The 72,089-nt window shown below is 41.2% G+C and overlaps 1 protein-coding gene across 1 annotated transcript; it reads right to left on the minus strand.

Annotated features, from left to right (window-relative positions):
- Window positions 1-14,831: 14,831 nt before the first annotated feature.
- Window positions 14,832-30,523, minus strand: CRHBP (corticotropin releasing hormone binding protein). The gene is made up of 7 exons (XM_075854881.1): window positions 30,377-30,523; window positions 30,104-30,194; window positions 29,441-29,598; window positions 21,101-21,311; window positions 18,325-18,473; window positions 17,200-17,320; window positions 14,832-15,247 (listed from the first exon to the last, which is right to left on the minus strand). The coding sequence occupies exons 1-7, from the start codon at window positions 30,455-30,457 to the stop codon at window positions 15,093-15,095; spliced, it is 966 nt and encodes a 321-aa protein (XP_075710996.1). The 5' UTR covers window positions 30,458-30,523; the 3' UTR covers window positions 14,832-15,092.
- Between the last annotated feature and the right edge of the window lie 41,566 nt (window positions 30,524-72,089).

The following is a 72,089-nucleotide window of genomic DNA, read 5'->3' on the forward strand; positions in this document are numbered from 1 at the left end:
ATGCCACACCAGCTTCCCTGTATATGATGCCACACGCCTCCCTGTAGATGATGCCACACACCTCCCTGTATATGATGCCACACACCTCCCTGTAGATGATGCCACACCAGCTTCCCTGTATATGATGCCACACAGCCCTCCCTGTAGATGATGCCACACGCCTCCCTGTAGATGATGCCACACGCCTCCCTGTAGATGATGCCACACGCCTCCCTGTAGATGATGCCACACCAGCCTCCATGTAGATGATGCCACACCTGCCTCCCTGTAGATGATGCCACACCAGCTTCCCTGTATATGATGCCATACGCCTCCCTGTAGATGATGCCACACACCTCCCTGTATATGCCACACACCTCCCTGTATATGCCACACACCTCCCTGTATATGATGCCACACACCTCCCTGTAGATGATGCCACACCAGCTTCCCTGTATATGATGCCACACACCTCCCTGTAGATGATGCCACACCTACCTCCCTGTAGATGATGCCACACGCCTCCCTGTAGATTATGCCACACGCCTCCCTGTATATGATGCCACACGCCTCCCTGTAGATGATGCCACACGCCTCCCTGTAGATGATGCCACACGCCTCCCTGTAGATGATGCCACACGCCTCCCTGTAGATGATGCCACACGCCTCCCTGTAGATGATGCCACACGCCTCCCTGTATATGATTCCACACGCCTCCCTGTATATGATGCCACACGCCTCCCTGTAGATGATGCCACACCAGCCTCCATGTAGATGATGCCACACCTGCCTCCCTTTAGATGATGCCACACGCCTCCCTGTAGATGATGCCACACGCCTCCCTGTAGATGATGCCACACAGCCTCCCTGTATATGCCACACACCTCCCTGTATATGATGCCACACACCTCCCTGTAGATGATGACACACCAGCCTCCCTGTAGATCGTGCCACACCAGCCTCCCTGTAGATCGTGCCACACCAGCCTCCCTGTAGATCGTGCCACACCAGCCTCCCTGTAGATGCCACACCAGCCTCCTTGTAGATGCCACACCAGCCTCCTTGTAGATGCCACACCAGCCTCCTTGTAGATGCCACACCAGCCTCCCTGTAGATGCCACACCAGCCTCCCTGTAGATGCCACACCAGCCTCCCTGTAGATGCCACACCAGCCTCCCTGTAGATGCCACACCAGCCTCCCTGTAGATGCCACACCAGCCTCCCTGTAGATGCCACACCAGCCTCCCTGTAGATGCCACACCAGCCTCCTTGTAGATGCCACACCAGCCTCCTTGTAGATGCCACACCAGCCTGCCTGTAGATGCCACACCAGCCTCCCTGTAGATGCCACACCAGCCTCCCTGTAGATGCCACACCAGCCTCCCTGTAGATGCCACACCAGCCTGCCTATAGATCATGCAACAAACTCACGAGAGCAGCGCCGTCTCTTGTCTTCTTCAGGTATGGTCACTCGTCTGCACGGGATCTGGCAAGGCAGCGCGACGGGGCGATGACGTCATCGAGGCGCCTTCAAACCCGAGTGACCACAGACGAGTGACTACACCTGAAGAAGCGCCGCAAACGTGAGTATGCCAACGATAGCCAGCAAGGGAACTAGTAGTTCCCTTGCCAATCCCCATGTAACAGATCAGTTTTTAACGGTTGTTACATGTATTGACAGCCGTTAAAAACGGATCCATTGACTTCTATGGGGGCCGTCAGGCCATTAAAACGGCCAAAAATAGGACATGTCCTATTTTTTGACGCCCATTATTCACCGGCCGTTAAAAAAACGGCCGTGTGAATGCACCCATAGAATATCATTGTTCTGAAAACGGCCATGTGAAAGCCGTTAAAAGGACGGCCATCACATGGACGTTTTTCACTGTCGTGTGAAAGAGGCCTTAGGGTATGTTTACACGGCCTGTTTTCGGGCCGTAAATGCCCGAAAAACGGCCGAAAAATCTGAAGCAGAATGCCTCCAAACACCTGCCCATTGATTTCAATGGGAAAAACGGCGTTCTGTTCCGACAGGCCGTTTTTTTATGCAGACATCTTGAAAAACGTCTGCATAAAAAAAACGGCCGCAAAAAAGAAGTGCAGGTCACTTACGGTATGTTCACACGCAAACTCAAAAACGTTGCAGCGTTTTTAGAGCTGTTTTCAATAGTCTATGAAAAACGGCTCCAAAAACGTCCCAAGAAGTGACCTACACTTCTTTTTCGCAGCCGTTTTTCAAAATGGCCGCGTAACAAAACGGCCCATCGGAACAACGCCGTTTTTCCCATTGCAATCAATGGGCAGATGTTTGGAGGCTTTCTGCTTCAGATTTTTCAGCCGTTTTTCAGGCGTTTATGGCATGAAAAATTGACAAAAATAGGCCGTGTGAACATACCCTTACTGAACCGTTCCCGGAGCTTACTATCCTAATGGACAGTGCTTGGAAACCGGGAGATCAGCTGTCCCCGACAGTTGACACTCCCCTGTCACCAGCCAGCGGTCCAACGTTTTATTAACCCCGCAATTAACGTGCAATTAACTCCTTAAATGCGGCGCTCAATAGCGACCGCCACATTTAAGGGGTTTATAGCAGATCGGCATGCCCACGATGCGATTGCGGGGGGTGCAGATGGTTAGCATGGCAACATGAGGCCTGACAATGGCCTCCGGTTTTGCCAAGTACGAAAGCCCATGAGAACCTCCGGCAGGTCCAGGTGGGCTTGCTGTCCGTGTCACACCGACAGCTCTAATACATTACATTACTTAGGTAGTGTAGTGTATTAGTATAGAGATCAGTGTTGCAGGCCTTCTAGTCCCCTAGTGGGATAAACCGTAAAAGTCAAAGAAAATGTTGTACAATAGTGTAAAAATAAAACTTCTAAGTAAAAAAAAAAAAAAACTGCCTTTTTTCCTATAATAAGCTTCTTATTATATGAAAAAAATTATAACGTTAAAAAAAGTATACATATTTTGTATCACAGCGTTCGTAAACGACCCAAACTATAAAACTCTAATGTTATTTTTTCCACACGGTGAACACTGCAAAAAAAAATAACTGAAAAACTGCCACAATTGCTATTTTTTTGGTCACCACCCCTCCCAAAACGTAGAATAAAAAGTGATCAAAATGTTGCATTTACCTCAAAATAGTACCACTAAAAACTACAACCCGTCCCGCAAAAAACAAGCCCTTCATCTTTTTTGACTGAACAATAAAAAAGTTATGACTCTCAGAACATGGTGACACAACAACAAAATTATTTTAAAAAAAAGTGATTTTATTGTGCAAATGCTGCAAAACATAAAAAAAGATATACATATGGTATCACTGTAATTGTATAGACCCGCAGAATAAATCAAAAATTTAATTTATAGCCCATGATGAACACTACAAAAAAGAAGAATAAAAAAATTGTCAAATGGTGTCATTTGGGGGTTTCCACTGTTTTGGCACCTCAAGACCTCTTCAAACCTGACATGGTGCCTAAAATATATTCTAATAAAAAGGAGGCCCCAAAATCCTATGCTTCTCTGGCCAGTGTTTCAGTTCATTGCCACACGTGGGATACTTATAGAAACTGGGCAATAAATATTGAGTTGCGTTTCTCTGGTAAAACTTTCTGTTTCGGAAAATGGATTTACTAAAAAAAATAAAAAATGAAATTGGTAAATTTCACCTCTACTTTGCTTTAATTCCTGTGAAAAACCTAAAGAGTTAAGAAACTTTCTAAATTCTGTTTTGAATACTTTAAGGGGTGCAGTTTTTAAAATTTGGTGACTTATGGGGGGTTTCTAATATATAAGGCCTTCAAAGCCACTTCAGACCTGAACTGGTCCTTAAAAAAAAAAAAAAATTGGTTTTGCAAATTTTCTTGAAAATCTGAGAAAATGCTGCTAAATTTATAAGCCTTGTAACGTCCTAGAAAAATAAAAGTATGTTTAAAAAGGATGCCAACATAAAATAGACATATGGGAGATGTTAACTAGTAACTATTATGTATGGCATTACTATATGTCTTACAAGCAGATACATTTAAAGTTAGAAAAAAAGCTAATTTTTGCAAATGGTCTCCAAATTTTTTTGTGTTTCACAAATAAATACTGAATTTATCCACCAAATTTTTCCACTAACATAAAGTACTGTATGTCATGAGAAAACAATCTCAGAATCGCTTGGATATGTAAAACCCTTGCTGACGTATTTTATTTTATGTGGTAATAACTTCAGAATGCTTATACCTATCCAAGGGATTCTGAGATTGTTTTCTCGTGAGAGATTTGGCTTTATGTTAGTGGTAAAATTTGTTCGATGTATTCAGTGTTTATTTGTGAAAAATATCCCAATTTTGAGAAAATTTTGAAAAATTAAATTTTTCTAAATTTGAATGTATCTGCTTGTAAGACAGATGGTTATACCACCAAAAATACTTACTAGTTCACATTTCCCATATCTCTACTATATGTTGGCATCATTTTTTGAACATTCTTTTATTTTTCTAGGATGTTACATGGCTTAGAACATAAGCAGCGATTTCTTATAATTTAAATAAAATTTCAAAAGCCTCTTTTTTTAGGTACCAGTTCAGTTCTGAAGTGGTTTTGAGGGGCCTATATTTTAGAAACCCCCATAAAATACCCCATTTTAGAAACCAGACCCCCTCAAAGTATTCAAAACAGCATTTATAACGTTTATTAACCCTTTAGGTGTTTCACAGGAATTTAAAGCAAAGTAGAGGTGAAATTTACAAATTTAATTTTTTTGTCAGAAAATCCATTTTATTCAATTTTTTTCTTTAAAACAGAAGGTTTTACCAGAAAAACGGAGAAAAAAAGCCACGGCGCCACTATGTGCGGATCAAGGAAATTGGAGGTGAGATAGGGAAGGGGATATATATTCTCACCGTGAGGTTGGAGGAGTTCAGCACTGGAATCCACGGGGTAGCTGCTGCCAGATCCGGGCCGGTCACCAAGGTGACCGCTTGGGTACGAGAGAAATGCAAATAGAACAAGCGGATCTACAACGGCGCTGCTAATTGATGTGGACGAGATAAATCCCGAAGTCAAGTAGTAAGTTTGAATAAACTCTTTTATTCGCAACGCGTTTCAGCGCCGAACTGGCGCTTTCATCAGGCATAGGGATACAGAAAGCAAGACACAAGTTTATATAGGGCCAGTTCAGATTGAGCAATTGGGTAAAAAACCGCGAAAAACAAATCGGAAGGTCAAAGTTCACATTCAGCAATCCGATCTGCTATAAATAAATGAAAGTTTTAATACATAAGTAAAAGGGTATAATTAATAAGGGACTATACGTCCTATCGGGAAATGATAATAGAACATAGTAAAATACAACTAAGTGCAGTATATAAAAGACAGTTTATCATTCAAAAGTTTAAAACAATAGTTAGGAGTGAGTGAAAACTTGATTTTATTAGTGTATTCATGAATGAAAGGTATGTATGTGGAATACTATAGTATGTCAGTGGAAATGTTTATGTTTACATGTTGCCACGGAGACCCAATGTGTTACGGAAGCCGAGGCGTTCCATACCGGATGGAACGCATGGTGAACCGCATATGGTGGAACGCAAGGTGAAACGCATTCCGTCTCGGGTCGTGGATTTACTCGGACAGGAACGGGACCTTGGAGCGATTGTTCCAAAGAAGGAAGGAGAAGGGAAATATAGAAGTATGGGGATCGGAGGACAGGTGAGTGAGGATGGAATATTAGATATAAACTAGGGTCATGATGTGGCCCATATGCTAATTTGTCACCTGTCGGCGTCTACTTGTATAGAACGCTGGGCAGTTTTTAAAGAATGAGCACAGTAGTACGGTAGTCTAAGCCAATATTCAAAGAGCAAAAATATACAAATATAACAATATATGCACATTAAGCTTTTTATTCATTTGAAAGGAACGAATGACTAAGTAAGCGCAAAAAATAGTGATAATACCAGGAAACTGTTTGGAGATGAGGTGTGACGGGGTACCGCAACAAATTTATTTAATTAATTTATTTAATTAATTTTAAGGAAGATATATGATTACATAAGGTGTTACAATGATGATTTATTAGGCAGCTAGTGTATTAATTAGTCCAATGAGGACTCTGCGATGTCGTTTAAACCAAGAGGATGAAGTGTATTCATTTTAAAGATCCAGTAGTTCTCCCTCTGTTTCAGCTTGCTAAATCTGTTTGGGACATCAACGTTAATGTGTTCTATTGGTGTAATTTTGATTTTGTTAAATTGGCAGTCATGTTTTTGGAGAAAATGTCGGGAAATGCTGTGTTTAAGGTAGCCAGTGTTTACATTAAACCGATGATTGTTAACCCTGGTTCTCAGACATTGGGTTGTTCTTCCAATATACTGCAATTGGCACGGGCACTCTAATAGATAAATAATATATGAGCTGCCACAGTTAAGGAAAGTTTGTATAGTGAAGGATTCTTTGGTAACTGTGGATGTATAGTTATATTTTTTATGACTAATGGAATTGCAGCACAAGCAGCGCGAGTGTCCACATTTATATGACCCTTTTATATCAGAAAGAAAGTTAGTGTGTGGTATAAGATGCTTCCTTACTCTGCTAGGAGCCAGAATATTTTTTAACGTCAGGGATCGTCTGAAGGTGATATTCGGTTTGCATGATAATGTATCTTTTAGGAAGGGGTCGCTTTTAAGGATGTGCCAATGTTTGGACAGAATGTTCCTAATTGTTTTATTGCCTCTATTGTAAGTCGTAATGAAGTTAAGATTAGTGCTATTAGTGCTTAATTTGGAGTTCTTAGTAGATGGATTCAGACACGACACTTGAGTGAGTTCTGAAGCTTTGGACCGTGCCCCTTTTATAAGGTTAGTTGGGAAACCTTTATCTCTGAATCTTTTTTCAAGGATTGAGCATTCTTTGTTAAAATCTTTGTCAGTGCTACAATTTTTTCTAATCCTTCTGAATTGGCCAAAAGGTATGTTTTTCAACCAGGGGCGGTGGTGGGCGCTTCTGAAGTTAATATAACTGTTAACGTCAACTTGTTTGAAATGTGTTCTCGTTGTGAATTTGTTGTTGACGTTATCATAATTGATCGTGAGATCCAAAAAGTCTATGGATGTGGGGGAGAATGTGTATGTAAATGTTAGATCGTAATTGTTTTTGTTAAGGGTTTCAATGAAGCGCATAGCTTCCTCCTCAGTGCCTTTCCAAATTAGAAACAGGTCATCGATGTAGCGTTTGTAAAATAGTATGTTATTTTTATAGGGGTGTTCGCCATAGATGTAGGTATTTTCAAACGACCCCATATAGAGGTTTGCATAGGATGGTGCAAAGCGGCTTCCCATTGCACACCCTTTTATTTGATGGTAGAATTTATTGTCAAAGCTGAAGATGTTGTGTTTGAGAATGAAATCAATGCAGTTTGTTAGAAAGTCAACCTGGGGTTTGGAGATGGTGTTAATTAAGGAAAGAAATGAATGGGCTACTCTATATGGGGTCGTTTGAAAATACCTACATCTATGGCGAACACCCCTATAAAAATAACATACTATTTTACAAACGCTACATCGATGACCTGTTTCTAATTTGGAAAGGCACTGAGGAGGAAGCTATGCGCTTCATTGAAACCCTTAACAAAAACAATTACGATCTAACAAAGAATGCTCAATCCTTGAAAAAAGATTCAGAGATAAAGGTTTCCCAACTAACCTTATAAAAGGGGCACGGTCCAAAGCTTCAGAACTCACTCAAGTGTCGTGTCTGAATCCATCTACTAAGAACTCCAAATTAAGCACTAATAGCACTAATCTTAACTTCATTACGACTTACAATAGAGGCAATAAAACAATTAGGAACATTCTGTCCAAACATTGGCACATCCTTAAAAGCGACCCCTTCCTAAAAGATACATTATCATGCAAACCGAATATCACCTTCAGACGATCCCTGACGTTAAAAAATATTCTGGCTCCTAGCAGAGTAAGGAAGCATCTTATACCACACACTAACTTTCTTTCTGATATAAAAGGGTCATATAAATGTGGACACTCGCGCTGCTTGTGCTGCAATTCCATTAGTCATAAAAAATATAACTATACATCCACAGTTACCAAAGAATCCTTCACTATACAAACTTTCCTTAACTGTGGCAGCTCATATATTATTTATCTATTAGAGTGCCCGTGCCAATTGCAGTATATTGGAAGAACAACCCAATGTCTGAGAACCAGGGTTAACAATCATCGGTTTAATGTAAACACTGGCTACCTTAAACACAGCATTTCCCGACATTTTCTCCAAAAACATGACTGCCAATTTAACAAAATCAAAATTACACCAATAGAACACATTAACGTTGATGTCCCAAACAGATTTAGCAAGCTGAAACAGAGGGAGAACTACTGGATCTTTAAAATGAATACACTTCATCCTCTTGGTTTAAACGACATCGCAGAGTCCTCATTGGACTAATTAATACACTAGCTGCCTAATAAATCATCATTGTAACACCTTATGTAATCATATATCTTCCTTAAAATTAATTAAATAAATTAATTAAATAAATTTGTTGCGGTACCCCGTCACACCTCATCTCCAAACAGTTTCCTGGTATTATCACTATTTTTTGCGCTTACTTAGTCATTCGTTCCTTTCAAATGAATAAAAAGCTTAATGTGCATATATTGTTATATTTGTATATTTTTGCTCTTTGAATATTGGCTTAGACTACCGTACTACTGTGCTCATTCTTTAAAAACTGCCCAGCGTTCTATACAAGTAGACGCCGACAGGTGACAAATTAGCATATGGGCCACATCATGACCCTAGTTTATATCTAATATTCCATCCTCACTCACCTGTCCTCCGATCCCCATACTTCTATATTTCCCTTCTCCTTCCTTCTTTGGAACAATCGCTCCAAGGTCCCGTTCCTGTCCGAGTAAATCCACGACCCGAGACGGAATGCGTTTCACCTTGCGTTCCACCATATGCGGTTCACCATGCGTTCCATCCGGTATGGAACGCCTCGGCTTCCGTAACACATTGGGTCTCCGTGGCAACATGTAAACATAAACATTTCCACTGACATACTATAGTATTCCACATACATACCTTTCATTCATGAATACACTAATAAAATCAAGTTTTCACTCACTCCTAACTATTGTTTTAAACTTTTGAATGATAAACTGTCTTTTATATACTGCACTTAGTTGTATTTTACTATGTTCTATTATCATTTCCCGATAGGACGTATAGTCCCTTATTAATTATACCCTTTTACTTATGTATTAAAACTTTCATTTATTTATAGCAGATCGGATTGCTGAATGTGAACTTTGACCTTCCGATTTGTTTTTCGCGGTTTTTTACCCAATTGCTCAATCTGAACTGGCCCTATATAAACTTGTGTCTTGCTTTCTGTATCCCTATGCCTGATGAAAGCGCCAGTTCGGCGCTGAAACGCGTTGCGAATAAAAGAGTTTATTCAAACTTACTACTTGACTTCGGGATTTATCTCGTCCACATCAATTAGCAGCGCCGTTGTAGATCCGCTTGTTCTATTTGCATTTCTCTCTTACCAGAAAAACGCAACTCAATATTTATTGCCCAGATTCTGCAGTTTTTAGAAATATCCCACATGTGGCCCTAGTGTGGTAATGGACTGGAGCATCGGCCTCAAAAGCAAAGGAGCACCTAGGGGATTTTGAGGCCTCCTTTTTATTAGGCACCATGTCCGGTTTGAAGAGGTGTTGCCAAAACAGTGGAAACCCACCAAAAGTGACCCTATTTGGCAAACTACACCCCTCAAGAGAACTTATCGAGGGGTATAGTGGGCATTGAGACCCCACAGGTTTTTTGCTGCATTTTGTGGAATTAGGCTGTGCAATTGAAAATCAAATTTTTCCGATAAAAGGTGCACATTTTTTATTTTGACAAGGGAAAAAGCAGAAAAAGCACCCCAACATTTGTAAAGAAATTTCTCCCGATTATGGCAATACCCCATATGTGGTCATAAACTGCTGGTTGGACAACGGCAGAGCTCATAAAGGCAGGAACACTATTTGACGTGTAGATTTTTCTGGATTGGTTTCCGGGCGCCATGTCGCATTTGCAGAGCTTCTGAGGTACCAGTAGGAGGGGAAACCCCATAACAGTGACCCCATTTCGGAAACTAAACCCCTTGAGGAATTCATTGTAGTTTTCATTTATTTTTTTAAGAGGCATGGTGACTAAAAAACAGCAATTCTCCTTCTTTTTTTTTTTACAGCGTTCACCATCCGCTATAAATGAGATATTCACTTTGTTCTGCGGGGCGATACGATTACGGCGATACCATATGTTTATAGTTTTGTTATGTCTTATGGCGTTTGCACAATAAAATAATTTTTATAAAAAATCATTCACTTTTTGTGTTACATTATTCTAAGAGCCATAATCTGTGTGAGGGCTTATTTTTTGCGTAACCAACTGTAGTTTCGATCAGTACCATTTTTAGGACTTTTTTTATTCCATTTTTTGGGAGGTGAAGTGACCAAAAAATTTTGATTCTAGTATGGTTTATTATTATTTTATTTAATGGCGTTCACCGCGCGGGATAAATAACAAAATAGTTTTGTAGTTCAGACCGTTACGGATGCGGCGATACAAATTATGTCTAGTTTATTTGTTTATTTTTTTTTTTTAATAATAAAGGACTGATAAGGGAAAAAGGGTGATTTTTACTTTTATTGCTTTAAAACTTTTATATTTTTATTTTTACACAACTTATTTTCTAACTTTTTTATTTTGTCCCACTAGGGAACTTGAAGGCAGGAGGCCCTGATCGCAATTTTAATACACTGCATTATATGCATAGTGCAGTGTATTAGAGCTGTCAGCTACTCGCTGACAGCAAGCATAGTGGGTCCTGACTTTGTCAGGACCCAACTAGGCTTCCGTAGATGGCATAGCCAGAGTCATAGTAGCCATCGCCGCCCGCTATCATGTAGCTGGCTGTCGATGGTGGTTTAACCCCTTAGAAGCCGCGATCGCTATTGAACGTGGCTTCTAAGGGTTTAATCAGCGGGGACCACCGGTCCCTGCACACTGAGCTGTAATAGCCTGCTGTCTGAAACAGCAGCTCTCACAGCTCATGAACGCTCCCGGCACGAATGGCACAGTGTTTCATCCATGACATACTATTATGTCATGGAGCACGAACGATGCAGTTACCATGACATAATAATATGTCCTGGAGCGTTAAGGGGTTAAGTAACACATGTCAGATTTGAAAAAATGGGCTGTGCCACAGGACCAAAATTGGCTGTGTCTCCATGGGGTTAAACTTATCACAAAATTACATTGGTAGTGACAGGTATATCTATTGAACAATGTAGTCATGGCACTGGGTAGATGGCTGGACCAAATTGCGTATGGCGCAGGGACATCGTACAGTTGCTGCCAGGTTCCTCCACAGATTACAACTGATCGCTGGGGGTCCCCGCAGCGGGACACCCTATAATCAGCTTATTATTGGTTTAAAGACGTTATCCGGGAAGTGAATTTATTCTTAGGGGCAGCAAATAAAATAAATTTTAAAAAAAGCAATACTTACCTATCATTGCCCCCGGCAATCCAGCACGGTCACTCTGGTGGTAGTCCCAGTCCTTGTTGACATGCACTTAGCATGTGACCGCTGCAGCCAATGAGATAGCTCAGCGGCCATATGTTGTATTTCTGGCATTATGCCAGAATTATAATTCGTCACCAGAGAGCCCCGCTTAGCCCTCTGATTGGCTGCAGTGGTTACATGCTACGTGTATTTAAACAAGCACTGGGAATACATCTGGAGCAACAGTGCTGGATCGCCGGGTACAAGGATAGGTAAGTATTACTTTTTTGTTTTATTTATTTCATTTGCCACCCCAAGAAAACATTTTCACTTCCTAGGTAACCTCTTTAACCCTTCTACCAAAAAAATGATTGTCTGAAGTGGAGAACATCTTTTTGAATTTGTTTCATAACATGCAAGAATGCAGAAAACAGAGAAATCAAGCCACTTGGATGCTACATTTCTGTGTATATTTATTCATGTTTGAATTATTTTTATTACAAACATATAATAGCAATTAAATAACCTATAATTATCCGTATTATTATACATAAACATAACATATTATACATTGATAAAGGCTTTAACCAGCAGAATACATATCATTCCAATTCCTTTCTTGTATAGTTTTGTAACATTTGGAAAGTTAAATTCTTAGAAAGTTGGACATTTTCCTAAAGGATAAAGTACAGTGATAGTGTTAGAGCAATTTTACAAATGTATTTCAGCTGGAAGAAGATAATTTTTTTCCACAATTCAAGTTTAGCTAATGTTGCCGCCATTACGTTACATTGGAGAATTGATTTGATACTGTTGAACTTCCGGTTGTATTCTATGGACCAGGTAATAAGGGAAATTGGCTAATTAATTTGCTCATCTGTATATAGTCTTAATGGGCAAAGATTTTGTCTGTTTTTTGGCACCACCGTCTCATAATGACTTCTAGCTTTGACTCGGACTGGAAAGTAAAAATAATTTAGTTGGAGTTGGAGTTTACCCCATGTAAACTCCAGCAGTTAATATTCGTGCTGGGACAAAATATATTTTCCTCCCCGATTATAGTAAAGTTGAAATAAATTATGCCATTGGGCAATAATAGATTTGGGAGACAGATTTCACTTTGTTTAATCATACCTGGTTTTCTTAAGGAGGACATAGACATGGTGGACATGGACATATAGACACCATGTGCATAGAAATTATGTTTCCATAATCAAACAAAATTGTGGAAAATGGCTTCAGTGGTGTCGCTTCATGAACATCTCTGCTTTTGTAAGTGACCCCACCATACCAATTGGCAAAACAGATGTCTGTTGCTTTGCATCTACTTCTAAGGGTATGTTCACACGGCCAAATTTCAGACGTATACGAGGCGTATTATGCCTCGTTTTACGTCTGAAAATACGGCTCCAATACGTCGGCAAACATCTGCCCATTCATTTGAATGGGTTTGCCGACGTACTGTGCAGACGACCTGTTATTTACGCGTCGTCGTTTGACAGCTGTCAAACGACGACGCGTAAAAATACAGCCTCGTCAAAAGAAGTGCAGGACACTTCTTTGGACGTTTTTGGAGCTGTTTTCTCATAGACTCCAATGAAAACAGCTCCAAAAACGGACGTAAAAAACGCTGCGAAAACGGCGCGAAAAATGCGAGTTGGTAAAAAAACGTCTGAAAAGCAGGGTCTGTTTTCCCTTGAAAACAGCTCTGGATTTTCAGACGTTTTTGTTGACTACGTGTGAACATACCCTCATATGTGTAAATTATGAACTTTACAAGCAAAAATATATCAAAAACATGCCTAGTTTGCCATGGAAACACAGACCAAGGTAACCAAGTTTCTTTCATGCTGTGCAAATATAAGTTTAACCTCTCAAGCCCAGACTACATCTCAACTTCTGTTGTTCATTGTCCAATAAGGTCGCAACTCTTTTGCAAAGTTTAAGTTGTGCAACTTTTTGCTCCCATTAGTAGTCACTGGAAAGTTGAAAAACTCAAAAAGGTGTTGAAGTCGTGAGACAAATTCCTTGGTGACATTGCACATTGGGTTGCACGTAGTTATAACAGTCATGAGTAGAGATGAGTGAATCAATTTTACATAAATCGAATTAAAAATTCCCCCATATTTTAAAACTTGTTGAAATCCAAAACTTTTGGGGATTGCAGCTCATGAATAGCGGCAAAATTAAATTTGCCATTTTACAGATTAGAAAAAGTATTAAATTACCTCAGATGTGCTTCCCCCTAAGGCCTTGCAGGCATCATTCCCAAAATGCACTGCAGTTATCCCTCCTTCTAGCACAGCCAATCATGAGAGGTATAGGTGGATGACATTACTAACGCTGGCTTGGCAAGGGTTGGCTAGAGCATGAAAGGGGTTGGATATAATTCTAGAAGACATGAGAGTCAGACACACGTTTTCAGTACAATCGGGGCACTTGCGATTTTTGGCAAATTTATTCAGACTGAATCGAAATGGTCGACCGGTTTGATCCAATTGGACCCAAAACGAGTTTTGGTAAATTCGCTTATCGCTAGCCATGAGGTTTTCGGATGCCTAGTATCAAATTTACCTGACGTCTCCATGTCACACAGACCTAAGCTTCATTCCTGAAAGTATAATAACTCTTAGTTATCATTTATCGTATCCTAGAACAGGGTGGATCGAAAATAAAAAATAATGTACAGGTACCCAACTAGAAATTGTTGGTATTTTCATAAACAGGAAAAAAGTAATATTTTTATATAACAATTAATTTTGGCTATTTAGTTATTTGTTTGTTTTACCAAAATAACATCTTCGTGAGTGAATTTCTACTAAATTTTGGATGCACACACTGTATCGAAGACTGTTCACATCTGCATTGTTACTTCTGATTATAACTATAAAGGAAACCACAATGCAGAGCCACATTGTGAAATAATTTTGTCACATCCGTTTCATCCAGTGTTTTATATCATCAGATTAAGGCTGGGTTCACACGAGCATGTTACGTCCGTAAAGGACGGAACGTATTTCGGCCGCAAGTCCCGAACCGAACACACTGCAGGGAGCCCGGCTCCTAGCATCATAGTTATGTACAATGCTAGGAGTCCCTGCCTCGCTGCAGGACAACTGACTCGTACTGTAATCATGTTTTCAGTACGGGACAGTAGATCCACGGATAGGCAGGGACTCCTAGCATCGTCCATAACTATGATGCTTGGAGCCCGGCTCCCTGCAGTGTATTCGGTCCGGGACTTGCGGCCGAAATACGTTCCATCCATTACGGACGTAACATGCTCTTGTGAACCCAGCCTAACAGAACAATAATAACCTTGCCAGTCTATTCATTGAATGTTTAATAATACTCTCATGCTTTAAGATATAGAATTGGGGACAAAATTACCTATAAAATTATACACATTATATTATGACCCCTGGTTTTGAAACTGCAGAATGGATATAATATGTTATAAATGAATAGATCATGAGTTATTTATTTGAAAATAACAATCTTACTTAAAAAAAAAAAAACAACCGGATCATTCGAGTGGTGAGCAGACTTCTTCCACGCTGTTGCCTTGCTGTCTTTCCAGTTGCCTGTCAAGTTGACTGTACTCAAATGTTACCCTGTTGATAAATTTACCACTTGACACCATCCGCACAACACTGTTGTCACAGCCAATCTTCATTTGTGCTGCGGAGATAAGTGACAAAACTTAGAAATGCAACCACCGTGAGCCTTCTACAACAGCTAAAGCCTCATGCATACGACCGTAGCCATGTGCACGGCCATGATTTTCAAGTTGGCCGGGGGCGGAGTGTCACCTGCGAGCCGCCCACAAATCGAGGGCTGTGCACATGGCCGCGGCCATTATTTGCTATGAGCCTGGACCGCAGAACACGGCCGTAATAAGACATGCCCGTTCTTTCTGCGGTCCAGGCTCCTGGGCCATGCACAGACCGTGGAAACCACGGTCGTTTGCATGGCCCCATAGGAATGAAGGGGGCCGCAACTCTCCCGTGGACTTTCGGGGGAATTGCGGCCGCAAAAGCACATTCGTGTGCATGGGGCCTTAGAGGTGATGAGGAGTCATGGGCGTTTCCTACCACAATGTGATGGCATATTGCTTGGGGATATAAAGGGCTTTTCTCTGCCCTACTGACCAGGAACTGTGCAGTTCCTGAGAGTGGCGCTGTGTGCACTTATTTGATTATTTTCTCTGTAAAGCTTAGGAGCTAAGGCCTTCTTCCTTGGAAATACTGGTGGTGCAACATACTATGCACTTGCAGTAAATGTGGGTGACACATAAAAATCTTAACAAGAGAGCGAAAATTTGTTTGTGTCACCCAATGGAGGAGTAAAGCATTGCTAAGCAGCAGCTCACACATGTTCGGGCTGCGACTTAGAAAATAGAGCGGCAATAAAACTATTCATTATAGATTTCTGTAGGACTCCCTAAGGAACAATTTTAATGGGAAACCCCAGTTTTTACTTGACTTTGCATTAAAACTATGAATAAGTTGTTGGAAACAGGAGCAGAAATGGGGGTGACTTTGTTAAATACAAACTCCAGTCATCCCTTATATTCCATCTATTTCAAAATTACATGTTGAAATGCAAACCCCAGTTTTGCTTTCATTGATTGTTGCTGTATGACTCAACAAACAGGGAGAGACTGGGAGGCAATACTATCTGTTCCTGCATCATTTATAGGGATGGATAGGAAGACAGTACTATTTGTACATACATCAATTATAGGGATGGATAGCAAGACAGTACTATCTGTACCTAGATCATTTATAGGGATAGATTGGAAGGCAGTACTATCTGTATCTACATAATTTATAGGGATAGATAGGAAGGCAGTACTATCTGTATCTACATCATTTATAGGGATAGATATTAAGGCAGTACTATCTTTATCTATGTCATTTATAGGGATAGATTGGAAGGCAGTACTATCTGAATCTACATCATTTATAGGGAGAGATAGGAAGGCAGTACTATCTGTATCTACATTATTTATAGGAATACATAGGAAGGCAGTACTATCTGTATCTACATCATTTATAGGGATAGATAGGAAGGCAGTACTATCTGTAACTACATCATTTATAGGGATAGATTGGAAGGCAGTGCTATCTGTACCTACATAATTTATAGGGATAGATTAGAAGGCAGTACTATATGTATCTACATCATTTATAGGGATAGATAGGAAGGCCATACTATCTGTACCTACATAATTTCATAGCCAAAAGTATCCACTGTTTGCGTTACCATGGTGACCACCGCATTAGAGATGGTGGTTACTTTCAGCCATGGTGCTTATTCTCACTTACTCAGGTGCTTAGCTCATTACAGGTTCAATAGAGTTATCAGAGCTGTGTCTTGTAATGAGCCGAGCACCTGTGTGTCCATCACATGACCAGAACAGATTTTTACATACTTGAAGTAAACAGTGAAGTTTCCTAATTAATAACAGCAAGCAGAGATCTTGAAAACCATGAGGAATTGATACAGAAAATATATTAGAAAATTTGATAATGTTTAATTATACAAAAAAAATACTTTATTTGCTAAACATAGTAATATACTCTATGAATATAAAACATTTGTGAATTAAAGTGCAAACTATCTCTTACCAGAGCCACGAAATGAGTGACAGAGATCGGCTAATGGAAACATATTAGATGGATCTAATCCGGCACCTCCTAAGAGCTCCACAAAGTCTCCACCTCCGCCACATCCTTTTGGTGGTGGCTTCTGTAGACACAGAGGTCAGACACATATATTTCCTATTTCTAAAATATACTAATATAAATAGAATAATGAGAACAGTAGATGAAAAGAAACATAGAGTATGTACAGTAAATGGAATTCTCTTAAAGAGACTCTGTCACCACATTATAAGTGCCCTGTCTCCTATATAAGGAGATCGGCGCTGTAGGTGACAGTAATGCTTTTTATTTAAAAAAACGATCTTTTTTCACAACGTTAGGAGCGATTTTGGTTTATGCTAATGAGCTTTCTTAATGCCCAAGTGGGCGTACTTTTACTTTCGACCAAGTGGGCGATGTACAGAGGAGTGCATGACGCTGACCAATCAGCATCATGCACTCCTCTCCATTCATTTACACTGCACTAGCGATATAGATATATCACTATGTGCAGCCTCATACACAAGCCCTAACATTACTACAGTGTCCTGATAATGAATACACATGAAATCCCCTCTGCTGTTGTCCACAGTGGCAAAATCCAACCAAAAATCTGCACCAATTTAAACACTATTTTGTGCAGATTTCGGACGGCATTGCCTGCGGATCTGGATCAGATTTGCTACAAAATATTCCGCAGATAATCCGACCTGCGTGAACTTACCCTAAAGTAACTTCTTCTGCTCAATGAACAGCTCTAAAAGGGTTTATGCACAGGTTAGAGGCTTATGAAACTCATAGTTGTGTTGTGGTATTTTAGGGACGGTTGGGATTGATGTTAATGCTACTAACATCAATCAGTGGTACCCAGCCCTGGTGCCTGAGGGGGACCAAAGGCCCATCCTCCACATAAGAAGACACCGATATTATAAATGGCACATACTAGGAGGAGGGCCACGTTATAGCTTTTGTATTGGAGCCCAGGAGCTTCAAGCTTTTACTCGGATTCATAAATATGTATTAATATAAGTATTTTGTGTTTTCTGTGGTCTAGCTCGCTAACATTAGAAACATAAAACTGGTTACACAGACATAGCAATAACATCATACCTTTAACTGTAGCTCATTGAAGTGGCCCAGCGTTAGGTCAGAAATTTTGATCACAACCGGGTATATTATGGAAAAACTGCAGTTTCTATGTTGATGAGGAATGATCATTGTAAATTTTCCACTAGGTGACTGAGAGATCACATTGCAAGCTATAGAATAAAATACAATAAAATAAGAAATATGTTACTTAATTTTTTTTTAATTAACTATAATGTCAGTATTACAATGAGGAATTATTACAAAAGCATTTCATGTTTTATGTCAGCCACTTTCAGACCGTTATATATGCTACTGATCACTTATAACAGTACACGGATGTATTGATGTCCATGCAGGGCAGTGATGCAGGAGAGGGCTGACCATTTCTGCCTTCTTGATCATTTCCCATTTAGAATTCCATGGACACCATGGTAGAAATGACCGTATGCATTAGTGCCTTATACTGTATCTTCATGATAATCACATGACTGCGGGTTGCTACCTGTTTTTTTTTTCTTTTTTCAGGACAATTTATCCTACATTTTTTACAGATAAATTGACAAACTATATTGCATCATTAAGATTATAAGTAATATATGTCTAATGCTTGAAATACTAATATGAACACATTAGCAGCATGTACTGTGACCTCTAAAATTAGAATTACAATCCCAATAATCTGTACAAGGTCCTCCCAAGTTCAAAAAAATCATAGACACATCAATTTTTTTGTTCACGTACTGTCCAGGTATTTGCGGATGGTTGGCAACGCTGCTCAACTGCCAGATTGGGGTACACTTTGAGCCCACTCTCTAGCTATTCAGAGCATTCTTATTTGTACAGTGATGTTAGAAGCTTTCCCAGGCAAATCGCTTCAGGTAGTTCTCTGCCCGGGGGTTTGGGCAACGTATCTTACTATATTCCTATACAGTGGGATACCGTACAGTCTATTGTCGGAGGTGTACGTTGGGAGTCCTCCCAACGTTAACCTCCGACAGAAGGAAAAAAACGTGATGGAAAGAGGCAAAGGTTCAGTTAAAAACCCTCATCTATTGTCCAACTCTTTCTCTCTTTCTTTCTCTCTCTCTCTCTCTTTTTTGGAGTATCAAGCACATTCACACCCACTGATTTCAATGGTTCATTTTCCGTGTGGTGGAGCTGCAGAGTTAAACACTTGCAGAACATCCTGGGATCAGCTTATTATCGGGGGGACCCTTCTAACAAAATGGGGTTGTCCAAAGTGGATAAGCTCTCTAATGGACTGACCGCGTCTATCTGGAGTGAAGCCAAAAAACCAAAGTCAAAGTGCCGACTTAAGGGTCTTCACATATGGTTCAGAACCTACTTTTGCAATTCTGTCAGATTTGACAGCAAGAAAAGTGCAGCATACAGTGCTATTCTTGCTGTCAAAACAACAGACACCGCGATGAAACCCCGATGAGTCTCATTTTTAAGTCAATGGGGTCAGCACCGTTGACATATTAAAAAAAATTATGCCTGTGTATTATTCACAATTTGCTGGCCAAGTATTCATCTCAAGTAAAACCAGATGGTGGATTCACTGGCAAACCAATCACTAGCAAACCTAATTTCCATTTTCTAGACACGATTGTTACAGTAACAGTTATAAAAACGTATAGTAATTTATCATTTTAAAATGTTTTATTTAGAGCTTGTGGGAGTTCTCTTTTGGTTAAAACCCCATGCAGAAATAATACTTGTGACAGCTGAGAGTTTGTTATGATTGTATCTAGTCTATGCAATCCTATGTGAGCTAAATACATCAGCAGCATAAATCTCTCTCCTGTCCTGAGTGCGTTACAATATATAAGTGAAGGTTAAATGAATGAGTTCAGTCCAGACTAGCTCATGGAGGATTACCTAGACTGGATACAATTACAGCAAACTTTCAGTAAAGGATCAGGAGGGGTTTTCAGGCTCTGGATGTTTCCATTCAATAAAACCTAGCAGAGATCTGTTTTTTGTTTTTACTATATTAGAAAGTTTCAGATTTGTACAAAGATTAAAGACTATGCAAACCTTTGCAATCAGTTTTTTTTTATCTTTCCAATGCATCTAGTCTTAATTAGAAATGTCCTATTGTTTTGTGCCTACAGCTTCTATGCCAATCTATGTGTCTCCATGGTAACAAACAACAAACGGTCTGGTCCTGCAGTCATGCTCTCTACCACCTGTGCCCTACTTCTTGCTTTCCTTCCGATTGTCTTTTAGCATAAAGTTGGAAACAGATGTATGATTGCAGAATCAGACTACACAAGGTTTGTTTGTTGTCTGTTACCAAGGGGACACATAGGTCTGCATAGAATCGTTAGAAAGCAAACGATAGGTCAATTTTAGACCTATTGCAAAGTTGCTTCATTTTTCATTTTAGATGCTGTGAGACAATAAAAAAATGTTAAAGCGGTTGTCCAAATGTGTAACCTATATAAAATGTGTTCTAGCAGACAGTATTATTGCAGTAGCTCCTTGAGCTTGTCTCCATTTCTTTTCAAATCACTATTGATTTGTCAGTTAGGAAAAGATAAATAATGATAGCCAACAATCTGCATTATAAAACCCATCAAGTCCTCCAACACTACATGATATTTATAAGTTGTACAATATATATCTTATTTGAGGCTATGTTGAGAGCACGGTGACTGAAAAATCAATAGCAATTTCTGGCTGGACATATATCAGATTGTTCTACCATTCATTTCATTATTTCACTCCCTTGGAGAGATATGATTTCCTCAGCTCAGTAAAATGATTTCTTTTAGAAAAAGAACCAACTTACGGAAGAGATTAGGCGTCTTGCGAATTGTCAGTGTAAAGCCGTGGCCTGGTTTGTGAACTCTGAAGAATATCATTGCCACATTTTGGGACGACCGTGTGATACTTTGCATATTACCATCTTCACAAATGTCAATGTACCGTTCACTGGTGGAGAAGGGATGATCTAAAGAACTTGGAAACTTCTCTCCTTTAATTATCCAGCCATCAAAAACCTAAGATTTCCCAGATCAGAAAAGATTCAGTCAGTCATCACAAAAGTAGATGAAACAAATAGAAAATTTGTTCTGGATGTAGTTATTGCTCAGGAGTGTCTATATTTTCTCAATGCAAAAGTCACATAGCGTGTTAATTCCATGCTTCTATTATGGTTTCGTAAAGGGGTTTTCTCTACTTTAGACATGTATGACACAGGATTCGCAATCAATGTCTGATAGGTTCCTGTCCAACCTCTGAAACCAACACCTATTCGGAGACAAGGTGTCTGGTGGGAGCTGCATCCAGGAGTAGATACCAAGATATATCCAATACATCTCTCTATAGCCTCTCATGCCACCATTGATCGTATCCCTTTAAATGTAAAACATGTTCAGTAATATACATGTGTAACATGTAGTACATTAGAGCAATCTTCAAGCCGATCACTGAATGGTGCCTCTATGCTTTGGGACAACGTATTGCACTGGTTAGACTTCTTATCAAGCCATGTATCATGGATACATTAGGGCAAATGGCATTACTCAGCAGACAACAGGATGTATCATAATGGCTATGTGCATACACTGCAGCATCAAAAACCTTTCTTTACCCTCAAAATATTTTGGAACTAGACAACAGTGACCACAGAGTAGACCCACATAGCAAAATAACCCTACATAGGTTCATATAGGGCTCACACAGTAGTGTCACATAGAGTCTGTGCAGTCATGTTTATATATGGTAGTGCCAAAACACCAGTGCCCATACAATACTACCAGCTTACTATTTGTGTTAGCATTGCCCATAAGTTACTGTATTTTTCAGACTATAAGACGCAGTTTTTAGCAAGAATAAATCTTGCTAAAAAGTCCCTGCATCTTATCTCCGCAGTTAAGGGACCCAGGCCCCTAACCGCTTCATTACTTAAGCCCTTCCCAACCCATGACATCCCGGCACTTCATGGAGCAAGGGGGTTGGGGATGATGTATTGAGCGGCTCATGCGCTAAGCCCCGCTCAATACTCTGCAGGTGTCAGCTGTATTTTACAGCTGAAACGCTGATCTAACGGCCAGGAACAGCGATTGCGCTGTTCCTGGCCATTTAAAGGGGTTGTTCCATAAAACACATGTATCCCCATCCATAGGATAGGGGATACATGTGTGATCGCTGGGGGTATGACCGCTGAGACCGAGGAGGACGAGGAGAACGAGGTCCGAAAGTCACCAAGAGCGTTACATGAGAAGCTTGGACTTCTGGGTTCTGTGTCGGCAGCTCCATAGAGATGAATAGGATTCTTCTGCGCATGCGCGAGCGGTTCTCTATTGATTTCTATGGAGCTGCCGAACAAATAAGCAGGACACAGAACCGGGAAGTAGTTTCTCATGTAGGGCTCTTGGTGAATTTCGGTCCCCCATTCTCCTTATCGCTGGGGGTCCAAGAGGTCAGACCCCCAGCGATCACACATGTATCCGTTATCCTGTAGCTAGGGGATACATTTGTTTTATGGCAAAACCCCTTTAACTAGTTAAATGTCGCAGTCAATAGCGACCGCGGCATTTATAGGGGTTTTTCGGATATTTATGATATAACCAGAGGATATGTCATAAATGTCAGATAGATGCAGGTCCCACCTCTGGGACTCACACCTATCTCTAGAACGGGGCCCCCTAAACCCCGTTCTAGCTTTTTGTGCTCTCCCAGCCACTTGATTACATGTAGAGTTACTGAAACAGTAACTAGCTTCGCTGTTTCCGTAACTACCATAGAACTGAATAGTAGTTACGGAAACAGAGTAGCTCGCATGCTATGCTGCTTCTGCAACTGCCATTCACTACTATGGGAGTTACGGAAACAGCGTAACTCGGTTAGTTATGCTGTTTCAGTAACTCGACATGTAACCAAGTGGCTGCTGGTTCAAGTCCCCTAGGGGAACTAATAAGATGTGTAAAAGAAAAAATTAGATACATTTAAATTTTTCCCCAAGGACAATGTAAAAAAATAAGTCCGTAAGTCAGATCTATTACAATATACCATTATTTAACTCCCACGGTGAACGGTGTAATTTTTAAAAAAAAACATCAGAATCCTTTTTTGGTTGCCTTTAGCGCTTAATAAAAGGAAATAAAAAGTGATCAAAAAATCGTATGTACCAAAAAATGGTGCCAATAAAATCTACAGATCATCCCGCAAAAAATAAGCCCTCACACCGCTCAATCAATCAGAAAATATAAAAAAGTTATGGCTCTCAGAATGTGGTGTAACAAAACAAATAATTTTATTTAACAAATACTTTTTTCTTTTTAAAAGTAGTAAAATATGAAATAATTTTCTTCCTATTTTCTGTTGTCTAAAACCTGGATGCGTCTTATGGTCTTAGGCTATGTTCACACGGAGTATTTTGGGGGAGGAATATCTGCCTCAAAATTCCGTTTGGAACTTTGAGGCAGATATTCCTCTCCCTGCACGCCGATTTTCGCGGCGATTTTCGCGCCGTTTTTCGCCCGCGGCCATTGAGCGCCGCGGCCATTAAACAGCGCGAAATACGCTTTCTCTGCCTCCCATTGAAGTCAATGGGAGGTCAGAGGCGGAAGCGCCCGAAGATAGGGCATGTCGCTTCTTTTTCCCGCGAGGCAGTTTTACTGCTCGCGGGAAAAAGACGCCGACGCCTCCCATTGAAATCAATGGGAGGCGTTCTCGGGCCGTTTTTGCCGAGTTTTGCGACGCGGTTTCCGCGTCAAAAAACTCGGCAAAATACTCTGTGTGAACATAGCCTTATAGTAAAAAAAATACAGTAGAATCATCCACAAAATGATGTCCAAACAGTACAGAGTCATAGCTAGACTTTCCTTTACACAGGGAAACCTTTAAATCGCTGCCTTTACCCTGTATCTAAATAACATAGCCTTGGCTGCCCCCCGACACATGTTCTCCCAACAACACGTCCTTTGGTAACGTTACAAACTGCATAGAATGCTGGGAGATTTCAGCTCTATAGTCTACATTAATATGAATGTAGCTCTGGCCTGTAATGTCATTCGGGAACAGTACAAGATACTGTAAGTAATAAAATGTATTTACAAAGTAAAATTTTCAGGTAGATTTTAAAAATAATTCTTTAAATTATGCTCAGTAGTGAACATTTAATATGGAGTGTTAAGCATCTTCAGATAAAATTTCTGGTCACTAAAAAAACCCGCAAATCATGACAAGTAAGTATAATACATAATAAATAAAATAAGTAAATATAATTCTCATACTCAAGTAAATGAGTTGCTTTTCTCCTTTAAATGCATTTCTAATTACGGTAGATAATATATGACAGTTGTGCTGACTATAGCTGGATGTGAATCCTCATCATGTAGCTTTACGTTCCTGTTTCATACACAGAAATCCTTTTACTTATTTACATACCTTACTCTTTGATAACACTTTATTAATACCATTTCTCTCTAGGCACAGAGGACTGTATCCTGCCTTTACGCTGGTTTTTCTTCAATGTGTGCTTCTCCAGCTACTGTGGAACTACATATTCCAGTAAGTCAATACACCCCTTTCATGCAAACCTAAGTCTATAGATAACACATGCCTAGGAGGGATGCTACAGTGGGATAAAAGTTCTAATCATGTTGGCACAGCGGGTAGCATTTCTGCCTTACAGTAATATGCCTGCAGTTTATTTCCTGTGAAGACGCCACTTGATAAGACTTTACACGCTCTCATAGTCTGTAATAATATCAGCAAAGTTATTCCCCAGATCCTTGAAATGATCCAACCATATGATAGTGCCATAACATCGGTGCCCAGACAGTACTACCAGCGCACTACTTGTATCAGCCACAGCAATTTCCATAAATTAATTTCATCCACAAAATATACAGTTCTATCAACTTTTATAAAACAGTAAACTGTTTTAGAAGTCCCAGCCAACCAAAAAAAAATAATTTGCCATGTGCAAATAAGGTAGTTTCTTACAAATATACAGAACATTCTGGGTTCGCATATAATGCAAGGTATTCTGTTCCAGAGAGGCAGAATTTAATTTGGGTGTGTAGAGGAAATATAAATTAGGAATAAGGAGTGGACTTCTGTAGGTTGAAAATTGGAAAAGGTCGATAGAGGGGAGTATGATAGTAGTAGGGTAGTTGGGCTCTGTTTACATTGCAATTACAGGGTATGTCGGAGGTATACATCGGGAAATACTCCTGACGTATACCTCCAATGAAAGCCTCTCACAAATACAGTGGCATTCATCGCCTATTGACTCCCATTTTAAGAAAAACTTATAACATGCAGTAAAGATTTTTTATAGGATGCCACTGTCAAATATGCTATTCAGTAAAGCTAAAAAAAAAAAAAGTATGCCGATGCATACTGCACCGACATATGCCAAAAGGACAGCCCTTTGGCATACCTCAGGTCAATGGTGCCCTATGGTTACATTCAGCGTATGTGCTGGGAATGCTGAGTTAGCCTGAGACTTTATGCAGAGCCATGTGCAGAGAGGCTTTATGATGGCACATGTAGTCCCTACAGCTCTGTACTATGGTAGATACTGCTCGGTTCCGTGCTATATTAGGGCGTTATTTTCCCCATGTTTTGACACATCCAAATTGAAGGTATACATAGGTACATATGGCCCATAGGCTGGGTTCACACGACCTATTTTCAGACGTAAACGATGCATATTATGCCTCGTTTTACGTCTGAAAATGCGGCTCCAATACGTCGGCAAACATCTGCCCATTCATTTGAATGGGTTTGCCGACGTACTGTGCAGACGACGCGTAAAATAACTGCCTCGGCAAAGAAGTGCAGGACACTTCTTTGCAACGCAATTTGAGCCGTTCTTCATTGAAGTCAATGAAGAGCAGCTCAAGATTTACGAGCGTCAAAGACGCCTCGCATAATGCGAGGAGGAGCTTTTACGTCTGAAACGACGCAGCTGTTTTCTCCTGAAAACAGTCTGTCTTTTCAGACGTAAAAGGTAGCTAGCGTGTGAACATACCCATAGAGGTATGCAGTAACACGCTTAGGCTGGGTTCACACGACCTATTTTCAGGCGTAAACGAGGCGTATTATGCCTCGATTTACGCCTGAAAATACGGCTACAATACGTCGGCAAACATCTGCCCATTCATTTGAATGGGTTTGCCGACGTACTGTGCCGACGACCAGTAAATTACGCGTCGTCGTTTGACAGCTGTCAAACGACGACGCGTAAAATGACTGCCTCGTCAAAGAAGTGCAGCACACTTCTTTGAAATGTAATTTGAACCGTTTTTCATTGAAGTCAATGAAGAACAGCTCAAATGTTCGGCCGTCAAAGACGCCTCGCATAATGCGAGGAGGAGCTTTTACATCTGAAACGACGCAGCTGTTTTCTCCTGAAAACAGTCTGTAATTTCAGACGTAAAAGCCAGCTAGCGTGTGCACATACCCTTAAAGGGGTTGTCCAGGCACAGGGCGGTTTTTCATACTAGTGACCAATCTACAGAATAGGTCATCAGTATATGATCGTGGGGGTCCGACACCCGGACCCCGTACCGATTATCTGTTCCGACTGCCTCAGACAATTTAAATGGGTTGGTGTCAGAAGCAGATGATTCTGATCACAGTATAGCGACCGTGCTGCAGTATTGCGACTGTGCTTCTATTCAAGTGAATAGTAGCAAAGCTACAGTACTGCAACACGGCCGCTATACAGTGTACGAAGCCATCTGCTTCCAGCACCGACCACTGCATAACTTCTGGTGCCCGGAGGCAGACGAAGCAGCTGAACAGTGCGGGGTCCGGGTTTCAGACCCCCACCGATCATATACTGATGACTTATGCTGTGGATAGGTAATCAGTATATAAAACCGCCCTAAGCCTGGATAACCCCTTTAAGATTAGTCCTTAAAGGGTAACTCTTGTGAAAAGCAGAGCTTCCTAGTGAAATGATTAGAGAGTCTTATTCTTTGGTCCTACTGTTTGCTAATTGCTTTTGCTATTTGGCCAGTTGCATAGCAGAATAGGATGTAGTGTGCAGGTGACACAAAGCTTTTGTGGAGATCTTAATGTGTCACTCACATTCAGTTTGAGTGGAGGCAATGCAAGCACAACTACTCCAGTATGAGAGAGGCAGTGCGAAGGCTGTTGCTCTCTAGCACATTTTAATTTTAATGCTCTATTGTTGAGGTTGGCAGTGGGGTAAGATTAATAACATGAATCACCAAGATCAAGGTGTTTCATAGTTTTTTTGATGGAGTTCATGGGGAATGTCTGTCCATGTATCAACTTGGAAACATAGTAAGGCAAAGAGATGGAGTGGTAAGCATTTTTACTATGTATGCTTTATTGTGCATTCTCCTTCACTATAAATGGGCTGAGAGCCCATCCGCTGTGCAGCATTAGGGTGTAAGCATGTTGTGCATAGACCAAACACTAGAAAGCTGCCCATATTCACCAACAGCAGGTAGTCTACGTCCATGGCAGAATACTGATAACAGTCTATCTCAATAAAATAAAGATTAGCAATAGCTGCTGTCATGTTTTCATAAAGTATTGTAGAGAACATATAAAGCAGCTTTTGCTGTTAATCAAACAAAGTGCAAACGTCTTGTTGGTAGAAACCAAAACCAAAGAGACCTTACACAACTATCATAAAAACTGGGCATCTACAATCAATCAATAATGGCATTAGAGTGCCTATCTGGCACTAGAAAGTACTGAACACTATATTTGTGCATATCTCTAAGGGGCATTCCAACGATTCCACTGATACCCATGTCTGCACAGGAATATTTACATTAAATGAAACACTATACACAACTGTAAATGTCACATGAAAGGCATAAAAGGCCAATCTCCTGCACCTAGAATCATCTTTTTTTTTAAAATAGATTTATTTTTTATTTTTACCCCAAAATCACAGATAAAAGTTCATATTTTGTCCCTTAGTTACTGTTTCATTCACATTTGTTTAGGAATCAAACATCTAACATCTTCAACCTAAAGCCGCTACCAAATCCTCATCCATAAAGAAAGGAATCCTTGGAACTTTCAACCACTGCAAAAATAGAAAACTGATCTCCGCTAAGCCTTGTCCAGATCAAAACACCCATATTTATGGCACTCTGAGAACTCCATGTTTAAATGTAGTTACATGTGATAGTTAGAAGCACGTCATCGTGCTTAAAGAACCTCATTGATAGTATTCAGTATTTACACGCAATATATGTTACTTTTTTACAGTACATCAGTTTGGTACACCTAGCACTCTTCAATAACTATATGCAATCTTCACTTCTAAAAACGCAAATAGTGCTAAGTAACAATATGGGAACGACTATTACATCTCCAATTATTTTAGAAGAACATAAGTAAATTGAGCAGGAGACCCAGACGATTGCAGTTACAAGTGCAGAACCAATGATATTTTCATGCTGTACTCCTGAGTATTCTTTATATTTTATTTTGTAATCTTATCATATAAATCCACATTTTTCCTATACTTTTATGTCCTGCAGCACTTTTATCTGGAAGGTACTGCTCATTAAAAGCTTCCTAACTATAATACCAGAACTACAGTTAAGACTGCCACATGCATAGGCAGAGCAGTAGAAGAGGGAGTAGGGAAGATAGAACTACAAAACCCTGAAGATTTAAGGTATATGCCCTTCTGGGTCTGTAGAAACTCAAGCGGGCACTGCAGTGGTGCCACACAGCCAATGAAACCTTGAGAAAGGCTAGATAGAATAGTAAAAGACTTCACACGAGGTCACTCCTCAGAGAATTCTTTTGATTCAACATTTCTAACTATTGGACTCTGCTTATGTCATTATATAAAGGCTTGCTGATGTTGTTATACTGCACATTTCTTTCAGCAGAGTAGAAATAATGAGAATTAATCGATCATACATATTAATAGTTTTAGAATCTTGCTGCAACTTCAATCTATTTAATGTGATTTAAGAACAGTGACTCCCTACTACTACTACTGCGATAATATCAATCTCTACATACTTTGCTAACCAATACTTGGGCGACCAAGCATGGTCATACAGTTCTGCAGCAGCTGGAGAGTAACAAGTTGTCCAAGTCTGTAAGATTTTATTTCTATTTGTAGAAAGGAAAACGTACCAGGTGTGGTGCGAAGTCATCTTACCTTAAGGATGTCACCCCCCAAGCAGTCTATATTTACAAAGTTATATTCTATAGTAATGAACTCCTCTGGGTCTCCAATGAGGAACAGAGCACAGTGTAGCTGAGGTTGTTCTGCTTTGAAAGTGAATTGTCCATCTATACTGAGCATGTCAATGCATCCTGATGAGAGATAAGATATATTTTATTTAGTGTTGCTTATATAGCACCAACATATTATACAGAGATTGTAATCATTTAACATTTATTATGTACTGAATGAATTGTAAATATGTAATGCAATCCATGTTCAATATCTGAAAATATATTTATAATATTATTAGTAATAAATATAAACAAATGAATTAATAAATGAAAACATGCAAAATAACGTATTTTCATTTCCAATATCCAGAATAGTTTTGAAATATGCAAATGGCCTAAAAATTATAAAGTAACAGATTTGTGCAAAATAATATATATATATATATATATATATATATATATATATATATATATTATACACACACACTATTTTTATTATATAGAGTTATGCTTTATGATGTACTGAATATATACAATATGTACAATAATGATATTCCTTTAACAAAAAACTGAAAATGATATCATCGTTAAATGACAATGTGTATGTATTTTGTATCCTGTCAATGTCACATCAAATACTTACTGAGTGACCTCCTATACATCTGTTCTTGAGATAACTCTCTCTTAATATCCATGTTCAAAATTACCAGGGCGTCTTCTGCTGCATCTCTCACCTGTAAAAGGATAAAATATCAAACAATTCATTTCAATATAACAAATATTCAGTAGTTGTAATATCTCAGTTTCTGACCTACTTTGGGCACTTTGAGCCTCCTTCCAGTAATAATGAATGAAACCTTATTTTCTCCTTTAAAAATGTCTTCACTACATGAACAGTGGTCGGGGGTCTCCTCACCTGTATGTACCTGCAGTGTCCCCTAAGAGCTGCCAGAAAGATGAGCAGCACATGCCAATGAAGCCTGGAAACTGGAGTCATTCTGCAGATACACACTTGCTATTTGGCTGTGTGTGTATTTGCTTCAATTCTTTCCTGTCTGTGTTGATACTAGGAGGAGCTTGAGGGGTTTCTTTGACAGACCCCTTTATATAGAAAATTGAAGGGGAAGGAACATGGTCCTCTGACTGATTGAAACTCAGTAACCATGGGTTACCCTGCGTGGAAAAAAGACAGGAACACCAAATCCAACAAAAATCTGAGATTTCATTTTAAAATGTTCAATGTCTGATCTGGTGAAAATGTCATGTTCGGAAAGAAAAGAGACTATGCCATTTACATTACCGTATTTCACTGACAACATGAGAAAATGACATTACATGTTTTACGCATTATATGCAGCTCTGTAAAGTATTACTGTGCACATAAAGCATGGGACATTGTGCTGGAGGACCACGAGCTGAGAGGGATCAATCGAAAGAGTGGAACCTAATAGGAGGTTATTATGTTTGATACCATTATAGTTTATTATTATGTCTGTGATAAAAGTAGAACAAAACTAAATTTAAATGTCCAAAAAGTAGACAAGTGTAAAAAAGTAAAAGTGCAAAGTAGCAAAATAATTTTAAAATATATACATTTAAAGTACACCTTTGAACTCAATTTTTTTTTTTTAAATAAAACAACGTTTTAGGTCATTTTAGGCAACTTTTTAATTGACTTTAAGATGTTTTTTTTTACTTTTGAAGAAACAGCTTCTATCTATCCTGTATACTTAGAAAGTGTATCTTGCCGTCAAAGCCGATTCCGTCAGCTTAACTGGACTGACTGCTCTGCCAAAAGCTCTGATATGCAAGATCCGGCTAATAACAATGACATGTAAGTTCATGAACTTAGATGTGATTAGTATTAGCTGGATCCTGTATGTCAGAGACACGCCGGACCACCTTTTAGCCGAGCCGTCAATCCAACTGAGCCTAATGGAATCGTCTTCGACAGCAAGATACAGCTTCTATATATACAGTATACATTAAAGTTGTATCTAAAAAAGTAAAAAAAATGTTAGTCAATTGAAAAGTTGCTTCAAATCACCTAATTCATTGTTTTATTAAAAAAATAATATTTTGAGTTCAAAGGTGTACATAGCCATAAAGATATCTCCTGTTTTATTTGATTCTCTATGACAAGACTTGTGATTAATTTCACTAGATATAGTAGTATTGATACAATGGTGAGAATCTTATCATTCACTGACCCATGTCCTATATCAGGGGTCACAAACTCGGCCGGGTAAGTGGGCTACATATAGAAAATATGTGACGTTGACGGGCCGCATTACTTTCAAATTTGATGCAATACAAAATTATTGTTAATCAATTAGTTATTTGAACTACTATAGTACTACATTACTATAATACTACATTACTATAATAATACTACATTACTATAATAATACTGCTGGGTTTAAACTTAACGGAAATTTGTGCGTTTTCTATACGTGCTTATTTCAAAAATCCAGTTTCGCTAAATGCAGTCCGGCGGCTCAGTTGGCAGCGTTTGGCAGACACACAAATGTCAAGATTGGGCAGCCCCTTTTTAGATAGTGCCACAGAGCCCTCTATAGATACTGCCACAGTGCACTCAGTAGATACTGCCACAGTGCCCTCTGTAGATACTGCCACATTGCCCTCTGTAGATACTGCCACATTGCCCTCTGTAGATAATGTCACAGTTCCCTCTGTAGATACTACTACAGCGCCCTCTGTAGATACTGCAACAGTGCCCTCTGTAGATACTGCCACAGTGCCCTCTGTAGATAATGCCACACACCGCTAGATAATGTGAGTGTCCTCTGTAGATACTGCCACACACCTACAGTACCCTCTGTAGATAATTCCACAGTGCCATCTGTAGATACTGCTACAGTGCCATCTGTAGAAGCTGCCAAAGTGCCCTCTGTATATGCTGCCACAGTGCCCTCTGTAGATGCTGCCACAGTGCCCTCTGTACATGTTGCCACAGTGCCCTCTGTAGATGCTGCCACAGTGCCCTCTGTAGATGCTGCCACAGTGCCCTTGGTAGATGCTGCCACAGTGCCCTTGGTAGATGCTGCCACAGTGCCCTTGGTAGATGCTGCCACAGTGCCCTCGGTAGATGCTGCCACAGTGCCCTCGGTAGATGCTGCCACAGTGCCCTCGGTAGAAACTGCCACAGTTCCCTCTGTAGATGCTGCCACAGTGCCCTCTGTAGATGCTGCCACACACCCACAGTGCCCTCTGTAGATACTGCCACAGTGCCCTCTGTAGATGCTGCCACAGTGCCCTCTGTAGATGCTGCCACAGTGCCCCTGGTAGATGCTGCCACAGTGACCTCTGTAGATGCTGCCACAGTGCCCTCTGTAGATAATGCCACACACCCCCAGTAGATAGCTCCATTGGGGCTCCCTGTAGGAGTGGAATCCCCAGCCAGAGCGTTGCCATGTATGGAGTCCCGGAGCAGAGCCGCTTCTAGCACTTTGCCTGGGATTCCAGCTCTGCTCCTGACATCACTGTTCATATATGGACAGAGATGTCAGGGACAACCCCAGAGCTGGAGTTCCTGGCAGAGCGCTAGTAGCGCTCCTACTGAGACTCCAGCTGTGCTCCTGACATCACTGTCCAGCTCTGGGGAAGACCTAGACATCGCTGTCCATATGTGGACAGCGATGTCAGGCGATTCCACAGAGTCCCGTAGCAGAGCCTATACTAGCGCTCTGCCCGGGACTCCGCTCTGGCGAAGACCCTGACAACACAGACAACACTGTCAGGGTCTTCTCTGGGGAAGACCCTGACAACACTGTCCATATATAGACAGCGATGTCAGGGAATTCCACAGAGTCCCGCAGCAGAGCCGATACTAGCGCTCTGCCCGGTACTCCGCTCTGGGAAAGACCCTGACAACACTGTCCATATATGGCAGATGACAGCCTCAGGGGCCACATGCGGCCCGCGGGCCGCGTGCTTAGATCTTTGACCTTGCATAACTGTAAAAAATAAATAAAATCTAGAACACCTCATAAAGAATATGTGCTAGAATGAGGCAATTACATTGTACTGTATATATGCTTTCTGAGTCATATTTCAGTCCTACAAGTCTCTGGACAACCCTTACCTGTGCCTACGTATGTACCAAATGTCATTAAAAAAAATAAAATAAGTAAGAACTTGACTTTTTATTCCTAACTCCAGCGATGGCATCGATGGCAATCCTCTTGTTTGTACTGGATTTTACCATTAACCTGTTAACATTCTGTAGTCTGGTTTACTGTGGCTGTGACTCTTCTCACATGTTCTATGTTCTTCTCAGCCAAAGGCCTCATGCACTGGGGCGTTTACTGTTGCATAAAATCTATGAGTTATATGGAGCCATAATAGGGCATGCACAGACTTCTATGTAGCCCAACTGTGTTTCCATATGCCTCCGGTTTAGATGTGGCGCACTGCATTGAATTCTGTAATACAGAGCTATTCTCCCCTAGAAGCATTGCTTCTAGGGGAGAGTACCGCCTGCATATGTTGTCACATGGGCAACATACAGTGGAACACAACATTTGTGCGACTCCATAATATGGAGTTGCTGGGCATTTTGTATGCTGCCATTGGATTATTTCCCATTGGACCACTGTTTTAAAGAAGTAAAGTTGGTAAAATCCCAAAAACTCCTTTGTTGTCTATTTACAATTGAAGAATGCTCAAGCTAAAGGTGTTAAAAAGAACAATGGACAGTAAGCAATATTTCGGTCCTTAAATCATATGACACACCATAATTCTTGACTAAAGCTTGACTAATGACCAATTTACAGAAATAAATCAAATAACAGTTACATAACGCAACAAATTACAACCAATCAGCAAATTTCTAGTACAGTTGTACAGTGCTGACTGCAGTTTTATGTGCCTATCATACGATCCTGGTCACTGGTTTTTAAACCTGTATGTCCTGACAGTTATTTGTTTCCAAACCTCGTCAATACTAAAGACTCTGGCATAGAGCCAAAATATGGTCCTGTGCATGTTACAAGTAGCATGGAGTCTATATACGTCAGTAATGTTATCCTAATGAGGTATCATTACCTCCATGTGACATTTTATTTTTGCTTCAAATTGTTTTTGTACAAACTCCTTGTGACGCCATATGAAAAAAATTAAGACTGAAAAATCTATTCTATGTATATGGATCCGTGTAAATGCTCCACATGGGTACCATATGAGTACTATTTTTCTCCTGTAAAACACTTGCAAGGAGGACTGGTTTTGGAGCAAGAAATATTTTGGAAAATTATACAGTATCCAGACCATATGGAACATCACAAGTCCAGTTTGCACATATGCAAAAATAAGCAGGCCAGCACAAGTACAGTAAAACCTGACGACCACCCAAAATTGGAAATATGTTACAAAAAAAAATCTGGTCTAAATCTGGGCCAGTCTTCTCAAAGAGGTGGTCTTTTGGAGAGGTCTTACTGTATCTGCAACTTGGTCACATACTAAAAAGAAATTGTGTTGTGCTGGTGGGTATTGAAGACCAAACCTGGAAAGCTACTTAAGTAATTACTAGTAATTATTTTGATCTATAGATTACATATTGCCCATCGCCAGATTGTCGACTTCTCCCATGTTCTATTTGATGTAGGTAAAAAAAAAAAGAAACATGATACTGCGTTGGCTGAGGGCGAGATGAGTGGCTTTCAGACAACCCCTGGCTCAGCTAATCTTCAAAGTTAAAAAAAAACCTGTCACCAGGTCCAAACATCCAATTTACATATATTACCTTTATCCTGCTCCATCCCTGTTTCATTGACAATTTCTTTGTATTCTGCTCCCTCTGTACCTGAGTAATTGTGTGTCCCCCCCCCCATTCTTTTGGTGCCCAATATAGTAGTTCACTGTAGTTAGCTAACAGCTTATGACAAGCCTTGACCGGGATCTCTCAAGACCCTGCTGGAAGAAGACCTCTCCATCGAGCACATTTGTCATAAGCTGCCTTGCACTGATTGGACAGTGTCAGAGGCAGTGAAGATGCCGGGGAGATCTCCTGTAGTTCACGCCCCATTGGCTAACTACAGTGCATTACCATATCAGACGCCACAAGAACAGGTGACATTTGTTTAGGAACGGAGTGGGGGGGGGACGCTGGCAGAACACAAAATAACATCAAAGGAAATGGAGGGAGCGGGCAAAAGGTAATATATGTGAATTATATGTTAGAAACTGATGACAGGTCCTCTTTAACAAGGACTTCAAGTACGGGACTGTATTATGGAGATGCCTCAATATCATGGCATCTAATGGAAAATGACAACATTTTGTTTCTATCAGATTTAAAATAAAACCGGAAAAAAACATTGTGTGCCTCCATATGAAATCAGAGGCATATTGAGGTACAGTATGAGACCATTTACTTATGGGTGCCATATTATGGCTTTAGAAAAATGTGGAGGTTGTTCAGTGCTGTAATAAGTCTGTGTGTGAGGTCTCAAACTAAAGGTAACCTGTCTTTAAGACACTAAAGTCTAAGTTACTTTCATATTTTTAGTTCAGATCATACTATCTAGGAGATCTGTGTGCAGATGGAGGATCACTGGACTGCAAATAGCACATGTATAACCATTACTTACATTACTGGTAATGCTGTGCTTTATCCTTATGTTATACAATCCTTGTGGAGGTAGCCCCATATGAGGCAATGTATGCTTTTCCCTGGCAAGAAAAAAAAAACAATCTATTCATTACGTTAATATTTATTGGATGCAGACAAATGCTAGGAAATTGCCAGTTCTGGATCACTGATTTGTACTTATTATGATGTACCCATTACACTAATTTGTCATTACATCATCAATAACTTAGTAAATCTCTGTCCCTGTAATCACGAGCTATGACTAGAGTTTTGATCAGAGTGGAGGGACATATTGAATTCTAGAAAATCCACTAAAAATGCCCCAAGGATTTCAGTGTTCATTTGTGATCCTATGTTCCTGAGCAATTACTGTCAGGTGTCTGGATGTTTTCCATATATCAGTTATTTTATGTTGTAAGACTTATTATGTAACTCTCATCTTTAGGGCTTGTCCACACGTAACGGAATTGCTGCAGAAAATTTCTGCAGCAATTCCGTTGAAAGTAGCAGACATTTCGCTGCAGAAAAAAACCCGCAACATTTCCTGCATTTTTTACTGTAGAAAATGGTGCGTATTATGCTGCATTCTCTCAATTGGTGGCATCTCCTCAGAAAAATGCAGCAATTCAGCCCACTTTCCGCAGCAGGAATTGACATGCTGCAGTACGAAAAATACGCACCGCAGGTCAATTTCTGGTTGGAATTTTTACGCAGCGTGTGGATGAGATTTGTTAAATCTCACCCACTTTGCTGCTACTGTATGGTGCTGCGTATTTTCCATCCGCAATTCCGGACAGAAAATACGCAGCCTAGACTAGACAGACAAGCCTAGACTTCAGTCTTGAGACAGACTGTGGGACTGATGTATACTTGTTTATAAGGCCCTTCACCTTTTAATCCCAGCCTACACTGATATATCGTACGTATAATCTACGGTGTAATTAGTTTCTTAAAGAGGATCTGTTACCTCCCCTGACATATCTGTTTTAATAAATAATTGTATTAGACCCCAAAAAAATCATAATTGTTGAGTATCTCTTCTTAGAACTCTGTGTTGTGCCATTCCTCTGTTATTCCTCTTAGAAATGTATGCTACCATTCCCCCTGTCAAAGGAGTGTGTCTCTGCACAGTCTGAGACTGTGAGCACTGATTGGAGAGTGTCAGACACACCCCCAACTGGTAACACCCAGTCTGTAATTATCAGCACTGATTGGACAGTGTCAGACTGCGTAGGGACACACCCTTATCTGGAAACACCCAGTTGTCAATTTATTCATAAATTTGTATGAATTTGTAGAAAGAATAATAGAGGAACTATACAACGCAGAGTTCTAAGAAAAGATGCTCCAGAATTGTTCTTTTGTGGGGAATACAAGTATTTTTTTTTTTTTTAAAAAGACATGTTCTCCAGGCATCATCTTTCATTCTATTACAGACATGTGTTATCATAGTGCATATTGAAAAGGGATGTCAGACAATCTCCTATTATCCTTTAATCATATTGTGGCAACATATTCCTCAGCAGAGAATGAACTAGTATTAGTTCCTACCTTGGCCTCACAATTTCAGCACGTTTCTCCAAACTCTTTGTAGATGTTGCAATGGTCAGAGTTGAACCAGGGAACCCAGTGCAACAGTATTTACCCCTGGGCCACCATTTTACTGGTGTAATATCTGACAGATGACTGGAACTACATATTACTTATCATAACTGCATTAACTTGCTTTTATTTGTTCTCCTGACCTTCAATAAGTCCATCTACTGCAGAAAAGCTTACAATCTATTACCCCCTCTAGACGCAAGTGTGTTTATTAGGGCTAAACTGTGACTGCAAATCACCAAAAAAGTTTGCTGTTGCATTCCCTTGTTTTGCAGTATACGTCTTGGTTTGTTTTTTTCCCAAGAAAAAAAAAGGTTTTCTGTACATCTGATAAAGGCACAGAATGATCAATGTCCCCAGTGCTACAATCCAGCATTACTACATTACCAATATTTTGCAGTATCTAGATCTGTCCCATCACATCTGTCCTCTTTTCTCTTTCTTCTTCAACTATTCTTTAGCTTCTGCTGTCATGGAGATAATACTGATGTCATCAACTGTTTTTATTATTGTAACATTGACGCACTTCTATCTTGTGATGAGCAATAATAACTGGAGGGACATAATGGAAATAGTGGGAGTTTTTGCTTAGTTGGAGACATACTAATGATCCCTATGTACTTTATAGTTCTAGATGAGATACTGTTTATTGGGTAGTCATACGCTATATTTATATTATACTTGTAGCGTCGGCGGCTGCTGACTACCGGCATCTCTCTCCTATCGGCGGCCGATGTCTCCCTACCCAGGTACGTGCTCTGCTCCCTGCGTCCTCTCCTGTATAGGGCTCGTAGGTGCGCGCGCGCGCGCACTTTCGTGGCATTTCTTAAAGGGCCAGAGCACTCAGCCGTAAAAATGTTTCAAGCCTTTCCCTGCACACCCTTGGTTTTATAAGTGACCCTGCCCCTTGCCTCAGTGCCTGAGCAAAGTTGAACAAACCTAGTGTTATCCTTTGAAGGTTCCAAATCCGTTACCTATCGGTATCCTGTATGGGTGCTTCCAGTAATCGGCACCAGTCTGCTTCCAGTAATCCGGCACCAGCCTGTTTACAGTAATCCAGCACCAGCCTGCGTACAGTAATCCGGCACCAGCCTGCTTCCAGTTATCCGACTCCAGCCTTTATCCTGCAACCCCCAAGGTACCATCTGCCTGTCTCTGCCTAGCTTCTGATTGGCCAGCAGCTACTCCGCCGGGACCACCTCAAGAGGTAGAGACCTGGCAGTCTCCCCGTAGCGAAGACCAGATCCCTGTAGAGGGGTTAAAGGTTGAAGACTGGGGAGGCTGCTTATAGAATGCCCTAGAGGTGGCCCAGCGCCAATCCGGTGTAGTTGCCCAGTGGGTCCATAAACCTGCTGGTCATTACAATACTATTATGATTGACATGCCCCCCTGCCTCTGCATGTCCATATGTTGGGTATAAGTCTATAAACAGCTTCCAATTCCATCAAGTCCAGGTCATAGATCAAGGCAGAGATCGATTTGCAAATTGTCGGCAATGTAACGTTTTAACATATGGCAATGTCGTCCAGAATGTCAGCCTTCACAGACCAAGAGTGAACGACAAGTCCTTCAGAAAATAATCATATATAATGCATACTATTCACCCAGTGTATGTTCCAGACATAAGCCCAGTGCATGTTGGGCAAGGCAGACAATCTGCTTGTATAACATAGATCTAAAAGTTCTCATGTGCAGTCAAAGATTATGTTACCATCTACTTTATCATGTCAAGATGCCAATGATAGTATAGGACCGGTACATACGGTATGTTTATTTGCTAGTTGGTTGAAAGGATCCAAACAGATTTTTCTAAATCTCATGTGGTTGCATTTAAGCATTCGATTAAATTTCAGAATAAAGAATTGAACTTTCCTGATGTGGGGCAGGGAAGCTAAATGGTTTCCACGGAATCCAGATTTGACAAAATAGAACTCATGTAAGAAAATGTGATGAGTTGAAATATCATTTTCAGGCTTATATAAGTACTCTGCAAATATATTGAAATCTGTATATATCAGGGGTGTCATTCCTTATTTGTATGCTATTCTCCATTTCACAGGGTATTATTTTGCACGTAGCAGAAACCGGAAACTGTCAAACCCAAATTGATCTATACTCTATTGAAGATTGCACCTATTCTGATGCCATTTTGAGTTCAGCTACAACCTGTATGGAGTATAGACAAGATTTATCCTTGCTGTTCCTGCATGGAATTAGGGCTCCCCGGGAAGAGATTGAAAGGTCAAAATTTTGTTTTATCTATTTATCTAGTAGTGTCTATATTGGTGAGTTATTAAACTTGCTTTATTGTTAACTAAGTTAGCACTTTGTATGTGCAACCTTTTTGTTCGCTACAATTCAAAAATAGTATAAAAAAACAGTATAAGGCCAGATTTGCGCGCGCAAAAGGTACATAACAGCTTCGTGTGTCATCCCCGTATGATGCGTGGCTGCGTGATTTTCGCGCAGCCGCCATCATTATGACACTCTGTTATTATGTTTGTAAACAGAAAAGAATGTGGTGCTTTTCTGTTTTCATTCATACTTTTTACTGCTGTGGCGCGAATCACGCGCGTCCCACGGAAGTGCTTCCGTGTGCTGCGCGGGATTTTCACGCACCCTTTGACTTCAATGGGTGCGTGATGCGCGAACAACGCACAAATATAGGAGATGTCATAAGTTTTATGCAGCGGACACGCGCTGCGTGAAACTCACAGACAGTCTGCACAGCCCCATAGGCTAACATAGGTCCGTGCGAGGCGCGTGAAAATCACGCTCGTTGCACGGACGTATTACACGTTCATCTAAATAAGCCCTAACAATGATATTCCTTTAGATTGTCACTATAATCTCTTAAGGAGGTTTTATACTGGGCGTTTATCGGGCAGACGAGCATTTCATAGAAAGCTCGTTGCTAATAATTGCCCTGTCTAAACAGGGCAGCAATCAGCAGATGAACGAGCAAACGCTCGATCATCTGCTGGTCATATAGTTTTAAAAAAGTAAAATATTATTGTTGTCGGCAACACATCTCTCTGTGTAAACAGGGAGACGCGCTGCCGACATGATAATAATGTATGGGGACGAGTGATCGGAGTAACGACCGCTCGTCCCCATCCATAGCTCCGTGTGACAGGTGCAAACGAGCGCCGATCAACGATTTCTTGTAGATTATCGGCCGGTGTAAAAGGGTCTTTAGTGAGCACAAAAATACTCGAATACTGAATTAGGTATGGATCGTGTCTATACAGCTAATGCTACCTATCATTCCTTTCAAATTGGCCAGCTTTTAGGACTAAAGGTCCTTTTACACTGTAAACAAGGGCCGATCAACGAGACAGCTCATTGATCGGCGCTCATTTGCTCCTTTCACAAGGAGCTATGTATGGGGACAAGTGCTCATTACTACGAATGCTGTAAATATCACACAGACGTTACAGAAGTGTCAGGATTCTGAATACACATCACGTCCTGGCTGGAGGTAATGTGTATTCACTGTCAGGACACTTGAGTAACGTTATAGTGTGTTTATGCGGCTGCACATAGTGTTCTAGTAAGAACACTATCTGCTGTGTAACTGAATGGGGAGAAGTGTATGATGCTGATTGGTCACTTATTGGTCAGCGTCATACACTTCTCTCCACAACGCCCACTTGGTCAAAAAGTAAAACACGCCCAGTTGTCCATTAAGAAACTCATTAGCATAAAGCTAAAATAGGTCATAACTCCATCACAAATTATCATTTTTCTAAATAAAAAACACTGCTGTAATCTACATTACAGCGCCGATCACATCATGTACAAGATAGGGCACTTATAACGAGCCTCTTTAAGTGTGGGTTTACAATTACAAAAGATCTCACAAAATGACAAACGAAAAAAACGACCAAAAACCTTAAAAGATGTTGTGTAGGACTATGAACCCTTAAATGGATATGGATGTCCTATGGGAGTTCCTTCTTGAACAGCTAGGTACTGTTCTTAAAAATTATTTATGAATTAATGTTTCTACAATCTTAAAGAGGTTTTCCCATGAGAGACATTTATGTCATATCCACAGGATATGCCATAAATGTGAGATAGATGCGCCTATCTCTAGAACGGGGCCCCCTAAACCCTGTTCTAGCTTTGTCTGTTCTCGCTGACTCCCGGCCACTTCCTGGTTATATGGTTATATGGTCGGGAGTTACGAAAACAGCGTAGCTCGCTGAGCTGCGCTGTTCCCGTAACTCCCATAGTAGTGAATGGCAGTTACGGAAGCAACGTAGCATGCGAGCTGCACTTTCTGTGACTTCCATTCTGTTCTATGGGACTTACGGTAAGAGCGTAGCTCAGTGAGCTTTGATGTTTACTTAACTCACGACCATATAACTTTTTTCATGGTCGGAATTCACTTCATTCAGCCGCAACACAGAGCGGCTGAACGGGGGTTAGGGGGCCCCGTTCTGGAGATAGGTGCCGGTCCCAGAGGTGGGTCCCGCATCTATCTGACATTTATGAGATAACCTGTGGATATGTCATAAATGTCTCTCATGGGAAAACCCCCTTAATAGTTTCAGTTGCAATATGCAGAGTGCCACTTCATGGAAATATAGATACAGCTGAGTAAGCACATGGCCCCCAATCCTGTAACACATTCTGATCTGTCACTGTGTCACTGGAATGTATTGATGCCTCTCATTTTGTGGTGGCGCATTTTACAATTTATTTTCTTGCGGATTCTCAAATCAGAAACACATGGTGATACAGTATGGGCCCATAGAGCTCTATTAAAGATCTGTGCATAAGGCCTAAGGATAAGTCAATAAAGTTGCCTTTTTATTTTTTAATAGCGCATTTTTATGGGGTAGGATTGAGATAACGAAGGTATAAGGGGGTCAATATTAATTTAGGAACTGTAATGACTATGAAGAAAATTCAAGAAAAGTTTGCACCGCTTCCAAATACCATAACTTATCTGGCAGAGCTTATTCATGAGGTGCAAGCTTCACATTTTATAGACTCAACTGAGAAAAAAATTTAAGGTTCAGAATATAAGATTGAGAATAAAATAAGATCATTCATCTCTATTCACTATGTCAAACCTATTGCAAGGACTTTGTAGGGGCGACAAATTAGATTATGTGCTTAATTCGGCTCTCTAATTCACCTAAACATTTAAAAGCAATGTAAATGCTAAATTAGGATATTATTTGCTACAATGGGGAAAAAGATCTGTCAAACAGCAGTGTACCTAAGGGCTTATGTATTCTACCGTATTACGGCTCGAAACAACTTCCAAATATAATTCCGACAGAAAAAAAAATGGTGCCATGTTCCATCAGATGCCGATGCTTCTAGAGAGAAAATACCTCCGTAATATCGGCATGCATCAACATGTACATGAGTGTGCATAAGCCCTTAAAATGACACGTAATTCTCTTGAGTCTACCCGGTCACGTGTGCATATTTATTTCACTGGGGACAGGGGAAATACAATATGCCGTTATATTTAGGCCATATGCACACGATGCATATTACGTGCGGATTTTCCACGCATATATTTGCACCGTAATACAGTACCAGTAAAGTAAATGAGATTTCAAGAAATCTCATCTGCACGTTGCAGATTTTTATTCTCCATGTAAATTGACCTGCGGTGCTTATTTTAAAATCCGAAGCATGTCAATTTATCTTGCGTTTCTGTTTGCGAATTATATCTGACTGTGTTTTTTTTTTAAACACACCAAAATGCACAGCATAAAAACGCACCTATTTCTGCATCAAAATGTTAAAACCACACCTAAAAACGCATCACAAAACGCACTATTAGGTGCGGGTTTTACCTGCGGAATAATCTGTGTTTACCTGCGTTTTGATGCAGATTTTCTGAACCCAATCCTGCAACGTGTGCATGGATACATATAGTTATAAACAAGTACAATATGCCTGTCTGAATGACACCTAAGGCCCTGTCCACAACACATTTGTGATGTACCTTTAATGTGTACGCCTGTAAAGCTACAAACATGCACGGAATACGTGTCCATAGAGTTACATTAGCTAAAAGAGTGTTCTTTTAGCCTCCGTCTGGCTGCTACACATAATTTTTTTGTATTTTTTAAATGGGATCCTATGGGTGATTGATGCCACTATATGGAATCAATCGGAGGCCTCCATTCAACTTATAAGTCGGAAGCTTTTCTCATTGTGTTAAATAGAGGCCATAATGTGGACAGGGCCTTACTCTGAGTAACGCCCAGTGGGTAGTGGACACTCTGGACTACTCCACAGATGAGAGTAGCAGCTGGCAGCAGGTAATAGGCCGCAGGTAAGTAACTGGTAGCTGGATACGGGTAGGCAACAGGTAACTGAATTACTGTATACAGGCTGGTGCCGGATTACTGGACACAGGCTGGTGCCGGATTACTGGACACAGGCGAAACCCAGGGTCGAGTTGACTTGGCGTGCTACGTTTTTTACTACATTCTGCTTTAAAACTTTTGTTTGTCAGTACAAATAAGCCTTACATTTTTACAATTTAGCTCTGGCATGGACTACTCTATTGCTGTTTTTCCCTGTAGTTGTCTTATTTGGAATATCATAAAGGAGCTCGGGAAGGGGGTAGAACTACTGATCCCAGCAAATCTTAAAACATCCAGTTTACATCTATTGTATTATTGCATTTCCTCAAGCTGAAGAAGAGAGAAGAAGGAGTTTACTCTCAGGTGAATTGGACTTATGTTTGTGGACTCATTGGGTCATTAGAGCGGCTAAGTATATATATGTATATATTTTTGAACATGCTTCCGGTGTGTCGTGATATCAGGTGAGTAGAACAAGATGTCATCCAGATAAACCCCCATACAGACATACAGCAGATCCCAGAATATATCGTTCACAAATTCTTGGAACACAGCTGGAGCATTACATAATCCAAAGGGCATTATGAGATATTCATAGTGTCCGTCTCTGGTGTTGAATGCGGTTTTCCACTCATCACCTTCACGGATACGGGGCAAGTTATAAGTCCCACGAAGATGCAGTTTAGTGAAAATCTTGGCTCCATGGATCCTGTTGAATAGCTCAGAGATCAGCAGTAAGGGGTACTTGTTTTTGACAGTGATCTTATTCAGACCACAATAGTCTATGCAGGGCCAAATAAAAATCCGGCTCCAGCTGGGGAGGTTGATTTTCTAATAAACCCCCTCTCAAGATTCTCTTTAATATATGCTCTGACATAGCTTGGGTTTTGGGCAGAGAGAGAGAGGATATACCCATCTACGCGGAGGTGAATTCTCAAGAAGTAACTCGACTGGACAATTGTAAGGAGGATGCCCTGGCAGGGTCTCAGCCTCCTCCTTGCTGAAGAAATCTGCATAACAGGCATGCTGCAGGGGTAGAGCAGGGAGCGACAGAGGTACTGGAGGTGAGGCAGGACGGACCTGAGACTGAAAATTGAGTTGACAACGGGGACCCCACTGAAGAATTTCTCTGGAATTCCAGTCAAGGATTGTAGCATGTTTGCCAAGCCATGGTAGTCCCAACAGGATTGGATTAACCCCTTCCCGACATTTGACGTGTCCATACGCCAAAGTCGGGTAGGGGAAGTATGGAGCGGGCACACGGAGTGAACCTGCTCCATACGATGCCGGTGTCGGCTGTATGTTACAGCCGACACTTCAGAGTAACTAGCGGCATCGCGCTCAAGCGCGATCCCGCTAGATTAACTCATTAAATGCTTCAGTCAATACCGACCGCAGCATTTAAATCGTCACAAAGAGGGGGGCAACCCCCTCTAACAGCTCATCGATGGTTGCTATGGCTGCCTGGGGGCTTAATGAACGCCCCCATTTCCGCCATCTTTGTACACCTATTAAGCCTTGCCTCCGGCAGGGCTTAATAGGTGCTATTTTAATTCACAAAAATATAGGTGTAGTAGGTATACGTTCATTTGTATTGACTTATATTTAGAACTGCCTGTGTAAACGTTTTAAAACAAATTTTATTAAACATAATTCATTATTAAAAAAATGTGTAGGGCAAAAATTGCCAAAGAAATCAGCTACAGGCGCTGGCAAGCAAATCCGTATTGCACACAATAGCTTGCGGGGTGTGAACATGCAGTCATCACCAAAATAAAAGTGCCTAGCATGTAATAAACACCCCACACATTCACAGCTGCTAGGTGTGCTAGCAAAATATTTGAATGGGTTTGCCTGCCACAGATATAAAAAGACCACTTCCCAACGCGTTTCTGCACCAAGTAGGGGAGCGTCCTCAGGGGTATATCTTGTCTTATTAGTATATCTTTATTAGTAAAGGGCCGGTCAGCATGTATTATGCTGTTTAAATTTCAGTTACGGCACGTATGAGACATCTGATGTTGGTCCCAGCGCGCGCCGGCAGAACACTGGGATCTTATGCACATCAAGCCCCACCTCCCTGGCCGGAGGCATGATCGAGCCGCACCAATCAGAACAAAAGACGTCAGTACAGACGCCCATTCGATCAGCCGGCCCCCTGGTAACCATTCAGCCAAAGGGATCGATGCAGACAGCATCGTTAGTAACGTGGGGGGAGCTAAAGGCGGTCGAACCCAGCAAGGGACATAGAATCGGAAAATGACAGCCCGAATGGCCGTAAATAGATACACGTACACCACAAAGTAGAGAGCCAAGATGACATAGACGCCAGCATCAGTCACCGATGCCCACGCCAAGGCACAAACATACTGTCAAGCACGCACATCAGGATCCAATTAAACATGCAGCAAATACACCGCATAGTAACATAGGCGAAGATCAAACGAGTCACAGAGAGAAAGCTCGAATCAGGCCGATAAAACGAGCAAGGGATCAGCAAAAGCAGTGTACCCATACAACACCACACCGAGCATAGCAATAGATACCCGAGAATGGATACCACTAAACCGCACAGATAAACCGCATACCAAATTCAGGGCGGAGACCGGGGACAATAAAGAGAGTTGCACCCACACAGAGATGTATCAGGAAAGAGCATACACCCCCTATAATTAGAGGAACGGGACATATGAGATGGATTCATTCAGACCAAGTGGCTTAACAGTCTGCATCTTGAAAATCCACCGTGCCTCCTTCTGTAAAATGCGCCTGTCCCAGTCCCCTCCTCTGATGGGTGCCTTGACCAATTCCATACCTTGAAACATAATGACAGAAGAGTCTCCAGAGTGACACTCCCAAACATGCCTTGAGACCATGGTATAAACTTTGCCATTAATGTCGCATATGTGGTTACGGATTCTGCGTCTCTTTTAGTTTTGCCCACATATTGCAACCCACAGCTACAGGTAATGAGGTACACCACCCCTTTTGTAAGGCAGTTGATAAAAGCCCTAATGTCAAATACCTCCCCCGTTACATTGCTCCTAAAAGTCTTGCTCTTGAGGACAGATGTACAGGCCTTACAGCGACCACAACGATATGAGCCAACAGTATTGGTAGACAGCCAGGTAGTGCCACCCGTTCCCTCAAGATGGCTGTGCACAAGTTGATCCCTAAGGTTACGGCCTCTACGAAAAGTAATCTGTGGCCAGTCCCCAACCAGACTACCCACATCAGGGTCCGTTTTGAGTATGTCCCAATGGGATGCCAATATATTCCTAACCTCCCGATGAGCAGCATCGTAGGTCCAAATCACTCCAATGACATTTTCATCAACCGGCCGCACCCTGGGATTGAGCAAGGACTCCCTGTCAGATGCCATGGCATGCTGGTATGCCGATCTCAGTACACTGCCAGGGTACCCCCTACGCTCAAAACGATACTTCAACCCCATAGCAGATGCTCTGAAGTCAGATATAGTGGTGCAATTTCGTCTCGCCCTAATATATTGTCCTTTGGGTATTCCCATCTTTAAAGATCTAGGATGCCAACTATCCCATCTCAGTAAGTTATTAGTGGCAGTGGGTTTCCTATGCATCTCTGTCTTAATGTACCCCTGATCCGTCTTCTCTATCTGTATGTCCAAAAACGTTATCCTCCTATCCCTGATCTCCGATGTAAAAAGAGACCCTGGCTGTTAACATTTAGGATCGACACAAAATCCTTGAATTCCGCTGAGGTCCCTGACCATAAGATGAAAACATCATCTATGAATCTTATCCATAACACGATGGAGGAAACATACTTCTCCATCGCGTCACAGAACACAACTTCCCTCTCCCACAAGCCCAGATAAAGGTTGGCATAGCTAGGAGCACAAGGGCTACCCATAGCCACTCCTTTGAGCTGGTGGAAGAACTTGTGCTCAAAAACAAAGAAATTATGCTCAAGTACAAACTGGAGCAACCGTAGAACAAACTGATTATGTGGGTAGAACTGAGCACCTCTCTCCTTCAAAAAATACTCCACAGCTACACATCCCAACGAATGTGGAATGGAGCTGTAGAGAGCCTTTACATTGAGACTTGCCAACAGGACATCAGAATCAACTCTGATTCCCTCTAATTTCCGTAGGACCTCCATCGTGTCACGCACGTATGATGGAAGTGGCGTGACAAAGGGCCTCAAGATCCTGTCCACATATAAGCTGGAGTTTTGTGACACGCTGTCAATGCCAGAAACAATTGGTCTTCCCTTAAGCGGGCTCAGACCCTTGTGGACCTTGGGGAGGCTATAAAATGTTGCAACCTGTGGGAAATTCCCCATAATGAAGGAGAGTTCACGTGCATCAATAATTCTGGCACATTTTGCCTCTGTAAGGATACCTCTCACTACAGCCATATATTTCTTTGTTGTATTGTCTTCCAATACCCGATAGCATAATTTATCTTTAAGGATAGTCGTGCACATGGTGACATACTGTGCCCGATTCATTATCACCACATTACCCCCCTTATCCGAGGGCTTGATAATAATTTTGCTGTCATTCTCCAATGTCATTAGTGCCAATGATTCCTCCCTGGAAAGATTAAAGGGGAGACGCTTGTCAATCTCAAGTTTTTTAAGTTGGTTCGTCACAACCGTCAGAAAGACATCTAGAGGTGTGTTATCATTAATGGGTGGATTAGTGGTTGAAGCCACTCTAAGATCAGTAAAAGGACCTTCCCCCACCACTCGCTGTCCCTCATCAAGTAATCCCTGTAGGACCCTAACGTGGGGGAGATCCTCCTCTTCGATACCTAATTCAACACATTGTCTCCTGTCGTGGGTACAGAAAACTTCTTCCATTTCAATTTTCTAACGAACAAGTTTAAGTCTTTAACCCACGAGAAGAGATCAAATTTATTAGTTGGAACGAATGATAACCCCTTTCCGAGGACTGCAATTTCAGAGTGGGATAGGATTCTATCAGATAAATTGACAATTTGCATCTCATCGTCACTATGTGAACCCGCAGTGGCTAAACATCCCTGGGGTCCCTCTGGAGGTAGTCCATAATGGGGTGGCTTCTGCCTAAAAAACCACCCCCCTAGTGGAGGCTCTTCCCCTATTTCCCCCTCTCTGCATGGTACGCGGATTAGCCCTTCCCTGAGTTCTTTTATTCCGGGTAGTACGTAATGAGTATCTTTGGGTATCGGTGTCGGATACATCGGGCTCAGAAGAAGACAACTCTGTGTCCAATTCCCGATATCCCGTCTGTTTGACGGAAAATTCAAAGATTCTACCCTCCCTGAAATCGGTAGTGTCGCGGACGAACTGAAAGTGCTTCCGTTCTTTGATATGTGCGGTGTACTTCTCAATGGCCTGCTGAAGTACAAGTTCTTTTCTCTCAAAGTCAGCACTGCCAGAGAATTTTTTGACATGCTCTATTCCCTCCTTCAGCTCTCTAGAACTGCGTACCAGCAAGTTTCTCTCCTCCTCCAGCAGAATACTCATAAATCTAAGAGACGAGTCAATAGACTCCTTCTCCCATTTCGCGAGTAGCTCCGCCGATCGAAGCCTAACCGCTGGAGTGAGTGAGATTCTGAGTCCCCTTGGTACGAGGTTATTTTTTAAATAGGTCTCGATGGTTTGAACCTCCCTGTAGCTGATGTAGCTGATTTCTTTGGCAATTTTTGCCCTACACATTTTTTTAATAATGAATTATGTTTAATAAAATTTGTTTTAAAACGTTTACACAGGCAGTTCTAAATATATGGCTTAATAGGTGCCTGTTAGAATCACGATATACTGCAATACATTAGTATTGCAGTATATCGTGCAAGCGATCTAATGATCGCTGGGTGAAGTCCCCTAGGGGCACTAATAAAAAAAGTAAAAATGAGTTAAATAAAGTTTTTTTTTGTGTAAAAAAAAATTAAAAAAATTAAAAGTTAAAAAAAAAAACCTTTTCCCATTTTCCCCCTAGAGCATAGTAAAAAAATAAATAAAATAAACATAATTGGTATCGCCGCATCCTTAAAAGTCTGAACTATTACAATATATCATTATTTAACCCGCGCGGTGAACGCCGTAAAAAAAAATTGTAAACACCAGAATGTCTATTTTTTGGTCACCTAATCTCCGACAAAAAATAAAATAAAACCAAAATGGTATTATTAAAAACTACAGCTTATTCCGCAAAAAATAAGCCCTCATACCACTTAATCGACGGAAAAATATAAAACTTATAGCTCTCGGAATTTGGCGACGCAAAATACATTTTCTTTTTTACACTTAGGTTTTTACATCTAAAAGTAGTAAAATATAGAAAAAACTATATATATTTGGTATCACCATAATCGTATTGACCCAGAGAATAAAGTTAACATGTTGTTTTAATTGCACAGTGAATTCCGTAAAAAGGCGCGCAAAAAAATATGGAGGAATTGCTGTTTTTTTTTCATTTTCTACCCCACAAATAATTTTTTCCCCATTTCCTAGTACATTATATGGCAAAATAAATGGTGCTACAAAAAACTATAACTCGTCCCGCAAAAATCAAGCCCTCATAGTACTAAATAGACGGAAAAATAAAGACAATATGGCTTCTGGAAGGTGGGGAGGAAAAAACTAAAACGAAAATCTCAAAAAGGGCTGCCGCGGGAAGGGGTTAATAACCTTAAGTAGAACATAAGAGGCTATCCGTTTCGAGTGCAGAACACCCTCTTGTAACCCCAATGGTTCAGTGATGGAGAGAATTGGATCAGACAACAGATGACCATTCACGGAAGCCACCGCTAGAGGTTTCTCCAAAGGAGTCGTGGGCAAGTGGAGGTGGTCTACCAAGGACTGGTTTATGAAGTTCCTGGCCGCTCCCGGATCCAGATAAACTGAGATTAAATGTGATGCTTCACTAGTAAAGATAGACACAGTGATCGAGAGTGTAGGAGAGAATGTCGATTCAGCTAGGGTAGTCTCTCCTATCAACCCTCGGTGCTGGAGTTTCCAGGCCTTTGAGGAAACTGACGAACAAAGTGACCCTTGCTCCCACAGTGCATGCACAAATTAGCTGAGCGTCTGTGCTGTCGCTCTTGATCCGACAGTCTGACTCTTTCAACCTACATGGGTTCTACAGAGGTGGCAGTAGAAGATGGTGCTAGTGCTGATGCACTGGGGCAGAGGGAAGGCTCACTTATAATGCCCTGGGTGTGCAGGGATAGGATGAGGACACTTTTACTGGTGTGCATGCTGGCCCTTTAAGTCCTATGGGCACACAGAGTAGGAGAGGAGGCAAGGAGCAGAGCACGCCATCATACCTGAGAAGAGAGAGGGAGATGCCGCCGAACACGGACAGACCGACGGCCGTGGCCGCCGGGGGAGAGAGATGCCGACGGTCAGCGGTGCCGGCACTACAGCCTGTAGAAAAACAGTATGATACAGAGTTTTACTAAATTAATTAATTATTTTTAATTTCCTCCATATGAATTGCCATAACAAAAAATATTTGTAAAAACAAACAAGCAATCACAGTCATTCCTGATTACTCCAAAGAAAGGATAAGCTATACTCTCTGATCACGAGGTAGTTAAGGGTCCACTTTTCCTACACAATATAATTCTAACAAGAACTCATTTAATGGGAGATTTGGTGGCGTCAGATGAAAGGCGCTGCCATGAACTGATTAAATAGGATATAATCAAGAAACATTACAAGAATTGTACTAAAACATATAAATAGAAAACAAAGTTATTTGTACTTAAAAAAAAATGTCAAAGAAAAAAAATGCTGGCATGAAATGAAATAGGAATCAGCATTTACAATTATGATGATTGTTAGCCTGCATTGTTATGCCTCCATTTACATTTCGTTTACACTATATGCAATGAGCGTCTTATTGTTACGCAGTATTTTTGGCTGAAACTTTGTGCTTGCAATTATAGTAATTGAGAACAATTAATTATACACCGATCTGCCATAAACAAGGAGAAAAAGATTGCTGTTGATTAATATTCCAGATAGATCAATAATTTGAGTTATGTCCCCTGCAGCATCATTCACAGCATCGTGACTAGTCCCTGCATAATATTATTGAGCAATTAGATTTATGGTTTCAGAATCTACAAGATGGTGAGTCACACATCAATGTCATTCAATGTCTTCCAACAGTAAGGTCAGAACTAACTGAGCTCATTTGCTCTGGTAAGGCAGCTATGAAGGTATTTTATAAGTGATCTCTAAACCTAGTGCTATATATTACACCGCATTCCAAATTATTATGCAAATGTTATTTTTCGTTGATTTTCCTAAATAGTCGATGCAAATGACAGTCAGTATAATCTTCAAGCCATCAACCACTGGAGTATAATACAAATTTTATTGAACAAATCTCCTAATGATAACAGATTTTTTTTAGAAGTAAAAACTCAAAATGCACTGTTTCAAATTATTATGCACAACAGAAATCAAAACATTTTAAAGGTTGTAAAGAGAACTAAAATGGTAATTTGTTGAATTTGGAGCATCAGGAGGTCATATTTACAGAAATCAAAGGCTCCTTCAATCAAAAAAAAACTGAACAGGCCAAGTTACATGTTAACATAGGACCCCTTCTTTGATATCACCTTCACAATTCTTGCATCCATTGAATTTGTGAGTATTTGGACAGTTTCTGCTTGAATATCTTTGCAGGATGTCAAAATAGCCTCCCAGAGCTTCTGTTTTGATGTGAACTGCCTCCCACCCTCATAGATATTTTGCTTGAGGATGCTCCAAAGGTTCTCAATAGGGTTGAGGTCAGGGGAACATGGGGGCCACACCATGAAGTTCTCTCCTTTTATGCCCATAGCAGCCAATGACACAGAGGTATTCTTTGCAGCATGAGATGGTGCATTGTCATGCATGAAGATAATTTTGCTACGGAAGGCACGGTTCTTCTTTTTGTACCACGGAAGAAAGTGGTCAGTCATAAACTCTACGTACTTTGCAGAGGTAATTTTCACACCGTCAGGGATCCTAAAGGGGCCTACCAGCTCTCTCCCCATGATTCCAGCCTAAAACATGACTCCGACACCTCCTTGCTGACGTCGCAGCCTTGTTGGGACATGGTGGCCATTCACCAACCATCCACTACTCCATCCATCTGTACCATCCAGGGTTGCATTGCACTCATCAGTAAACAACACGGTTTGAAAATTAGTCTTCATGTATTTCTGAGCCCACTGCAACCGTTTCTGCTTGTGAGCATTGTTTAGGGGTGGCCGAATAATAGCTTTATGCACACTTGCAAACCTCTAAAGGATCCTACACCTTGAAGTTTGCGGGACTCCAGAGGCACCAGCGGCTTCAAATACCTGTTTGCTGCTTTGCAATGGCATTTTAGCAGCTGCTCTACTAATCCTATTAATTTGTCTGGCAGAAACCTTCCTCATTATGCCTTTATTTGAACCAACCCGTCTGTGCTCTGAATCAGCCACAAATCTTTTCACAGTATGATGATCAAGCTTAAGTTTTCTTGATATATCCAATGTTTTCATACCTTCTCCAAGGTATTGCACTATTTCACGCTTTGCGGCAGCAGAGAGATCCTTTTACTTTCCCATATTGCTTGAAACCTGTGGCCTGCTTAATAATGTGGAACGTCCTTCTTAAGTAGTTTTCCTTTGATTGGAGACACCTGGCAAACTAATTATCACAGGTGTCTGAGATTGATTACAATGATCCAAAGAGCCCTAAGGGTATGTTCACACGATGAGAGGCATTTACGTGTGAAAAGACAGACTGTTTACAGCTGCCTCGTTTCACACGTAAATGCTCCTCCTCGTATTTTGCGAGGCGTCTGAGACGCTCGTAAATCTTGAGCTGTGCTTCATTGAGTTCAATGAAGAACAGCTCAAATTACGTGGCAAAGAAGTGTCCTGCACTTCTTTGCCGAGGCAGTGAATTTACGCGTCGTCGTTTGACAGCTGTCAAACAACGACGCGTAAATTACAGGTCGTCTGCACAATACGTCGGCAAACCCATTCAAATGAATGGGCAGATGTTTGCCGACGTATTGCAGCCCTATTTTCAGACGTAAAACGAGGCATAATACGCCTCGTTTACGTCTGAAAATAGGTCGTGTGAACCCAGCCTAAGACACAATACCATCCATGAGTTTAATTGAAAAACTAATAATTAAATGTTTATGACACTTAAATCCAATGTGCATAATAATTTGGAACACGGTGTATAATCACAACATGCATTAACTCCCTCCCGCTGCAGCCAGTTTTAATTTTTTTTAAATTTTTACAGTTTGATTTTTCATGTCTGTTTTCCCCATAGGGTATGTGCACACGATAGCAGGCATTTACGTCTGAAAAGACAGACTGTTTTCAGGAGAAAACAGCTGCCTCGTTTCAGTCGTAAATGCTCCTCCTCGCATTTTGCGAGGCTTCTCTGACAGCCGTAAATTTTGAGCTGCTCTTCATTGAGTTCAATGAAGAACGGCTCAAATTACGTCTGAAAGAAGTGTCCTGCACTTCTTTTGACGAGGCTGTATTTTTACGCGTCGTCGTTTGACAGCTGTCAAACGACGACGCGTAAATGACAGGTTGTCTGCACAGTACGTCGGCAAACCCATTCAAATGAATGGGCAGATGTTTGCCGACGTATTGTAGCCCTATTTTCAGACGTAAAACGAGGCATAATACGCCTCGTTTACGTCTGAAAATAGGTCGTGTGAACCCAGCCATAAGGCCCTGCTCACATCAGCGTCACCCTTCTATTCATGGTTTCTGCTAGACCTTTGTTAGATCCATGAATGGAAAGGCAAATGGAAACCATTTGTAATGGAAGCATTACCATTGAAATCAATGCTAATGCAAACGGAAGCTATGGTTTAAGTTTGCCTTTCCGTTCATGGGCTCCTCCGACGGAAAGGTCTAACAGAAACCATGAATGAAAGTTGTATATTTTCAATGGTACAATTTAATTGTACTAAAAAACTTAAAAAATAATTGTGGGGCAGAATGGAAAAAAATCTTGAAATTCCACCATTGCTTTTTGGATTTTGATTTTACATCATTCACCGTGTAGTAAAAATGTCATGTTAACTTTATTTATTCTGATTACATATACATATGCGATTACTCTGATAACATATTTGTATACATTTTTTTATGTTTTACTACTTAAAAACACTTCGTTAAAAAAAAAAAATTTTGTGTTGTTTTATTTTAAGACCCATAACTTTTTAATTTTTCAGTTGATGGAGCTATGTGAGAAATGTTTGTTATTTTTGCAGTGGGGAAAAAAAATGGAAAATGTTTTTTTAAACTTTGAATGTCTTGTTTTATTGTTGAAAATGTTGTTAAACAAATTTTATTATTATTATTATTATTATTTTTCCCACTAGAGGAATTGATCATGGGATGTTCGATTGCTTGTACAATACTTCTGTATTGCAGTGTATTGTCCTTTTAATGTTATTATATTAACCCCTTCATTAGGACCCCCGACTGCCATGAGAACTCGTCAGCACCACATGATTACGCCTTTGACTGCATCATCTAAGTGGTTAAATGGCTAGGATCAAAATTATTTTCGACATTCGAGCGGGGTGTCAGCTTTAGTATACAGCTGACACCTGCTGCATATGACGTGCGCTCAGCTCCTAGGCTCACTCCATACTCCCCCTCCAACTTCCGCCTTACACATACGGCGGATATCAGGAAGGGCTTAATATCCTTAGTGGGTTCAGATCATGACACACCCACTGTCTTCCTTTATTTATGATTGTTTATTAATTCTTATTGCTTATATAGCTCCAACATATTCCACAGCATTGCACAGAGATTATAATCACTCACATAAATTCTACTATTGCAAACACAGATACACCAGGGGGTCTTGGATTATTGACATCTGCAGATATTTGCACCTTGATTAGCAAAAAGCTGCACGCGTGGTAGAACTGCCGAGGGAAAAACCGCTCCAACACCAAAGAGGGAAAACAGATATTTATTACACTCACAAAAGTAACAGCACACAGGGGACTAAGAACAGATATATTAAAATCTTTATAGGGAGTCTGTTCGTACTTTTGAGCTCCCCAAACCGCTAAGACCGCTAGCTAGCTAAGGTGTAAAACAGTATAAACATACCTATGTTGCCAATATTAGTGCTTGTATTACTTGGAAAAAGTAGTTTCATTCCTTCCTGCGATGTGTGCAAATGAGTTTCGGATTGTCCGCAAACCAGGAAATCTCCGGCAAACCAGGAAGTGTCCTGCATTGTCTCATCATCCGGCCCGGCTTAATAAAGGACTGGCAATCAGATCCAATTCAATGCTCCAGAGCTATACACAGGAAAATGCAGGAGGGGAAAAAGTGCTAGTGGTGTGTATTTATCATGAGACATCCTGTTGTATACTGAGTGGCTCACAAGAACATGGAGACTGAGTGGTATCACTCCTGAAGGCGGCACTTGTTGCCTAGGAGTTGTCCAAATTTATTCAGGCCCTGTCTAAGGCGCGCCATATTTGAAATTGTTAGTCATTGTGGAGTCTGAAGGGCTCCATAATGAAATGACATTGGGGAAACTTTTTTTTCAACTCAGTTTCCCTTTAATACTCACCAATGACCTTTTGTACATTACTCTTAATAATATCAAACTGTATAATTGCTCACAGCACATTTCCATTCTCTCCATGATTTCATCCAGGACTATTTAGCCCCGAGGCTTAGCACAAACCTGGTAATTTTCCATTGGCTTAGGTTTCAAGGACTCCTTGGAACAGACATTTGAGGTGAAGCAAACACAGAGAGAGAATTTGATTGTGCTGATAAAATATATTTAGTCTTTCTCAACTATATTAACTGCAAAGGTAAAACATATACAATGTATGTTATTTGGTGGAAAACAAAACAATATCCTAATACTGTTTGGCCCCTACACATGTTTTTTGGGACTGCATTCATGCATAATGTTTTTGAGGCAGTGTATTTTTTTATTTTTTTTTTAAGCTAAAGCCATTTTATGCATACATAAGGCCTCATACATACGAACAGGTTTTTGCGTCTGCAATTCATCCACAAAAATGCGAATGAATTGCGGAACCATTAATTTCTATGGGTCAATGCATACGACCGTGGTTTCCATGGTCCGTGAATTGGCCGGAAGCTAGGACCGAAAAAAAAAATAGCACAAGGCATTTGCAGTCCGGACTCATCTAAATCTGTGTGCATGGTCCAAGACTTACGCAAGGAGAACTATAATAGAAAGACAAAGCAGGGGCGTAGCTAGGGTGGGGCAGGCGGGGCATGTGCCCCGGGCGCAACCCGGAGGATAGGGAAGGGGGGGCGCCGAAGAGCAGCTTAGGAAGAGCCAGGACATTACGGTGTTCTGACTGGGGTCTGTGACGGCCAGGGAGTGGACCAGTCCAGTCACCTGACCTCACGTCAGTGACATGAGGTCAGATGACTCAGGTCAGGGGACAGGTCCACTCCCGTGCTGCAGCCTCCCTGCATCTGCCTGTGCTCTGTGCTCTGCTGAGAAGCAGAGAGGAAGCTCCGCCCACACACAGCCCGTCCTGACCTGTCAGCAAGGATACATGGTGAGTGTCTGTGTGTGTAGTGTGTCTCTGTGTTTGTATGTGTATATGTTACAGTGTGTGTGTGTGTGTGTGTGTGTGTGTGTGTGTGTCTGTCTGTCTGTGTCTCTGCATGTGTTTGTCTCTTACATCTACTACATTATCTGTACTCAGAGAGTTATCTCTGTGTTATCTGTGGTGTTACATAGGACTGCAGGGAACATCTACTACATTATCTGTACTGTGTGCTAAATTACAATCTCAGCTCTGCTACACAGTACAGATAATGTAGTAGTGTTACCTGCAGTCCTATGTAACACCACAGATAACACAGTGATAACGCTCTGAGTACAGATAATGTAGTAGTGTTACCTGCAGTCCTATGTAACACCACAGATAACACAGTGATAACGCTCTGAGTACAGATAATGTAGTAGATGTTATCTGCAGTCCTATGTAACACCACAGATAACACAGTGATAACTCTCTGAGTACAGATAATGTAGTAGTGTTACCTGCAGTCCTATGTAACACCACAGATAACACAGTGATAACTCTCTAAATACAGATAGTAGTGTTACCTGCAGCCCTATGTAACACCACAGATAACACAGTGATAACTCTGATTACAGATAATGTAGTAGCTGTTGCCTGCAGTCCTATGTAACACCACAGACAACACATTGTGCTAAATTACAATCTCAACTCTGCTACAATGTGTTATCTGTGGTGTTACATAGGACTGCAGGCAACAGCTACTACATTATCTGTAATCAGAGTTATCACTGTGTTATCTGTGGTGTTACATAGGGCTGCAGGTAACACACTATATGCTTTCTGTCTGAAAAATGTTCAGCAGCATGTGCATTAAATTTGTTCTTATATTATCCACATGGCTGGCACTGTAATCCGATGTTGATTTTCCACATGGAAAATCCGCAAAATTTTAATCTCGTATGATTCCAGACTTAGGCTGGATTCACATATGCAGTTTTTCGTGCATTTTTTTTATTTCTAAACAAAGGAGTGTACCAGTGCCCAAAGTTGGCTCTTCATTCCAGGTTCCTTGGCTAAACTGGAACACTCTGATCTGAGATTTTTCTCTGTCATGCTGTGATACCTTGTCACTGGAGGTTCTCTGTTGTTCCTTCCATACAGAAATGGGCTCAGGAGGAATACTATCATGTGGATGGAGGAACTGATGACCATAATCATAAAGTTCACTTCTTACAGATCTGCTCTTCCTACTTTTAATCATCAGTTACATTTTGCAGTTTCGTAAACTTTCATCTAAACATCTCAAAGTAGTCCTCTGGTCCCTTGTCCCCTATTTCCTCTCTCTCTTCCCACCTCATTGGTTTTGTATTTTCCTTTATTACTAGCCACAGTATCTATTCCATCTCTTTTTAATGTTGTTTTTATTATATCAATAGTGCCCTTTTTTACTTTATTGTGTCGACAATCAGTGCAAGAGACTGTCGAGTCAATATTTTGAGATTTTTATGTCTCTGTCTACTTTAGGGTATGTGCACACGATAGCTGCCTTTTACGTCTGAAAAGACAGACAGTTTTCAGGAGAAAACAGCTGCGTCGTTTCAGACGTAAAAGCTCCTCCTCGCATTATGCGAGGCGTCTTTGACGCCCGTAATCTTGAGCTCTTCTTCATTGACTTCAATGAAGAACGGCTCAAATTACATTGCAAAGAAGTGTCCTGCACTTCTTTGACGAGGCAGTCATTTTACGCGTCGTCGTTTGACAGCTGTCAAACGACGACGTGTAAATTACAGGTCGTCGGCACAGTACGTCGGCAAACCCATTCAGATGAATGGGCAGATGTTTGCCGATGTATTGTAGCCCTATTTTCAGGCGTAAATCAAGGCATAATACGCCTCGTTTACGCCTGAAAATAGGTCATGTGAACCTAGCCTAACTCTTTCACATAGTGATTAATTCAGATGTTTTATCTATTATGTATAGTATCATATGTGCTGCTTACTACAATTTTACTAGCTCTTCTTTGCTAAGGGCATTACCTTTGTGATACAGTGGATTGAGCTATAGAAGTTTTTACTTAAACTAAAACACTGCATCAAAAATTGGTTGTTTTAGTTGCAGTTAATATCTGGGGAGGGATGAGTTCCCCAGAAACCAAAGAGCCTAACCAGGGGGGAGGGGCACCTACCGCCAGAGAAGTATAGTCCATGAATGTTTTCCAAGAAGAGGGAAAGAAGGAGGGGGAGAGAAAAGAGAGGGGAAAGAGGGAATGGTGGAAACAATGGGAGGGGCATGTGAGAAGGGGTAAATTAAAGTTAACTAATTAGGCAAGGGGCAAACCACTATTTAGTACATTTTCTGTCCACATTATAATTCTTTGGGCCCCACCAGTCCTACAATTTTGCCTTTTTCCTTATTAAAGTAAAAGGAAAGGGCCTCTGACTGACAAACACGTCATTGGACTGTGACTTCACAAAGCCCCTGCCATCTTGTTTCTTCCACGTCCGCCTCCTCACATAGCCCCTGCTACCTTGCATCGCCCCGGCCCCCTTAACAGAACCACTGCCACCATGTCTCCCCCATGCCCCCACAGATCTCCTGCTACAGATTGGGCACCCTTCCTCCCATAGAGGCGTAGTCCGGGGTCCGAATTAATTTAGGGGTTTGGTCTGGGTTCTGAATTCATTTAGGGGTTTGGTCAGGGGTTTGAATTAATTTTGGCATCTGGTGATGTCGGTACCGTATGTGAGGAGGTGAAGACTTCATCCAGGCATGTTGCGGCGGTGGGAGATAGATCATGTAGGAGTCAGAAGCAGCAGCCAACACTTCATCCTAGTGAGTAAATATGCTCTGTACAGCAGCATCTTCAGTGCAATGTTTTAGTTGTTTTGTTTTTTTTTGCACACCTAGTGTCTCACCCTTGGCCCACACAGAGCCCCTGTCCACCTGTCTGCTTTCTGTCCCTTCACAGAGCTTATGTCAGGTTGCATCTTCCTCCTGCCACTTTCCATTCCTTCAGTCCTCCACTTCCTGAAGAGCTCTGCCAACGAGTCTTTCCTGCTTGCCCCCTGACAGAGCCCCTGCCAACCTACTGTCTCCACCCTGCGCCTCCACAGAGCCCCTGTCTCACTCTTGCCCCACCACCCACCACTTTTTGTTGTGCCCCCACCTGTAATGGGGGGATGTCGGCCACCATACTGGGACATGCAGAGAAGATGCATGCCACCGAGACCCCTCTGCACAGGGAATCTCTTTGCTGTCATTAATTATGTCACTGGGTTACTTAGCAACCACTTAAATGCAGAATAACTGATTATTTCCGTTCCCTATCAGAGTACAGGGTCAATATGACAACCCTATTCTGCCAATGGCACTGCTTGTGGGAGTGTGCCGTCAAAGGCAGAACGTAAATTAATTGGCTTCTGACACTGGGACTATGCCATTAGCCTGATCATTTATGTGAGAGGGGGCTTTAACATGCACAGATGCGCCTACAATGAAAAATTATTTTATAACTATGACCTGGAAGCACCGTTTTCGGCAATAGTATGACATTTTCTGCAACATGAAATTAATAGTGGTAGTTATCCTTACTGATAAAATATAAGTGGACAGGTCATTTTTTCAATAATTAACTTTCTGCAGTTACATCAGAAGATCAAAACTACATATCCTAGCTCTTCTGTCTGCAAATAAGTGGAAAGGGAGATGCGCTAATGGGCAAAGACCTGTGAAGAGAGGGAGCTGAGATGCAAAGTTTGGAAGTAAATCATGTGCAGAATGTTGCTACATTCATTATATCACATAATGGGAGGGAGGTCAAAATTACACCATTCTTATAAATTGTCAACCAGACCAGCCAATATACAGTGTATACACTCCTCAACATTGAAATTGCAACACCAAGAAGAAAAAGTTTTGGAATTGTGGAAATCACTGGATCGATAGACATGTTAATGATACGCAAATTATAAAAAAATGGAAACACAATATTCCAAACATCTTGATTTATTCAGTATTGAGTATGAGCGCAATGTGAAGAAATACATGAACTTGCACGCCTTGGCATGCTATAGTATAAGGTTATTAATGGTTGTTTGAGGAATGTTATGCCACACTGAATACTCTTGGGCACACAAATCACCAAGATTTGCTGCTGGTAGCTCCCTATTGCCGACAAATGACGTCCCAGATGTGCTCGTTGGGAGACAAGTACGGAGACTCTGCAGGCCATGGTAGCACTCTTTAGCCACGCAGGCTGCTCACGGTATCTGTGCACCATGACAGCCTTTGAAAACGATGGAGTGTGGTCAGTGGAACACCTGTAGCTAGATATCTGGCTCATAGCCCAATGTCGTGCAAATGCCTTCTGATCGTTTGTGTCTATACTGGTTGCCGCCCTAGGCTTGGGATGTGACCTCCAGTTTCACTTCACTACAGGATGGATCACTGCGCGCCATTCATTCAACCATTGACCAGTGCAGACATCTGGGCACGTAGCGATCTGCCAGAGTGATAAACCATTGTCTCTCAGTTCAAGAATTCCGTCCCTCTCAGTTTGCGACAAGTGGCGATAAATGGCCTGTTGACGAACAGGAGGCATCGCACAATCCTCCCACACCACTTGATCCGATTTTTGAGGTTTCATGTGGCTAAAAAATTTTCTTTCGTTCTGGCTTTTATGTCTCTCCCACATTCCACAAATTTGATCATTTGCAGATCTTAGCGACACCTGCTACTTCCTTGATAACCTTACGGCCTGCCCTTCTTGGTGTTGCAATTTTAAAGATGTGTCCTATGGCATCTAACAACAAGATGTTAGCAGCATATAATTGAAAAAGGATATGTCATATATTTATGCTGCCCTGAGGGCATAAAGAAGTGACAGACAAGCTGACTTGAGTGGTCTGCCACTTATTGGGTAAATCGCTGTATTTTAATAGAATTTAGATATTATACTTGTGGTGCGCCGGACACAATGCACTGCTTGAATCCAATGATATTCATATATTCATGCTCTTTCCCACCCTCCAGCCGCTGATTCACAGATTTCTCCCTATTACTGCGCATAAAAAAACATTTTCAATCAGCGGCTAGAGGGCAGGAGGGGGTGTTTGCGTGAATATGGCCATGCATCGGGTCCAGCGTGCCACAAGTACCGGTGTGTTCACCCTTACCTTTGCTTGAATTTGGTTAGGGACTTCAATTCCTCATAAAACAAATTCAATACAGTATCGCAACATGTTATCAAAACCCTTGATAGGCTGCATTCCACATCACAACCACTGGTGGCCACATATAGACACTAGAGATGAGCGGAGCATTTTGGCACTAATCAAATTCGGTCTGAATTTCACAAAAGTTTAGTCGAGGGCCGGTCGCTATTTTGCATGTTAAAGAAAAAAATAGGGGAGGAGATGAGATTAAAAAAAATAAAAATACCATACTCATCACCTCCCCTGGTCTCTAGCGACGTGTCCCCACCAGCAGGTGAGATGATGTAGCTGTCCCATGTGATCGCTCCAGCCAATCACCGGCTGCATGGTCATATGGGGCAAAACTACATCATGACGTAGCTGACCCATGTGACCGCTGCAGCCTGTGACTGTAACAGTAACATGGGACAGCTACGTCATGACGTAGTTTTGTCCCATGTTACCACTGCAATATCCTTTTAGGATTGAACTTGTTTTTCCAGTGCAACCCATAGTTACTTGATCAGATTGACATCTAGGGAATTTTGAGATCAAGTCAACACTTTGTACTCTTTGTCATGTTCCTCAAACTAGTCCTGAAAATTTTTTGCCGTATGACAGGGCGCATTATCCTGCTGAAAGAGTCCATTTTTATTAGGGAATGCAGTTGCCATGAAGGAGTGTACTTAGTTTGCAACAATATTTGGGTAGATAGTATGTTTCAAAGTAACATCGTTATGAATGCCAGGACCCAAGGCTTCCCCAGCAGCACATTGCCCAGAGCATTACACTGCCTTCGCTGGCTTGCCTTCTTCCCATAGTGCATCTTGATTCCTTCTCTTCCCAAGGTAAGTAATGCACACGCACGCAGCCAGCCACATGATGTAAAGAAAACGTGGATCATCAGACCAGGCCACCTTCTTCCATTGCTCCATTTTCCAGTTCTGATGCTTACGTGCCCACTGTCGACACTTTCGGTGGTGGACAAAGGTCGGTATTGGAACTCTGCCAGGTCTGCAGCTATTCAGCCACAAATGCAGCAAGCTGCAATTCACTGTGTGTTCTGACACCTTTATATCATAGCCAGCAGTAACTTTTTCAGCAATTCGTCATACAGTAGCTCTTCTGTGGGATCAGACCAGACAGGCTAGCCTTCACTCCGACATGCATCAATAAACGTTGACCCTGTTTTCGTTTTACCGGTTATTCTTCCTTGCACCATTTTTCACAGGTACTAATCACTGCATACCGAGAACACCCCACAAGACCTGTCGTTATGACCTTTGTCAAAGTTATTCAGATCCTTACGCTTACCCATTTTTCCTGCTTCCAACACATCAACTTTAAGAACTGACTGTTCACTTGGTGCCTATTATAGCCCACCCCTTGATAGGTGCCATTGTAATGAAATAAATAATGTTATTCACTTCACCTGTCAGGGGTTTTAATGTCATGGTTGATTGGAATGACTCCAACTACATATGGGCATGCATAGATGAACAGAGAGGGTGGACACAACCTCAGTCCACTCCCTCCAAATCATAAATGATGCCAAACATTTGCTCATTAGTAATGCATGTTTTTATTTAGTTAAATCTAGGTAAAGATGCATCCAAAACGGCCTCCTATTCTACTATTGCCTCCAATGTTGCTCCGCTGCTAGAGAGGCCCATAGGAAGTTGTTTTGTTAGGGCTTTAGAACAATGGGTCCAATCTCAGTTCTTGCACAGGGGCTATCTGCTATCTGTGCCCCCTCTGTCTGTCTGGTTTCAGTTCTGGTATTGCCTGCATTGTACCTCCTGTCCAACACTGTATTCTGTTAATGCAACCTGTGTTCTATGCAGCCAAATCCAACCTGCCTAGGGGTGGGCTCTGGTGAAGAGTAGCCTTAGACTCTGCTGATCAGAGTTGTGACAGACTTGAGATAGCGGATTACCTGCAGGCTTTATCCAGACAGTCTCCAGCTGCCTTTGGGGAACCGCTTACAGAGCTATTCCATAACTTGCACTCTGGGGAATTGCTCAACTAGTGATTCCATTACATTGGGTTAATACATTGCTTTTGAGGAGCACATATCAGCATTTTTTTTTTTTTTGTTGAAGGACCTATCAAAAAAATAAAGATTGTTGTAAATGACCAAGGGGCCATGGTCAGTCCTGTGCACAGCAATAAGCAAAGAATCAAGGTCAAAGGGAATATCCAATTTCATTGGAAATTGTTGTTAAAACCTAAAGGCCCCGTCAAATAAACCTTAAAATAATAATAATTTGGCACAACCAACTCTTTGTAGCACTGAATGATGCACTTTTCTCAATACAGTTAAGAGCTTAATAGTGTAATTCTATTGTTATGTGGCCAGTGAACGACAAAGGAACTTTCCACGGGAGTGTTAATTATCTATGACATGGTTATACAATTGTGTCATACGCATTGAACAGTGTGCTAACAATAAAAATGTTGACTAATTTAGAATTCATCTTAGCTATTTTACATACAAGAGTCATACACAGTAACAGTTCTTTCCTAGAAGTTCAGTTTTTAACAATTATTTCAGGATTGGTTATTTTTGTATTTTTGCTACGTGTATATATTCTTATTTAAATACAACTGATTAAAACGAAACTACAGCTTCTAATGAAATAGTCATCATATGCAAATTAGACTTAACTTGCATTAACATATATTGAAAAGTCTGCCAAAAAATTACTTCTTCACAAGAGTACAGGCACAATGAAAGGGAGTTAATTTAACCCAGATTGGTGCCGCAGGCAGTTAATAACAATGAATAAATATATTACCAAGGTCATTCAGATATACAGTTATGCAGTGTGTATATATATATATATATATATATATATATATATATATATATATTAGTATATGTAAATAAAATTAATATATATGTGTGAATATATATATATATATATATTTATACATACATAAATACACTACACACATATCGTTCGTTATATACAGTATACATACAGTATAAGTCATAAAATTGCAAATCCAACACAAGGTCAATGCAAACATAAAAGTTAGCATTATGAATGAAATTTTACTATTTAGTTAAATGAACATAATAATAAGCTCGACTGTTAGTTAAAAGCATATGTGCACATTTAAAACATCTCTTATGTTGTTGGTGGTATTGGTATTGGTATTGGTATTGGTGGGTCCGTAAGCTAAGGTCCCCTTGAATAGCTGGAACCCCCGGACCCCAATTTTAATTACATTTCAGAACATGTAGACATCAGTTGCTATTTTGCAGAAAATACTAGTTCCATGCAAATTTGGTCTAAGGGTATCTGACTGAATTCTGCCCTAGATGCAGAAGTGGAGCGAGTGGAATGTGCGCTCAGTTGAATTGGAGACTTTTAACCTGAAAGGGAACAACATTGCCTAATGGTGTATTTTATCCAGCGAGCAAGAACAATTTTGCTGGCTTTATGACCATTATTGGCTCCACAGTATTGGAGAACTAAAGTGTCAGAGGTCCTAAAAGTTTGAGTAACCTGTAGATAATTTAAGACTGCTCTTCTGACATCTAATGTGTGCAGAATTTTTGCTATTCGTCCATGGGTTCTGCAAAGAAAACTGGTAGAGCAATTTCCTGGTTAATATTTGATGATGATGATGACACCTTTTGAAGGAAACCAGGCATAGTGTAAAGAATGAGGCAGTCTTTGAGATCCCTCAGGTGAGGCTCTTTACATAAAAAGGCTTATCAATTCCCTAACCTCTCAGCTATACATATAGTATTGAGAGACAAATTTTGAGACTGGATTAAAGGGTAGGCCCAAATGGAGGACTTGTTAAATCTTTAAGAACCAGCGACAAGCCACAAGATGGTACTGGGTTATGCAATAAAGGTTTCCGGTTCCTTATCGCGTTAAAGAATCTACTTACCAAGGATTGGTTTAAGAATTTTTATTCTAGTTGAGTGTTAATTGTTGTGAAGTGAACCTTCAAATTATTATATTTTAGTGCTTTATTGAAGCCATTCTGAAAGAACTGTAACACTGAGGACATGGAGTCTAACAAATCTTCATTGATGGAACACCAGTCCTTATATATTTTCCAAAACCTGTTATAGACTGAAATGGTTGTAGATTTTCTAGCAGATAAAAGGGTCTTCATTACCTCATCTGAAACATCAGACTTCCCGCTCAGCCTCCAAGCCGTTAGATGGAGGCTGTGTAAATCTGGATGGAACATTTCTCTCTGGGAGAGAATGTCCTGCTGAATAGGTAGTTTCCAGTATCTGCCTCTCGTTAGTAATAACACAAGAGAAAACAATGCCCTCTGGGCCAGGATTAGATTATCACTATGACTTCTGCTTGGACGGCCAGTATTTTCCTCAGTACCCTCTGAATCCTACTTGTTGGACCCAGAAATTCTCTACATGTGCACCCCAGTCTAAAGAGGAGACATTCGTGGGGAGGACTGTTTGAGCATGAGGAATCAAGGTATTCCCTGAAGACACGCTATATGGTTTCACCCATCACTTCAAAACCTTCCTTGTAAAGCATGCAAGGACATCTGTTTGGCTAGAGAAGTCTTGTTCCTGTTCTAACACTTTAGAATGTTGGCCTGTAGAACACGCCCCATGGTAATGCATCGATGGCTTAGGTCAACAGACCCAAAACCCTCGCCTTACGAATCAACGAATCGTGACTTTGGTTGCAATAAGATGAGTCATTCCCCTGATAATTTTACCCTTCCTTTTCAGAAATTATTTAGGGTCATATGACATGAATTCAGAATGAACCATAGAAATCGTATTTTGTGGGTAGGAACAAGATGTGATTTCTGTTTGTTTACTAGACGGTAATGACTCATAAGATGTCTAGGGTTAGCTGTAGTGTTTTTGACTGGATGAGGCTATGACTATACAGTCGTCGAGGTATGGCTTAACAGTCAGCCCTTGAAGATGAAAAACTGCAGTAATGACAACTGTAATTTTTGAGAACTCTAGGGGCTGATGTAATGTTGAATGGTAGGCACTTGAACTGTAAATGGAGGAGACCTGACTGTGTCTGGATAGCAATCATCAGAAATTTCCTGTGACTCTCTAAGTTCGGAACATGAACATATGCATTGGTTAGATCTGTTGTTGTCATGAAGCTGTTGCTTTGAAGAATAATGAGGACAGAGCATATTTTCTCCATTTTGATTTTTTTTTTTACGAGAACTTTGTTAGTATAAATCGAATCTATAATCAGGTGCCATTGGCTGTCTGATTTCTGAACTGGAAATATTCTGGAATATACACATTTGGATCTTTGATCACAAGGCACTTTTTCCAAGGCTTCTTTTCCCAGAAATTCTTAAAGCAAATGAAGGAGTATAGGATTTGCATGATTAAGAAGATTCTGCCTAGTGGAAATGTTCTAGTTCTTAGTTTTAGACACCCAGGCATCTGAGGAAGTCTGTGACTATATTGAGGAGCAAAATCTTAGTCTTCCTCCTAATGAATGGCCCATAACTATAAGGGTATGTTCACACGGCCTATTTTCGGCCGTTTTTCGGGCCGTAAACGCCCGAAAAACGGCTGAAAAATCAGCAGCAGAACGCCTCCAAACATCTGCCTATTGATTTCAATGGGAAAAACAGCATTCTGTTCCGACGGGCCGTTTTAAAAATAAAAAAAAACGGCTGTGAAAAGGAAGTGCAGGTCACTTCTTGGGACGTTTTTGGAGCCGTTTTTAATTTACTCTATAGAAAACAGCTCCAAAAATGACCGTAAAAACGCCCTAAGGGTATGTTCACACACAAACTCAAAAACGTTTGAAAATATGGAGCTGTTTTCAAGGGAAAACAGCTCTTGATTTTCAGACGGTTTTTAAGCCACTCGAGTTCTTCGCAGCATTTTTTACGGCAGTTTTTGGAGCTGTTTTGTGGACTTCCCTACATTTCCTAAGAGGCCGTGTGTTAACATACCCTAACTGTCTTGCCAGGGCTTGAACCTTGTTTGTCTGTTTGTTTGTTTTGAAATCTATTACTTCTTCTGAATTTTGGAGATCTTCTTCGCAGGAAACAAAAGGAATCTTGATACAATTTTTTATTGGTTTGAAGAAAAACAATACCATTATTCTCACTGAATGATTCTAATATTTTTTTTCTATTTGGGGACCAAACAAACTGCTTGACTTCAAATGTAAATTACAAAAAAGGAAAGTCCCCACTCCACTGTTTAATCCATAATGCCCTTCTGGAAGCTTTTAAGATTGAAAAGAACCTCGAAGAAACTGTTATCATATCTTAAGTAGTGTCACATAGCAGCATTTTTTATAAGCTGCAGATTTTGAAGCATTTAATCTCTTAGAACTCCATCTTGGAGATCCTGAGTAAGCAGTGATCTGGCCACAGGAATCGTAGCCATAGCAACCTTGCAGCCTGCTGCAGACGAGGTATAGGATTTTTTAAGAAAAACATCCGCTTTTCTATCCATAGGGTCTTGCAGCAAGAATGATTCCTCTGACTGAAAGAATGATTTTTTCAGAAAGCTTTGCTACTGTTAAATCACTTTTGGGTAGGAAATCCCAATCTGAAGTATATACAGGATCAATTTTATAGGTGTTTTTAACTCTTGATACGGTGTCAAACCGTTTGTCTGGTCTGGGCCAATCATGCTGAAGCCATTCAAAGACAAGGGGATGCCCTGGAAGCCCCTTATCCTTAGTTTTAGGAAAATAAAATAGTCTTTCTTTTTTAGGCGTATCTACTGGATCTTTATCTGATTCAATGGTCTATTTCATAGATTTTATTAAATGTGTCATTTTCACTTTCTTAACAAGATATAATTCATTCACGTCATCAGAGATATCCTCATCTGAAATATTTTCCACCTCTGAAATAGAAGTATCAACATATGATAGACTCCAGGGGTTCCTCCCTAATCTATTAATGCCTTCCCAATTAGGATTTGTCAGAGGTAGACACTCCACCAAGGCAGTACGCTCAGCCATAGCGGCCACAGTACATGCACGTCAACTTAAATACCCTACCCTCATGCTCCTCAGCCTTGACGCAGAGAAGGCCTTCGACTCTGTTTCGTGGCTGTAATGTCGGGGTAGGGAAACAGACAAGTGAGCCCTAATCTACCCGCCACTCAGTCCCTGCCTACTTGCAACGACCCGCACTAGGGGCCGGGGTACAACTTGGCAACGGTCCCTACACTCAATAGGTGCACGACAGACAAACAGACAAGGGTACATAGAAGCCAGGGAAATGGGGAAGTTGCCCACGGGAACACCGTGAGCAACAAGCGAGGTGAACGAGCCGAGTCAAAACAGGAGATGAGCGAGGTACAAAAACGCAGAGCAGAAGAGTGGTCAGAAAAGCCAAGGTCAATCACAAGCAGAGGATCAGTAGTTCAAGAAGCTGCAGCAGGGCCAGGAAACCAACAGAGAAGAATCACAAGCAAAGGAGGAACAGGAAAGGCAGGTATAAATAGACAGAGGGCGGGAGCTAGCTCCGTCTGGCCAGGCTGTGATAGGCTCTCCCACTCCTAAGCCTGCCATCCTGGGTGGTGGAAGATGGAGTCAGTCTCACAGACATAGAAGCAGGTGCAGACTGATTACCTATGGGCGTCGACACAGAAGTTGTGTCTGGCAGATCCTTTACAGTACCCACCCTTTTATGAGGGGCCACCGGACCCTTTCTAGGTGGACCTGGTTTATTGGGGAAATGAAGGTGGAACCTCCTGAGCAATACCCCAGCGTGAACATCCCGGGCGGGTACCCAAGTCCTCTCCTCAGGCCCGTATCCCCTTCAATGGACCAGGTACTGGAGGGAGCCTTGGACCATCCTGCTGTCCACAATCTTGGCCACCTCGAATTCTACCCCCTCAGGGGTGAGAACAGGGACCGGAGGTTTCCTCGAGGGAGCCAAGGACGGGGAGCAGTGTTTAAGGAGGGAGGCATGAAACACGTTGTGTACTCGAAAAGACGGGGGCAACTCCAGTCGGAAGGAGACAGGGTTAAGGACTTCAATAACCTTGTATGGCCCTATAAACCGGGGAGCAAACTTCTTGAATGGGACTTTAAGGCGCAAATTTTTTGACGATAGCCACACCAGATCCCCGACCACAAACAAGGGGTTAGCAGAACGTCTTCTATCTGCCTGAGTCTTTTGTATGCTCTGGGACTCCTCTAGGTTCTTCTGAACCTGGGCCCAGACTGTGCACAGTTCCCGATGAACGACATCTACCTCGGGATTGTTGGAACTACCAGGTGAAACGGAGGAGAACTGTGGATTAAACCCAAAATTACAGAAAAAGGGGGAGACCCCTGACGAGTTACTGACCCGGTTATTAAGGGAAAATTCGGCGAGGGGAATGAATGAGACCCAATCATATTGACAGTCAGAGATAAAACACCTTAAATATTGTTCTAGAGACTGATTAGTCCTCTCAGTTTGGCCATTCGTTTCAGGATGGAAGGCAGAGGAGAAGGACAGATCAATCTCCAACTTTTTACAGAAGGCTCTCCAAAACAATGAAACAAATTGTACCCCTCTGTCAGAAATAATATTGACAGGGACCCCATGGAGACGCAGGATGTGTTTGACAAACAAGGTAGCTAACATCTTAGCATTGGGTAGTTTCTTGAGGGGCACAAAGTGGCACATCTTACTGAAGCGGTCTACTACAACCCACACCACCGACTTGCCTTGAGATGGAGGCAAATCGGTGATGAAATCCATGGAGATATGGGTCCAAGGTCTCTGGGGAACGGGCAAAGAACATAGTAAGCCCGCTGGTCGGGACCTGGGAGTCTTGGACCTAGCACAAACTTCACAAGCGGCGACGTAGGCCTTAACGTCTTTGAGCAACTCAGGCCACCAATAGTTTCTGGCAATGAGGTGCTTGGTACCCAGGATGCCTGGATGGCCAGATAGTGCAGAGTCATGATTTTCCCTAAGTACCCTTAGCCGGAATTGCAGGGGAACAAACAGCTTGTTCTCAGGAAGGTTCCCGGGAGCTGAACCTTGATCAGCCGCAATTTCAGAGACTAAATCAGAATTAATAGAGGAAATGATTATACCTGGAGGCAAAACACAAGCAGGATCTTCCTCCGAAGGAGGGCTGGCCATGAAGCTACGCGACAGTGCATCAGCCTTAATATTTTTAGACCCAGCCCTATAGGTGACCAAAAAGTTGAATCTGGTAAAAAATAACGCCCATCGAGCTTGTCTCGGGTTTAGCCTCCGGGCAGATTCTAGGAAAACCAGATTCTTGTAGTCGGTAAGGACCGTAACCTGGTGCCTAGCCCCCTCCAGGAAGTGGCGCCACTCTTCAAATGCCCATTTAATGGCTAAGAGTT

This window comes from Rhinoderma darwinii, chromosome 1 (genome assembly GCF_050947455.1).
Source record: "Rhinoderma darwinii isolate aRhiDar2 chromosome 1, aRhiDar2.hap1, whole genome shotgun sequence".
Taxonomy (NCBI): Eukaryota; Metazoa; Chordata; class Amphibia; order Anura; family Rhinodermatidae; genus Rhinoderma; species Rhinoderma darwinii.

Coding starts and splice junctions, on each gene's coding strand:
- CRHBP (XM_075854881.1), bottom strand. CDS start 30,457: ATGACTCCAGTTTCCAGGCTTCATTGGCATGTGCTGCTCATCTTTCTG. Junction 18,474..21,100: donor CAAGACGCCTAATCTCTTCC/GTAAGTTGGTTC, acceptor TTTATTCTATAG/CTTGCAATGTGATCTCTCAG. Junction 17,321..18,324: donor TCAATGAGCTACAGTTAAAG/GTATGATGTTAT, acceptor CTGTGTCTACAG/AAGCCACCACCAAAAGGATG.